The following is a 72,089-nucleotide window of genomic DNA, read 5'->3' on the forward strand; positions in this document are numbered from 1 at the left end:
GCTTTAAATGCTCTGCCCTTTCTCTAAAAGAACCAAGAACATTAAACAAAAAATTGAAAAGCCCACTGATTTCTAGAAAATATTGCCAGAATCCCATCGAAAAATTCAAAATCTACGAAAAAACTCACCAAAAAATTCAAACGTTCAACCCCCAAAACCTAGATTTTCCAAAAATTTCCAAAATATCATAGATTTTTTTAGAAATCTAAACTTTGATCCAAAAACCCAAAATCTCAATCCCAACGCTCTAGAACAGAAATCAGTAATCCAATCCCTTCCTAATCAACAAAACCTCGAATCCTAAACTTCAAAAACCAAAATCTCAAAAATAGCCCACCCAAAAATTTTTTCTAGAATTTTAAACACAAAGCCTTTTCTCCCAAAAATCAACCATGAATTGTTCTCCCTATTGTGTCCAATTTATAGGCATCCCTAGTAGAAACTTTAGGGATTAGATAGAACTAATTCATGCTTGAATCTTGGGATTGGGTTGTACCTAAGCATGATTTTAGGCCTAGGTTCTTGCTAATTTTTCTAGATTAAATTGAAAGTCTTTTGATTCGATTTTACATTAAGACCATTTACCATGCAAGATTGAATTCCATTGATTCGATTGATTCTCGATTTTAGTTTCCTTATTCAATCACTAATTAAAAAGAAAGGAAAGAGAATAAAAATAATAATAATAATAAAATCATATACTATACTATAATAATAATAATATAATAATATAACAATATAATGTAACATACTATACTATGATCATAGTAATAATAACAATAAAATAATAACAAATAATAATACTAATAATAAAAATAATAATAATAATAATTGACCCTGATTAATCCCAGACATAGATGGATGTTTACAACTGCCCATCTTTACATATCCCTGTTAGAGAAAAATAATGTAAAGACTTAGACATCCACTCTATTTCGGTCCAAAAAGAAAAGTCAAATAGTAAGCAAAAATAATCGAGATCAACCCGCAAGTTAGAAAGGTGATCTGGATCAAACTTAGATCAAATGACCGGGATTAAACCGTAAGTCTAAAAAACTAACCTTAACCAAGTCGAGGTCAAATGACTGGGATTGAACCATAAGTCTGAAAAATGATTTGGATTGAGCTGAGATTGAATGACTGGGATTGAATCGCAAGTATAAAAAATTGACCTAGACTAAGTTAAGGTCGAATGACTGGAATTGAACTACAAGTCTAGAAAATGATCTAGACTGAGCCGAAATTAAACAATCGAGATTGAACTCCAAGTCTAAAAAATTGATTGGATCGAGTCGAAATCAAAAAATCAAGATTAAACTGCAAGATTGGCAAATGATCTGGATTGAATCGAGATCAAATGACCAGGATTGAACTGTAAATCTGAAAAATAATCTAGACTAAGCTAAGATCAAACGACTAAGATTGAATCACAAGTCTAGAAAGACGATCTAAATCGAGTCAAGATCGAACGATCAAGATTGAATCTCAAGTCTAGAAAGCTGACCTAGACCAAGTCAAGGTTGAAGCTAGGTGACCGTGGTCGAACCATGGTAAAAAAATGATTTGGATAGAGCTGAGATCAAATGATCAAAATTGAACCATAAGTTGAGAAAATTGACTTGGACCAAGTCGAGGTCGAAGCTACACGATCGTGGTCAAACCATGGTCAAAAGATAACCTAGACAGAGCCGAGATCAAACGATCAGGATTGAACTATAAGTCTGGAAAGACTATCTGGACTGAGTCAAGAACGAAACAAATGATGAATGATAATGCAATGGTCTAAGTGCATGCCTTATCTAGGATGCAAATGAAACGTCAATTATGGTACTAAGGCTCTAACAGCTTTCTTTTGTATTTTTATTTCTGCATATTTCTCGTAAAGAGATTACAAACCATTCCTTATTACTAAGATAAGCACTTATCTTTGACCCATAAGGAAGCTTTTAAAATCAATGACTTTATCATACTTTGAGGATTTCATCCTTGGCCTACATCCCTTTCAATTCTCTCAAAACAATACATAATTTCTTATGACATTACTTAATTATTAATCATTATCTCAATTTCAAAATATGAGATGCAAGTTATACACTTCTTCCATTTATGGCAAAGTGTAACAAAGGAAAGACAAATATTGAAAGTGAAAAATAAAATGAATATTATTTATTTGGAAAAGACCTAAATTACATGTGGTAGCAAAGGAACAAAATAAAAGCGTATATAAATGGTTATTTAGGATAGCAATACCCCAAACGAATAATCAAATAATCATGATAACAAATCTTAAACTTTTTAAAAAATTCAACCATATGATGCCCTAACACTTCAGAGCTTTTTGATATTCACTAATTTTAGTATGCCTCTCAAATGATGTCATATTCTCTTTATCCAAGTCACTTTCATAGGTTTTCAACTCACCTCATTGAATTCCAGCTACCTTTAGAGGTTTTCAACTTGAACTCTTTTTTTTTTTTTTTTGCTCAAGCTGCCATTTCGGGTTTTCAACTTGAACTTTTTTTTAACTTAAGCCACATTTTTGGGTTTTTAACTTGAACTCATTTTTTTTCTTTTTTTTTTACTTAAGCTGCCTTTTTGGGTTTTCAACTTGAACTTTTTTTTTTAAGCTCAAGTAAAGTATTTCTTCACGGCATTAAAATTTATGGGATTAGGAAAATCATCTCTATCCATTTTTGACAAAATTAAGACTCCTCTTGAAAAAGTGCTTTTTACAATATTTGATCCTTCTCAATTCGAAGTTCATTTTCTTTTGTCATCATGTTGACTCGAGAGAATTTTTTTTAACACCAGTTTTTTTTTTCAAAGTTGACAAGGTCAAATCTTTTTTTCATAGGCTCTCACCATTTTTTTTGGTACAATTGGCTATGACAGAGTGCTACTAATCTTTTTTTTTCAATAAAGTTCAATTGTTCTTAGTCCTTTTGGATTCATTCAGCTTCTTTTAACTCCACTTATCTTAAGACCCTCATAGATAAAATCTCTACTTCTACTGACAATACGGCTTTTATTTCATAGACTAAGAAAAATAGAGTTCCCCCAGTAAAGGTACATACGAATGTTCGTAGGCATGCAGAATAAAAGGTAATCTCTTATGCCAGTCCTTATATGTTTCAGTAATTTTTTCTAAAATCCTCTTAACATTCTTATTTACAATTTCTACTGCCTCATTCATTTTTGGGTGGTATGGAGCTGAATTATGATGCTTAATCTTCAACTAAGCACGTATTTTTTACATCATCTTACTATTTAAGTTATTTGCATTATCTAAAATAATCATTTTTTAGAGCCCGTATCTATAAATTATCTTTCTCTTGATGAACTTGTAGACTACTAATTGAGTTACAGTTGTGAAAAAAGTTGCTTCGACCTATTTAGTGAAGTAGTCAATCATTTCAAAAATGAATCTATTCCTATTTGATGTATTTGGGGTGATAGGACCAATGACATCCATTTTCTACATAGAAAATGACCAATATGGTGCCATAACATGTAAATGAATAAGATGAGCATGAATCTTATGAGTATAAATCTGGCATTTATGTTTTTTTTTTAGTATAATCAATGTAATCTTTCTCCATTGTCAACCAATAATAACTAGCTCTCATAAGCTATCTTGCCATCATATGTCCATTTATATGTGCTCTACATAAACCATCATGCACCTCACCAATGATCTTTTTAGCCTCAAAAGCACCTACGTAACGTAATAACGCTTGATCTTTGCTTCTCTTATACAAAACTTTCCCATCTAAAAAGAATCTTGTAGTCAATCTCTTCAAGACTCTTTTATCATTCTTTATTGCTTGGTCGAGTACTGTTAATCTTTTAGATATCGTATAATGTCATAATACCAAAGATTTCTATCTTCTTTCTCCTCTAGACTGGCTTAATGCACTGGCATATCCCTTACATCTAACTTGATAGGCTAAATTTTTGTAGTATTACCAATTCGTTCCATCGCAACTAAAGTGGCTAAGGCATTTGCAATCTAATTTTTTTTATAAGGCAAATGTTCAAATTGGACGATCTTGAATTGTTTGCTCAACTTTAAAATGTATTTATGGTAAGGGATGAGTTTTGAGTCCCTTGTTTCCCATTCTTCCTTCAATTGATATATAACCAAGGCTGAATCCCCGAACACCTTTAATACTTCAATTTTTTGTTTAAAGTAACGTGCAATCCCATATCATAGGTATCATATTTAACCATATTGTTATTACAGTTAAAGTTTAACTTTGCTATAATAGGGTAGTATTATCCTGTTAAAGATATTAAAACTTCTCTAATCCCATGCCTCATGGCATTGGCAGCCCCATCGAAATACATTCTCCATGACTTGTCATCATCATTATCTTCTTCTAACCTTAAGATAGTCATTAATTCTTTATCTAAAAAATCAAGTTTCATAGGCTTATAATCTTCAGCATCCAATTTGCAAGAAATTCGACAACGACACTTCTTTTGATCATTTTTTGGGTCATATAGACTATGTCATACTCCGAAAGCATCACTTACCATCTTACGATTTTTTTTATAATGATGGCTTTTCAAATATATACTTGATTGGATCTAATTTAACTATAAGCCAAGTTTTATGATAAAGCATATACTGTTCGAGCCTTTTAGCTGTCTAAGCCAAAGTATAACATATCTTTTCTAGTGATAAATACTTGGACTCATACTCTTTAAACTTTTTGCTCAAGTAGTAAATAACTCTTTCTTTCTTACCAAATTCATTATGTTATCTTAGCACACATCCCATCAACATCTTATGCACCATTATGTATAAAATCAATGGCCTTCCCAAAATAGGTGGCTATAATATTGGAAATTTTGACAAGTATTGCTTAACCTTATCAAAAGCTTTTTTAACATTTTTTATTCCATTCATCATGATTTTTCTTGCGAATGAGTTTAAAAATGGGATCACATTTAAAGGTAAATTGAGAAATAAATTAAAAAATGTAATTTAATCTACCTAAGAAACCTTGGACTTCTTTTGGCATACTTGGCAGGGATAAGTTTTGAATGACCTAGATTTTGTCTGAGTCAACTTCGATTCTCCTTTCATTAACTACAAAACCTAATAATTTCTCTAACTTAGCTCTAAACGTGCATTTGGATGGGTTTAACTTGAGCTAAAATTTTCTTAATCTCTCAAACAACTTCTTGAGATTAGCTACATGGTCCTCTCATTTTCAAGATTTGATGATCATATCATTCACATATACCTCAATCTCTTTGTGTATCATATAATGAAAGAGTGTCACCATGGCCCTCAGATAAGTTGCCCCAGTATTTTTTAGTCTAAAGGGCATGACCTTATAACAAAAGGTTCCCCACATAGTTACGAATGTGATTTTTCCATATTATTCTGAGTCATTTTTATTTAATTATAGCTGAAGAATCCATCCATAAAAGAGAACACCGTATGTCAGGCTGTATTATCCATCAATGTATCAATATGAGGTAGAAAAAAATTACTTTTCAGGCTAGCTCTATTCAAATTGCAGTAATCCACACACATTTGTACTTTTTCATCTTTCTTAAGGATACGTACTATATTAGCCACCCATTTAGAATACTTGGCCACTTGCAAAAAGCCTGCATCAAATTATTTTTTTGATCTTTTTTTTAATTTTCAACAATATATCTGGTTTCATTCTTTTTAACTTTTGTTGGATCAACTTACATTTAGGCTTCAAGCGTAGCTTATGTTTTATAATTTCAGTGCTGAGTCCAAGCATATCTTGGTAGAACCAAGTAAATACATCTATAAATTCCTGAAGTAGATCCTTTAATCATTGTCTATCAATTACTATGAGTAAGGTACCAACCTTGACTTTTTTTTTTTTTATTTTTGGTATCACCTAGATTGATCATGTCAGTAGCTTCCTAATGAGGCTTGATAGATTTATTCTCCTGCTTAATTAATCTCATTAAATCTGGAGGCAAAGTGTATTTTTCAAAATCCTCTTTAGTTTCGAGTTCATTAGTATTAATTGAGTTTTCCAAATTAAATCTTTGATCATTGTCATGATTACCTTTATATTCATTTGAGGACCTGAAATTAAATGAAATAGGAGATATTGGTAAGATTCTTTGATGAAAAACTGGATTGAATAGAAGAAATGGATAACATGCATGCTCCTATCTTTATTGAAATGATGAAAAATTAAAAGGCCTAAACATAAGAGATCATTCCAATGTTTTGGGCATAAACAATTAGGAGTTATAGTTACATTAAGAAAAAAATAAAAAATAGCAAGCATCTGAATGACACTTTAATTTTTTAGCTCATAGCGTGGTGGGTATGGGTAAACTAACATTTCATCCTTTCGGCTATCCTCGCCTATCACATTGATGGACAATTCAGTGAAATCTTATTCTCATCCTAATTCTTCTCTAGTATTCTCCTTAGCTTTCGGGTACATGTATCCTTCAAGAGTAAATGTTTCATTCAGATGGGGATCAACCATTGGCCTATTTCTTACCTTCCTATTATTGTCTTACATTTCTTCCATTTCATAACCTAGACCTAACCTTTTGATGTTATCTTCAATCTTTGGTGGTTCTTTTATCCCCGATAGATTTTTACCTAAATTGACTCTAATATTCCAACCCTTATTGATCATCTAATTGATCAAAATTTTACTGAACTTAAGTCTTCCACCTACTGCATTGATGGTTCAAAATATCAATATAAGCATTTCAATGACTCTTTTACAGCTTTTACATATGGGGCATTTATAGGCTGAGTTACTAGTAAATCATTTTTCTCAGTCACAATCACCAATTAGCTTTTCACATTAAATTTGATCTTTTGATGTAATAAGAAAAGAACAGCACCTACCATGTGAATCTATGGTCTTCTCAATAACCAATTGTAAGATGGAGAGATATCCATAACCTAAAACTTTATGTTGAAAACACAGGGCCCAATCTGTTTGGGTAACTCAATATCCCCCAATACTTCACATCTGGTTCCATTAAATGTTCAAACAACCATATGACTACTTTAGATGTGGGAATCATATGGTAGTTTAGTCTGAGTAAATAAGCGCATGACATTAATAGTCGATCCATTATCAATAAAGACTTTGGCTATTATGTGGATTTTGCATTTAATAGTGATATGCAAAGCTTTGGTACTTTTTTTACTCTTGAGCAAAATCTCATCATTATTGAAAGACATGTGATGTGGTACCACTAAGTTTCCTATTAAATAGTTCACATATTTTACAAACACATTATGTGCTATATAAACCTGATTTAATACCTTCAATAGGGCATTGTGATGTAGTTTTGGGTTCAATAGAAGTGATAGCAAAGAGATTCGATCTAGTATCTTGTTCAATTACTCCACCATAGAGTATTTATTATGCTTCACCAACTTTAAAAACTCATATGCCTCTTTTTTTAGCATAAACTTTGAAATGTCTATCTCTAGAATTGATTCTAACTCAGTCTATTTTTTCATCACCTTCATTGCTTTCTCTAAGGTTTTCAAAGTATAACATCTTCCACTTTTGGTCATGCCACTTACACCTGTTATATTCATAGTCTCAGATTTTAGCATAACTTTTTCTTACCCTTGAACTATTATCTTACAATCATATTGTCATGGTACAACCTTTTTATCTTTGTAAAAGAATGAGTTTTAGACTTTGAAGATTACTGATTTGGAAACAAACTTATTTTTAACTAATTTTGACTTCTCATTGTAACGGATGGTGATAGGCTTTGGTACCTATTTATCTGTCATGGCCATTTTAGTATTCTTTAAGGCCTCTAACTCCTTATACAACTTTATTTGATAGGAATCCATTAATTTTTATGCCTTGTCATGAAGCTGCCAATATATCTCAATAGAATGTCATGAAGCCTTACTATGATACTTGCATCTTTGGTTCGAGACACATCTCCCATGATAGGTGTATAGGGCCACTAGTTGTATCAATCCGACCTTGTTAAAGCATCATATAATTGCTCAAATGATATGTTAATCTCTTTTACTCTTTTTTTTATATGCCTTTTTATCTTCATTTAAGGTATAACTGCATGATTAGGTAGGGGATTCTCGCTGATATTGGGTGCTAAATTTTCACTAGTATCGAAGCTTATCAATCTTTTTTTAATTAGATTTTACACTATGCTTCAAAGAAATGTAATAGTCGGTAGAATGGATAGCCACCCCATAATGGTAGTCACAATGGGCAGTGAAATCATATCATTTAGGATAAAAAGGTTTAAGATATTTCATAGGCATAGGAGCAATCAAGTATTTTTGTAGAGCTCTTGTTACAGTTCAGTGTAGTTTATAGGAATAAGATCAAATATAGGTCTTTTCTAGATTCGTGATTCTCGCACACCACTTGTTAGGTTGGCTGGGTGAGCAGAGAGCCTCATTATGGTTGGATAAAAAGGTTGTATAGTTGATTGGTAAGGTGTAGCACAAGCATGACTTACAGTATGGTAATATGTGGGGTAAGTTGGTCGAGGGTAATTGCTGAATTACTGTCCTTTAAAATTTATAACTTAAGCCTCGCTTTCATTCTTTTTGGAAACTCTTTAAATGGCAGAAGACTCACTTCCTTCAAGTTTGCCATTTTTAATGGTATTTTTTATTATCTCTCTCAAAATCACTATATCAGTAAAATTTTTAGTCGTGTTCTTTATCATCTTCTTATAGTATAGAGACTTTAGAGTGTTTATAAATAATACTATTATTTTTTTTTTATTAGTGATAGTTGTATTTGAACAGTGACATCTCATCACCTTTGAGCATATTCTTTAAAAGACTTAGATGCTTTCTTTTCCATTCCTTACAACGAAAAGTGATCAAGAGTCATATCAATGATGTGGTGATTTGATTAATAAAAGATCAAGTCAAATCCATTCACGATCTTATACGAGTCCTATCCAACTGAACATATCACCTTACAGTAGACCTGATTAAGTTGTCCTAGAAAGCATGCATAAACAACTTTTCATTGCTATCATGTGTTACCATCTTACAATAGTACATTGTGACATGTGTAATTTGACACTTAGTACCATCATACTTTTTAAATTTTGGTACTTTGAATTTAAGTGGTATCATCACGTTTAGCACCAAACAAAGTCCCACAACATTCATGGATTCATAAAAATCAATGCCTTCTATAGCCTATAATTTTTCATCAATCATGCTCATGGCTTAATTAATCTTAAAATCTTTTGAGGGAACAACTATTTATAACTTCACTTTTTCTTTAGTCTCATCCAGATTGAGGATTTGGATTGGCTCAATAGCCTTTTTAGTGAAGATAAGATTAGTGTAACTCTGAGTATTCCCTTGATTGGGTACATAAGGCATTCCAAGGTAACTATAATTTAGGAACGTGTTTTGTTGTGGCTGAAAGTTTAAAGTAGTTTGGGTTTGATGTGAATCGAAACCTAAAATATACAATGATTTAGTAACTTTATGTGAGATATCTTTTTCTACTACTTTTTCTTTTTTTTATCTTTTCTAGAGTTTCATAGATCTTACTAAGCTTTCCTTTAATTACCTTCTGAGCTTTTTCCAACCTTTTAAAATAATTTGTATTATCTTGCTCTATCTTTTTAGCTCTAGTCTAGGTGTTATACGATTGTTGAGCTATTTTGTACCTTAGTATCATAATTCAAAGTTAGTGATCATGATATGATAATGAATGTCTATGATGCAATGCACAAAAAAAGAAAAAAATATTTGCCCTTTTAAAGATTTTAACAAAAGTGAACTTTCATTTATTCTACAAAAGTCTGTTTTGCATTAAGCCTAATATTTTCGTTTCGTACAAACACCTAACTTACTTGTACTGATCCTTAGCTTTCTCAATGAAGTTCAGTAGTCACTGTCCATAATCTCTTGTTGGTATGACCAAAGCTTTCAATGTTTCAGCCCTTTCCGTTATTTCTCCTACCTTGATCATTGCCTTGCCTATTTGAGTTGTAAGATGCTTTACGTACCTTTGTCTTCCTAACTATTCTCTTTTACCAAACCATACCTGATAAGATAATTTTTTATGTTTTTCTGTGAGTGTCATGATATGATTTATCTGCTCATTCAACCTTTACTTTAGTGTTTGAATCTATTCTCTAAGCATTTCATTGTCTTACTGAGCTTTGACGTAATCATCTTCCATCTGGGCACATTCTTTTTTCAGTTTTTCATTTTCATAAGTCAAATTTGTATTATTTATTTCTTTGGCCTACACCTGTATATGCATTCTCTTATGTTCTTATTGCAACTCCATCAGCTCTTTAAGAGCATCATCCACTTCTCTGATAATCTTTTGAGTCTTGTTGCATTCTTTAAAAATCTTGTGGACTTGGACTTTTAATTTTTCTGCTTTGTCTTTTCACTATTCTTTTTCTTCCTGAAGCCTTAGAATTTCTTGTTTTAATTTCTCTTTCTCCATTTCATGTTCTTTCCTTGCAAGTTCTAACTTTAGAGGTATATTTTCCAACTTTTGATTTCTTGACTGGCAATAGTCATTAGATATAGGTGCAACCTCTTGGCTTATTTTGGCTTTCCAAATCAGATATCCCTAAATAGCTTTATCAGTAAATGGTTCAGGGTTCACCCTCTTAAGCTTCTTCTAGGCCTTGATTATGCTATCAATCCTTTGAAAAATTTTAAGCTCCCCATACAAACAATTGAATTGGCTAAGCTTGTATATCATAGGAATAAACTATTCATCTCTATATTGTCTCCTTACCATCAATGGTGCATAACCTATTGACCCTCATAAACCTAAAAGTGGAACCCGTATCTTATCTTCACATTGGTGCAACATAAGTTTCTGATTCATCCATGGTGTTAACCATTTCACTTGACTAACTGTGAACTTTGATAGTAGACATTTTCATTCTTTTCAGGTTTTAGCTTCTAGCCATTCACTCTCACAGAATTCCTTAAATGGATTTTGATTGCCAAAATAGTTAAACATCCACTTAAATAAGCTTTTTAAAGTTGTTGAGCCTCTACTTAGAAGAGCCTCTTAAATTTTTTTTTAAAATTATTAAACCTCCATTTAAAAGAACTTTTAGATTTTCAAAAGTCGTTAACCTCTACTTATAGGAGCCTTTTTAAATTTTTCAAAAATCGTTAAGCCTCTACTTAGAGAAGCCTTTTAAATTCTCAAAAAAAAAAAAAACATTGTGCTCAATGTTTCGTCTTTTCAAACAAAAAGGTTGTCTGTTTGTCTTTACCTTATTCTTGATTCTAAAAAATATGCAAAAAGGAGTGGGCAACTGTAAACACTCATTTTGTCCAATTTTAACTTAAATGTAATTTTGCTTATTATTATTATTATTATTATTATTATTATTATTAGTTCTTCTTTCTTTCTTATATGTTTGCCCAAAAATCTTAGTGTATTAAATGCACCCACCTCCAGGTTTAATATACTGGCCATTACCAACCGCACTGATAGCGACTGGTAGCCACCTTGATAACTGACCTAATTTTAGGCAACCAAATTTCAACAAAAATCTCAAATTTTTTTGGATTTTCATCTTTATTTGGCTCTATAAATAAAGTCACATGATGAACACACGAGGAACCTAGAAAACCCAAAGAAATGAGAAAACCTTGAAAAAATGAAACCCAAAAAAAAAAAAAAACATTGCCAAAAAAAAACTTTACAAGATCAAAAAAAATATTTCTGTCAAAACCCAGGAATGAATAGAAACCAAATAACACAAACACAAAAATACAGCCCTTGGTAGCGAGGATCTCAACATTAAAAATATAAAAAAATTTCATTTTGGTAAGTACTCCAAAGGTCAATCTAAGAGATTTGAGATTATTTTTCAAGAAAAAGAGGCCAAATCAAGGTAAATGAGGTCAAGAGGAATTTTTTAGATTTTTTTAGATTTTTTTGTCATAGACAACAATGGCCGGTGTCCAACGACAGCGGTAGCTAGCACAACGCTAACCTATCGGTTTCTAGGTAGCTTTGAATTTTTTAGTGAGATATTTTAGTTCTTATAGAGAAAAGCTCTTTCTTAAAAAAAGAAGAAGCGGAAATAAAATGAAATATTAAAAAAAAAGTTTGGATTTTTATAGCAAAAAAAAAAAAGGAAAACAATGTCGTTTCGCCAAAAGGATCCTCGCATAGGCCCGGGCTTGACTCGAGGTCCGTGCACTCAACCCGCCATCCGACTTCCTACTAACTTTGATCGATCCATTCTAAATCGGACTAAAACCGCCCCAAACCACTCCATAGCAAGTTGGACTGTCCGTTGATGACCACTGTTAACTCTGGTATTGACTCACCATTAATTGACAAAAAATTGGCATTTTCATTTTTTTCTTATTTTTTATCATTCATTATATTTTTATTTTTTATATTTTTTTAGTATTTCTAATTTACCATAAAATATGTTAAAATAAATATAATAATAAAAAGAAATAATAAATATAAAATTTATAATAATGCATGAATAAAATTAAATAATGAAAAATAAATAAAGTATGATAAAATGAAAATAAAATCACAAGTGGTGATTCTATTAAAAATATTTATACAAAAAAATTTTCTAAAAGTTTTTAAAAGCGTTGGAAATATTTTAAAATTTTTCAAATATAAAAATAATAACAATAAAATTCATTTCAAATAAATAGTAAGAATTAAATAAATACATAAAGAAAAATAATAACAACAAAAATAAAATCACAAATGGTGGCTCTTAAAAAAGTATTTTTTTCAAATTTTTGCCAAAATTGTTTGTAAGATTATTTCTTTTTTTCAATAAAAATTAATAAAATATAAAATACTCAAATTGTCAAGGTAAATAAAATTTTACAAGAATAAAATCATGAGTGGTGACTTTATCAAAATATTTTGAGAATTTAATCAATAAATTTTTAGTTATTCAATAATAAAATAAATATTAAATAAATATTACAAAGTAAATTAAAATTTTCGTCAATGATGAAATTAAGAGAAAATCACAAGTGGTGATTTTTTCTCTAAATTTTTAAAATCATATCATAAGTGTTTGTATAAGAAAATTATAATCTACTTTACTTTTAAAATATTAAAATAAGTTCGACGACGAAATATCTTTAATGAAATAAGTGATTTTTTTAATACACTTGAGGTGAAAATTTTTCTTTAAGTTATACTAAAAATGTTAAAAATAATTTAAAATTTTTTCAATATTCAAATAATAAAAATTTAAATAAAAAATAAAAATGATAAAATAATAAGTAAAAGACTATTTGAACGAGATTAATTTAAGATCATATAAAATTAATTATTACTATTTTTAGATAATGTTAGTGAGGATATTATAATTTTTCTCACGCGTAATCATGTTTTCGAATTCAATCTCGAATTCGTAAACCAAAAATAAGATTAATGATCAATTATACCTCAACAAAAAAAAATTATAATGATTACTGTTATTTTACGTGATTGAGTTTCCGAACGAAAACTTGATATGACAGTGATTAGAACTTTTGCCTATACATGTACTAAGTCATACCATTATTAATTAATAATAATGGGAAATTATAATAAATAAAAGAAAAACTTAAAATGACAATTTAAAATTATAATAAAGAAAAACATTCGTTTTCCTTATTTACTATTTGTCATCACGAGCATGTAATGTAAATTTTTTTTAATTATTTCACAAATAAATAAAATAATAAATTTTAATTAAAATTACTATTATAGTATTAAAATTTAATAAGCAAAATATATTTTTTGTACAAAATTGAATTTCGATTATTGACAATTTTATAACAAATTGGCAGAGTAGCTGAGTAGGTGATCGGTTAAGTTGGGCTAAGCCTCAATTTGGTTTATTGAAGTTCAATTATGAGCTGCAAAAGCATAAGGGGTTTTGTCAACTGTCTCAAACATCCAATCCATCAAGGCCCAAAGCCGTATTTATAGTAAACCGGTACTAGTAGGAAGGTAAGGTTTACTTCTTCCAAGTTTGTGAAAAGGCCAAATTCAAGAGTCCAAGAGCCCATAAAATAGCCCATTTGAAATTAAACCATTAAAAAAAGATATGGCGTCGCCCGGACTCGAACCGAAGACCTTCAGTGTGTTAGACTAACGTGAAAACCAACTACACCACGACACCTGTCAGCAAATCTGTACTTTTTTTTTAAAGTATGAATTTTATAATACAATTCAAATTGATTTCGCAATTTCAACTTTCTCTTCCACACTAACCATTGCCGCCTTCGAGAAATGCCTGCTGCAATTGAATGAAATAATTCGCAGTAATTGATTCACGAGGCCGCTCTTTCAAAGTCACTATCTAATATCATGACATAAGAGAAGCAAGCTTAAGGCTAGGATGAATTAGCTAACGAATTGACTAGGAGAATGATTCTTGAATAAGGTGAAACTTTTCCTATTGCCCACTCGGCACTCTCTTTAACCACTAGTCACTGATTAGCTGGGAATATTCTTGCTTCTTGCCAGCTATCTCTCCACCAGCTTAAACACCATAGACTGGCTGTGCAACTGTAGATGCATCTATTGACTCAAACCTGTATCTGAGTTAAAGGACTCTCCAGCAAAGCAGCCACTGCCGCAGGTCTTTTCTGTTCTGCTCTGTTATTTATAGTCACCCAGAGCTAGAAGGTTAGGATAGAGCGAGGGAGGGGTAGCTGCGCGATGCTCATTTGGAGGTGTATTCTCTTTTGTCAATTATGTGAAATATTATACTGATTATTGATTAAAATTCTAAAACCATGGGCATAATGCTGACTGACATGATTTGTTTACATATAGGTTTCTCCTCTTTTACTTAAATTCTTTATTCAGTTTTGTTTATTTCAACGAATAACATTCTATATGATCAAATGTAACGGTGGCCATAGAAGAGCTGGTATGTCTGGGGGATAATCTAGTGATCCTGGCCGCGTAGCGGACTGGCGGAAAAGGTACCAGTTGTGGTACTTTATGCTCATTTAGAAAAATACCTTACAAGCTATGCAAACTGAACGAAGGGTTCACCAAGTTCTTCACACCTCACCTTAGCACAACATCATAACATTAGTCAATTTAATTACCTCCTTTGATCCAGAGCACTAGCCAATAATTCCCATTCTAGAATGTCCAATTTTCCTCAAAAATATCTTACCATTACATGTTTTTAACATTGACCTTTCCGGGGCAGCAGATACAGTTTGCAAGCTATGAACGTTTTGCCTAGTTGCTACCTTCATAACAACAAAATAGAGAATTCTAACGCGAACGATCGGTTAAAGAGACCTTTCCCAAGCAGTACTGATTTTTTGCCTTGTTCACACTGAATGTGTTGGGAGTGCTTCGAAGACCCGAGATCAAAAACCACCAAATTGTAAAGCTAGACGAGGTCCGTCATGTCAGCTAAAACCCCGATTGACCATCAATCCCCACTATCAGGAGTATGATTGGTTTAGCCGCTTCTAACAGAAACACAATGGCACAACGCTCCGACTTGGTTGGTTGTTCAATCCTTCTAATGCCAATAATTGGCTGCTTTTTGGATTTATTAGCCACATTAATTCACGATTAAACAGATTTAGCGGATTCTGACAGAACCACAATGGCAAAACAGCGATTACACAGTAATTTGGAAGGAAACCTAGGAAATCAAAACTGAAAATCGAATATACAAAAGCTAAAAACTAACAACCCAATTAGATGCCCTCATGAAATTCTGAGACAAATTTCACTGAAGACTGAAATCAAAATACCTTCGAACAGTAGAAACTAAAAAATAAAACCTACAAAACATTAAACTACAAATAGCCAAACAAAAACCTACAACAAACTATTGCAAATGATTCACAAACCCAACCTATCAAACCCTTATAAAATAAACAATTAACCACCGAAACCATAAAGTGTCCTGCCCTGCCTCTTGAGAGCGTAGACAACATCCATGGCCGTAACAGTCTTACGCCTAGCGTGCTCCGTATAGGTAACTGCGTCACGTATCACATTTTCCAGAAAGATCTTGAGGACGCCGCGTGTCTCCTCGTAGATCAAGCCACTGATTCTCTTAACGCCACCTCTACGAGCCAACCTTCGAATCGCCGGCTTGGTAATGCCCTGAATGTTATCTCGAAGCACCTTCCTATGCCTCTTGGCTCCTCCCTTCCCCAATCCCTTGCCTCCCTTTCCACGGCCCGACATTTTCAGATCAAAGAGTTCTAAGATACAATGAAAAATCCAGACCTCTATATTTTTTCGCGTTTGGCTGCTTGAAAAGGTGGGGGATATGGAGGGAGTTTAAATAAGGAGGTTCGTGAGGTTGTGTTTGTCGTAGCTAGCATGGGAGAGGAGAATGTCTGCCGTTGGATTGGAAAGTTATCGACGGTAATGATTAGCGATCTGTGACTTTTTATTTAATTGGTTAGAGATTGAAATTCGAAAGGATGCAAGAGGGGCACCGTTAGATTAAGATGTTATCCAACGGTTAATGTATCGATCCGTGTCCTGTATTTTTGTGGTTTTGAACCGTCGATTAAGTTCTCATCTACGGCTCCCGATTCCCCAAGCTATCCTGTTATTGAACTGTGGTATGCTCAGATTTCTTAGGTGCAATATTTCCTCAAAATCTGAATTCCCGCCAAGATTTTTTTTTTCCTTCCTTTGTATTTGTAACGAACATAATTTAATTATTATTTTTTTCAATAAATAAAGAGTATGGAAAGAGACGATAGAATTTTGTTTAAATTTTTAAATCATTACATCAAGAAACTAAAGATTTAATTATTCATTTATACTACATATAATCTAGATTTTTTTATTAAATTTAATGTAACTAGTTACACAGCACCAATTCAATTATTGAATTTACATGAAAATTAAATTACTAACATCACCAAAAAATTATGAAAGTTATTAAAAACGTTACAAACATAATAAAACACACTATAAGGTTATCAAAAATATTATGAATGTTATATAAAATACTAAATATTGTATTAAAAAAAAAAAAGAAAACACTACTAAAGCGATAAAAACATTATAAAAGATTATAAAAATATAAAAAAAAAACTACAAATATTGTAAAAAAATTACAAATGTTATAAAAATGCAACAAGGTAATAAAATAAGGTAAGGCTACACTTGTGTCTCACCGGTGCTCCGATTCAATAAAATTAATTACCTTTTTATGCAGTTGCATTGTGATAATATAGTTTGATAATTAGGGATGTTAATTATATAAATACTTAATAAAAATTTTAATTTTTTATTCGAATGAAAATGAGATAAATATTTCATTGTGTAAATGAAAATAAAATAAATATAATTTTAAATTATGAGCATTGGTAATATAGATCATTCTCATACCCATACCTTACATATATATTTTTATATATTTAAAAAATAAATTTTTTATTAAATTATATAAATTACTATTTTACATTAATTAGAATTAATATACTTTTATTTAAAGATATATTAATATATATTTGTAAAAAAATTACATAAATATACAACATAAAAATTAAAAAAATAAAATTTAGTTTTTATATCAATTTTTTTTTTTTTTGCTTTTCATTTTTTTTGTCTTTTCCATTTTTCTTAAATAAAAAAGTAATTAAGATTCTTTTTTAGAACACACTCGAATGATATGCGATGTATAGTCTTGTTTCCTTTGGCTATCGCATGTCATTTTACGAGTTTTAATTTCTTTTCCTTTTTTTGTTTATTTATTTTTTTTATAATTTATTTAATAAATAATTTTTAAAATTAAAAAAATTATATATATTATATTTGAGACCCATTTAAATCCAATTTTTGTTTTTACCTTTTTCTTAACTTTGTTTGAATTTAAAATTTTAAAAAATATTTAGTAAAAAATATTTTAGATTTAATTTTTTCATAAAATCTAATTGATACTAAATATATGTCATATGTTTTTTTTTTTTCCTTTTTTCCTTACTATAATTGGCTAAATTTATTATAATACCTCTCTTATCATAACTATGAAAATACTCATCATATTATATTTGGCTAAAAATACTATAATACATTCTGGCCATAATTATAAAAGAAAAAAAAAAAAAAAACCCTTTTGATTACTTTATATGATACCTCTCCTATCATATTTATGAAAATATTCTTCATATTATAATTTGCTAACATTACAATAATGCCATCTAATCATAATTATGAAATGCCCTCTTACTATAATTATAAAAATACCCCTCATATTATAATTGGTTAAAATTATTATAATACCTTCTAACTATATTACAAAAACTATATTTTTGATTGTTCATATAATGCCTCTCCTACTATAATTATGAAAGTACCTCTCACATTATAATTGATCATAATTACTATAGTATTATCTAAGCATAATTGCAAAAATATCCTTTTAATTGCTTTATAATTACACATTAAATTTTAATATCATACAATAATATAAAATTAATTTCCTTAGAAATAATCCTAATACTATTTTAATTACTTGACAATTGAATTATGAATCTAAATTGACTACAATATCTCTTTTTAGAATTAACAAAAAATACTATAATATTTCTCTTAACATATTTACTAAAATAATTTTTATCATAATTGGCCAAATTTAATATAATACTTCTACAACCATAATTATGTAAATATCCTGTTACCATTATTTGTCAAAATTATTATAAAGACCTTTATACCATAATTATGAAAATACCCCTTATATTATAATTTACCAAAATTATTATAATAATCTCTTACCGTAATTATAAAATATTTTTTTATTGCTTCATAATTATGTATTAAAATTTAACGTACATACAATTATAAGAAAGTGAACTCCTTAAAAATAATGATAATGCCTTTCTAATTGTTTAACATTTGAATAACACACATCTAAATCAATTGTAATACCCTTCATTCTATAATTAACTAATATTACTATAACACCTATCTTAACATACTTACTTAGGGATTATGTTTAGAGGATATTATAGTAATTTTGCATTCAAATAAAATTATTCATCTAAGGGGGCATTTGATTTGTGAAATCATAGATTCTAGAAAAAAGTATGATCTCCAAGAAAATGCAACACTTGACGTTTTCTTCCATTTTTAGAGCATCTCATTTTCAGATTCACTCGTTTGGTTGAAGGAAATCTACATATATTAAATCTTAAATAATTATTATAATGTTCTTGGAATAATAAATATTGAAGGCATTATTGAAGGCGTTTTTTAACCAAAAACACCTTCAATAACTCAATTAAATTTTTTTTTGGATTATTCAAGATTTTTTTTTTATAAAAAACATCTTGAATAATCACGTCATAAAATTTTATGAGGGAAATATTGAAGGTGTTTTTGGTTAGAGATGCCTTTAATAACCCAATTAAAATTTTTTTCAGTATTATTCAAAATATTTTTTTATCAAAAAATACCTTGAGTAATCATATCATAAAAATTTATGAGAAGATTATTGAAGGCATTTTTTGTCAGAAACGCCTTTAATAACCCCATTAATTTTTTATTATTATTAAAGGTGCTTTTATCCAAAAATACCTTAAGTAATTACCTCATAAAATTTTACGAGGGAATTATTGAAACAGTTTTTAGTCAAAAATGCTTTCAATAAACCCATTAAAAATTTATTTTTTGACTATTCAATACGTTTTTTACAAAAAATACCTTGAGTAATTATGTTATAAAAATTTATGAGAGGATTATTAAATGTATTTTTTGCTAGAAATGCCTTCAATATCTCCATTAAAATTTTTTTCAAAATTATTAAAGGCATTTTTATCCAAAAATACCTTAAGTAATCACATTATAAAAATTTTATGATGGGATTTTGAAGGGATTTTTTGCCAGAAACGCCTTTAATAACCTAATTAAAATTTTTTTGGATTATTCTTTGCATTTTTGGTAAAAAACACATTGAGTAATCACGATATAAAATTTTATGAGGAGATTATTGAATGTGTTTTTGGTCAGAAATGTCTTCAATAATCCTATTAAATTTTTTTAAAAATTATTCAAGGCGTTTTTGTCTAAAAATGCATTAAGTAATCACCTTATAAAAATTTATGAATGGATTATTTAAAGTTTTTTTAGTCAAAAACGCATTCAATAACCCCATTAAATTTTTTTTTCAAGATTATTCAATGCGTTTTTTACGAAAAATACTTTGAGTAATCATGTCATAAAAAATTTATGATGGGATTATTGAAGGCGTTTCGCTGAGAAACACCTTTAATAACCACATTAAAAATCTATTTCATTTTCAAACATATTTTTTAAAATAGTAACGACGATTTTATTCATGTCAATTTTGAAAATAACGTCACTTTCCCTTTGAAATCCTAGAATATCACAAGGAGATGTGAGTTTTTTATTCCGAGACTTTGAGTACTGTTGAAAATATGTCAGATTTTTTTGAAATCAAATGATCTTAAATTAAAATATTGAAATCAAATATCTAATAGTAAGATTTCAAAAAAAAAAATGTAGATTCCCTCGAATCAAATGCCTCATAAAGGTAATTATACTTCTATTGTATTATAATAATTTGGGTAAATTATAATATGAAAGGTATTTTGTAATTATGATAGAAAATGCATCATATAAAACAATCAAAAGGGGTTTTTTTAACGATTATGACTAAAGCGTATTATAGTAATTTTAGCCAATATAAAATTAGGAGTATTTTTGTAATTATGAAAAAAAATTATAATAATTTTAACCAATTATGGTAAGAAGAAAAAGAAAAAAAAAAACACAAAACATACAATTGGTATTAAATGCGTCTTCCAAAAAAAATTAAATCTAAAAATTTTTTTATTAAATGTTTTTAAAAAAATTAAATATTAAAAAAAGTTAAAAAAAGGTCAAAAGCAAAAAAAAAAAAAAAATTGATATAAAAGGGTCTCAAATATTTAAAAAAAAAACTTGAAAAAAATATAATTTTATAATTTTTAAAAGTATTTATTAAATAATTTTTTAAAAAATTAAATAAAAAAAGTAAATCTCAAAAAATGACTTGCGATAATAAAAGGAAACGGAATTGTAAACTACACATCATTTAAGTATGTTAAAAAAAAAATCTTAATTACTTTTTTTATTTAAAAAAATGGAAAAAAGATAAAAAAAAAAAAAGCAAAAGAAAAAATTTGGTATAAGTGAGTCCCATATATAAAAACACAATCTTTACAAATATATATTTTTATAATTTTAAAAAATTTATTAATGTTTTCAAAAGAAAAAGTGAAAAAAAAAGAAAAAAAAGAAAAATGTATAAAAAAAACAAAAAGGCAAAAAAAATCAAGGGCTGACACGTGGTACCTTAATGGATAAGCACTGTTCATTCATATATTACCAAAATTAATGTAATGGATATTACAAAATATTATCAATAAGACTAAAAAGGTTATAAACAAATGTTACATCAGTGCAACTTGCTATTTTGTTTACAAGTACTCAAAAAAATTTTCAATAATCAATTAGTTTTTTTAAAAAATAATTACAATTTTTAATATTAAGAACTTCTTATGCAATTTCATAATCAACTTTTTTAAAAAAATTGTTTGATGTTTTTCAGTCAAATTCGCATTTTTGTAATAATAAAGAGTTTTTATTTGTACCTTTCTTTTTTTTTAAATTAAAAAAAAATTATTTTTAAGTAAAATTATTTAGTTACACTTTTTTAAATTTTTTTTCACTTTTAAAATTTTGAATTTGTAAATATAAAAACTTTTAATAATTTAAGAATTTACCTATTAAAAAGCTTTTAAAAGTTTTTATCGCAAATTGTTGAAATAAAAAATAGAAATCTAAAGACCCACAGGTTATAATTGGTTGCTCTTTATATAAAAACTATAATTTTTGTCTATCAATTTCTGAATAAATTTATGATTATTTGAAATAAATTGTGTTTTTTTTTTAATGTTTTAAAATATTTTAGGATATGGAATTTTTTTTTCTCAATTGAATTATGGGTTTTATTGGAATGTTAAAAAATTAAATAAATATTTCTAAGATCGGGATGACATTCATTAGATGAGTTTTGTTAAAATTTTTAAATTTTTAAATTTTGAAATCTAAATGTAATTGTTTTTTTGAATTTATCTAATGTGACAATCTAACAAATTATAAAATTTATTGAATATACATATTTAATAAATTATATAATTTATCAAATTTTTATATTTAATAATTTGTATAATTTATTAAATATAAATATTCGATAAATTATAAAGTTTACAAAACAAACGTATCGAAGTACTTTTAAAACTAAAATTAGGGTGCAGATAGACTCTAACCATGGTTAAAATCAAAGGTCAATTGGAACATTTTCTGACCGTATCATTATCATGGTTGGTCACCAAGCGGGGCCTTACAGTTAATCAATAACTTCCCCTGCCTTTGAGCTTTTGTTAATAAACGCCTGAGGCAGTGGCCATAGTATTTAGTAATATATCCATAGGAAATGGGCCGGAAACCAAAGGAAATTAGACAGGAGCAAAATATGGGGTCCAGTCCGGTTCCCCGAAATGAAAATGGCGGGAAGAGAAGCTAATCGCTAGGGCACCCACCGGTTACCTGTGTGTCCTTGAGGTAGACGCACAACTCCTTGTTTTTATTATTATTATTTTTTAATTTGGTTTTTGGTGTCATAGTTCACAATCAATTCAGTTCAGCTTTAAAATTTTTGCAGTTTAAAACGGGTTGGCAGACATGGATTTTAACGAGCCAGAGGAAGAGGAATTCGGGTTCTCGAGAAACTATTTCCTGGCAAAAGAACTGGTTAGTTCTGGAAAAAAATCTGCCAGAAAACTCTCTGACATCAACGTAGTCGACGAACAAGTAGTTGCCTCAAAATTCCCATTAACTCAATCTCCTCATCTAGAGCTTTTATTTTTTTATTGGTTATTTTGGCATTGCAGGAACTCAGAGCAGCTTCAGCTAATATTGAACCAAAGCATCAGAAAGACATTGCAGCTTTAATAAACAGTTACAAAAGTTTATACCCAAAATGGGTTTTTGAGCTAAGATAGTTTAAAGTCTTCTTTTTTGTTTTGTTTTCTATTCCAAGATGTTACCTTGACATTGAGTATTGGCTTAATCTTCCACTTCTTATTCTGTTTTTGGGTTATCTCCAGGTGTGGCTTTGGCCTTCTAATGTATGGGTTTGGATAAAAAAAAGCGTTGATTGAAGATTTTGCTTTAACAGCTTTGGCAGAGTATTCTGTTGTTGTAATCAATGGCTACCTTCAATCAATTAATATAAAACAGGTGCAATTTTCTTTAGATAATATCTCAAGGCTGCTTTATTAGTTTAATAGCTGTTATACTTCTGATGTTCAAATGTTTTTTCTTTTATGAAGGTTTATGGAGCTCTCATTTATTTTTTCTATTAATAACTCCAAATATTTTAAATGTAGGTTGTAATACGGTTGGCTGAGATTCTATGGGAACAATTGAAGTCAAAACGAAGGATTCCATTTGCGAACTTGGCTAAGGTTCAACAGCCATTTAGTTCTCGATCTATAGATGATCTTTTAGCATTTTTAGACGGACCAGAGATGGAGGAGAATGATAGTTTCATATGCATTGTCGTTCATAATAATGATGGATCTGGGTTAAGAGATCATGAAACCCAACAATATCATGCACAACTTGCTTCTTGCTCTCATATACGTGTTGTTGCCTCTATTAACCACGTGAATGCACCTCTTTGTAAATAAACTCTTGTTTCTATAGTCAATCAATAGATGGGCTAGCTAGCTCACTTATCTATTTTAAGTGTTGACATCTATTTTATTAATAATCTTGATAGTTTAGGTGGTCAAGGATAAAAAATGGAAAATATCTTAGAGTTTCAATTTCTCATTGCACTTTTGTCTTTAAATATAATTTTGGCCAAATTTGTTTCTGATTATGCTGGCTTTTTTTTGGATGCTACAAAGAATATGGTAATGTTTTATGTGCTTTTTCATAGCAATAATTTGTATGCTTTAATGGGAGAAAGAAAATCAGATAGGGTGGCAGCAACATTTTATTATATGACTTTCAAATAGTGAATATGTTTCACTCTAGTCTTGAACAATGTCCGACCTTGTGAGAAAACCTACTAAATGGAAATGTGTTTGTCATCATGCCAATCACCAAAGAAAATATCTTTCTTAGGAGGTTGGGGCGTCTTTATTAATGTTCTTATGTGGTTTTCCAATAGATGTTGTAATAAATTCCCTTCTTGAAAGGAATGCAGAAAACTAGCATTGTAGAATATTAAAGATGTTCATGTCATTGATCCTGATAATACAACTTGGCTTTGATGCCTGTGTGGGACAAGAAGATGGTTCATACACAATTTAACTGGTACTGGTACCATGTTCCTACGTTTGCACCATGCAAGGTTGTGGGGCTCTTTCTTCCTATGATTCTTGCACTTGGCAGTAGTAACAAGAGTGCCAAAACAGCTGTGATAGTTTTACAGAGTTTGACACCTAATGCTCAGAGTGTCTTCAGGATTCTTGCAGAATATCAACTGTCTCATCCTGATGATGAAGGTATGTAATTGTTTGGGATTTGGAATATCATTTTTGTCAGTTTAGGTCTTAATATACTTAGTGATATCTTTTTGAGATAGGGATGGCAATTGGTAATCTGTACTCCATCTCTCGGGAGCGCTTCCTTGTCAGCTGCCAGGTTACACTGAATGCTCATTTGACTGAGTTCAAAGATCATGAGTTAGTTAAAACCAGAAGGCATTCTGATGGCCAGGATTGCTTGTATATTCCTCTTGCAATGGAGGCCCTTGAAAAATTATTATCTGAGATTGGTTGATATATATATATATATATATATATATATATAGAGAGAGAGAGAGAGAGAGAGAGAGAGAGAGAGAGAGAGAGGGATAAACTTATACAGCGTAAAACTAAAAAAAAAATTTACATATTTTTCTAACCATTTATTCCATAGATCCAAGGGACGAGATTAAATTTTTTTTTTTTCGTTTTTACTTGTCTCTTTCTTCTTTTGGATTTATTGAAATTTATAGTTAGAAAAATATGTAAAATTTTTTAAATTTTATAATGTGTAAGTTGATCCCTTCTCATATATATATATATAATATATATATATATATATATATATTATTTCACCCACTGACAACAGAAATGGAAGAGTGTAATCAGGAAGTAGCATGCAAGGTCAGTCTTGAATCAAGGTAAAATGGGAGATTTTCTCTTTCATGGTGCCAATTTAGTCATCTTCGGCATGGCCAAATATAATAAAGACATGTGCAATGCCTCTTCAGTTTGTTATGGATAAAATTTGTCTCCAAAAACCAACTTGCTGGGTATTGATTGGATGAGAGCAAAATTTTGGCCGGGAATGAATTTGTATTTTCTGCTCTTAAATGTCCCTGTATTGATTCGGATCTTTGCTTATTGCAAAACTTTTTTTGCATATGATTGCCATCCTGTTACCGTAGCTTGCTTCCATTGATGTGTATCAAATTAGTCATCTCATCAAAGGATGTCTTTTCTTGATGTTTACTCTTTTTCATGTTGTGTGATCTCCTTTGTGAATGGAGACTCGAGAATTTTTCTGGACTGATGACTATGGCACCGTCTTTCTTCTCCTTTAAGAGAAAAAAAAAAAAAAAAACTCTACAAGGCCTAAATGTTCTGTTAAGCAATGATTCAAGTAGGTCATTTCTGGAGGCTTAGCATCTTCCAGTAATGAGGGACTTTTCTAATTCACTTTGCTGTAGTTGGAAGAATAAGGCACCAGTAATTAAAGGGACTGAACAAGATTTTGTTCCAAAGCTTCATATTAAAGACAGGGAGAGTGGTTCATTTACAATCACTGGTCGAATTGGTGTGGCAACATAAGAACAAGAAACAAGCGATATCTATCCAGCTGGCTTGCATAATGATCCCATTTCTGAAACCAGCTAATATAAAATGGTGGCTGCTATAGAACAACGTAACAAGAAATGAGAGATTTGAATGCTCCAGCAGAAAACCATGCAGATACTGGCTGGGACCAAAAATGATGATTTATTACCAGCACTCTCTGTTGCATATTCCACCTGCACCCCACAAGATAGTTTACAATTTTACAATGATGTACATGAAAATCGTATGTAGCAGTCTGTCAAATTGTTGATGGCTAGTTCGGGAATGTGGAAACTTGCCACAACTGACAATATCTGCCTATCTGCCTTTGCTTTTAAAGGCAGGGGAGGGGGTATGGGAACCAGATATGCCTCCTGCCTTTTGACTTTGAGTCAAAATTTTGAGCACCTAAGAAAGGAATCGGCGTACTAAACGGCATTGTTTTGGGCTTGCAGTCAAATTAGCTTATTAAAACCCTCTAAGGTTTAGGAATTTTCAATTTATTTGCTACAGTGTATCCTTTTGGACATTGACGAACCAATCTTTTTATCAGGACTTTTCGGGGAGGAGAAAAATGGCTATGCGAAGTGGAAATTGCTATGGGAAAAATGGCTATGGGAACCAATCTTTTTTCAACAGATTCGAGTTTATTTGATCGGTCCATAGCTGCAATTGCCGCTGAAGCATATCGGGCTGCTGAACAAATTCCACCTTCAACGACCGTCTTTGTCTCCGGTAATCTTTCTGTTTAATTTAATTCTAATAATTCATCAAAAACTTGATCTTTGGAATCATTATTCTTGATGGGTTTTTTCAGGGCTTAGCCGAAGAACTACAAACCAAGAACTTCGTAAGGCGTTTGCTAATTTTGGTCATGTTATTCATGGTAACTTGTTTCTTCTCTTTGTCTCTAAATGTACTTGAAAAGGTTCTATTAGAAGGAATCAAACTTCGTACAGTAAAAAATTGTAAGCAGTTTTTTTATCCCAATTGTTAGATTAGTTTTAACATCATGGTACTAAAGACTCAAGGGCAGTAATGTGATGTATGTAGTGATTCAATTCAACTGACAGAATAATTAAGGTAGCTCTTACAACCCCCTTTTTTTTTTTTTTTTTTTTTTCTGTGTTTGTTTTTGCTTATGTTTTAGCTAAGGTGGTTACAGATCGCTATTCTCTAACCAAGCACTGCGAAGGCTTTGGGTTTGTGAGATAAGCCAATTTTAGAAGATGCAGAAAAGGGAATGAAAGGAATGGATGGACAGGTATATCTCCTTTCTGATTGCTATCTTATTTAGTGACAAGAAAAACATTGGATTCTCCTTTTTTTTTTTTTATTGGAACTGTTCCGTATTTCTACCATTGACGAAAAAGCCAGGCCAGTTGAATCGATAATCAGATACCTGTCAGGTCCGATGAGGTATATAGAACCGAAGAAATGTTGAACTGGTCGAATACCCCGTTAAGATGTGAATCCTTGACCTCTTAGTATTTTATTAATGACCAAGAGACTGAATCAAATACGTTTTTGTTAAACATGCAGAACTGGTTGGACCGAGAACCAATAACCCTACCAGTTCAACTTCTGGCCCAGTTTTTTAAAGCATTGATTTGTACTGCTTTGGTGATGATCATATTTTCAGTTTTTAGTTATTAACCTCAAGTATATAGTTAAGGATTTTAAGGAGTGAACAAGAAGATCCATCAACTTCAATACTGTAGTAACTTTGATGATTGCAGTGGATTTTGATTTTTCAATAACGTTTTTGAAATGTCTCATGGTTAATTGCGAATTAACTTCCATTGCATCTCTTTGTTCTGTTATTTGACGCCGCAGTTGTTCGATGGAAGGTTGATATTTGCAGAGCATGCAAGACCAAAAGGTATCCCAAGACTATCAGCAGCCTCAGATATTGATCAGCATGCCACCTCACCATAAATCAAACATGTTGTCTAACAATGCAAATATTATTATATCAGCATGGCTCAAAGCAATTGGCATGCTTAAGCTCAAAGTATTTGGCCTATCCATTTGACACTAACCTAATATAATAGTTTTCATATTGGAAGACTGATTCCCATCTGTGGACTGTGGTTCTGATATAATCATTTTTGTGATGGAACATGCCTAATCTGTCCTAATTCTAAATCCATGCTAGTGATTCAAAGCTCAAAGTCCACAATATAATGGTTCTAACAAATATACTTTGGTTCTACTGGTTTTTATAAATTCGAATTCAAATTATGTTGTAATTTTGCATTTCCCTGTTTCTTATTAATGAATGATTTATGGTTGTAGGGTAAAGATTGAGGACTTTGTTACGTGAATTATGGCAACATCATGAAGTCTAAGCTTCTCAAATTCAGGCACGTTTAAGTGATACGAAGACAAGCAAATGAACAAATTATTTCAAACTGGTCCATTCCAGACCATCGACAAACTAACTTCGGTCATATGTCTCATTTGGATCGTGCTGTCATTTCCAAATGAATTGTCAATTTGTAATGAGCAATCAATCCATAACTCTAGCAAGCTGCAACTCATTTGTTCAAAGAGACCATGATCAAACAAAGGCTGAGCCTCAGCATAATAAGTTGAGCCAAGCAAAAGTGATTTTTTTTTGGTAAAAAAAATTCAAAAATAGATAGACTGTTTAATCTCTCAAATCAAAATAAAATGTATTATACCTGATAGTTTAAAATAAATATCTGACAGTTTAAAATAAATGATTACAAATCATTCATTTGAAATGATTCCAAATAGAACTCAGAACCCAAAATCTCTTCATCAAGAATGATGAATCTTAACCAATTGAACTAATTACTTGTTGTTAAAATCGTTTTATTAGATAGCCACCCCCCTTTATTTTGTAAAAGGAAAGTCAAGAGGCACTCCTCCCATACCATAGTGACTCAAACCAGCAGCGTTGCAAAAACTGATATTTGGCTTGAATTATACAAACTACAAACATTAGAACAACTTTTGTATAAATCTTCATGTTGCTTGTTTTAGATAAGCTATTAATAGTAGAAAATTAGCTATTCAGGGAACAACAAATTAATGGATAATAACACAACAAAAGCTTCTAGTATATGTCAGGAGGAAATTGTCCCTGAATAGAGCTATTTTCTTGTGCCCGCTGTAGATGAAGCCTTAATGTGTAGTTGTTCAACTGCATCCAGAAAATGTTATAATCAGTTTGTTTCCCCCTCAAGCACTACAACTACAGGCTTACAGCTAAGACCTTAGGCAGAGAAGGTTTGAAATACAGAGATGAACCAAACTTAAATATGAATTGAGCTAATGGTAACTTGTACAGTAAAATGGCAACACAAATCGAACATCATTACTTACATACCATATAATTGTCACCCTAGCAGTCTAGCCAAATCTTTCTTTACCACAAAAAGGATATTGACCATGTACGGAAAGAAACTGTTACTAAATTGAGAAGGTAAAAATACAAATACCTCTAAAGTTCGAACTTGTTCTAGGTATTGGCTGAGTGTGAGCTTTAAGTGTTGTACTTCTCTTTCCTTTCCCTCTTGCTCTAAGTTGCGTTCATGCTGAATGGCCACAGCTCTCCTCAAAATTTGATTTTTATCTAACAAGCTCTGCAAATGTTCCTTCAAGGAAGCATACTCAATCTGTGTCATGGTCATGTCCCGCAGAAACCAATCAGTGTGTTAATGATGGGATTGAGGCAACAGACAAATTGGCCCTGAAGAAAGCTAGTTGAAAACTTAGAAGTTTTAGATTACCTCCTCAGCAGCCCTCTTATTGGCAGTTATACTTCCCTCAAACACTTCTAAAATCCTGGCAGCACGCCCCCTAGCATCATCAATATTGGGTGCACTCATCATCTCATGCACAAACAAATCCACCCACTTGGGACTATCAACCGCATTTCCATTTTCAAACTTCTGTTTGATATTACTTGCATTTTCAACATTATGCTCTGAAATTTGACTACCTGGTTCATAGGGAAAGCACAAAATCCACTGTAAGTTCAATGGAGACATGACATACATGCTAGCTCGATGAAAAGACATAGATAAATCAAAAGCAACTAAGCAAGAACAAACAACTTACCCTCAAAAGGAAGAACAGTACAATTTCCAAATCTCGCAGAATCAAAGCTATGTGGTTTATTTCTTTCTTCAAGATCGGAGGAAACATCACTTAAACTCTCCCTAGGATCTTCAATCTTACTGTTATGATTTCTGAGACCGGATGTTATTAACTAAACACAGAATTATCAAACAAGATTAGCACATGATAAAGGTTTTAAACAAAGAATACAGCATGCCAACAAAGCAACCTCCTTCTAAGAAACAAAATCTAAGTTAAAGCATTAACAATAATTTCAAAGCCATTTCTACCGAATAATCAAAATTTCATAAGTATATATGCAAACAAAAGCCTAATAAAACACGCTAAACCAAACACGGATTAATAATAGTATGAGTTTCTAGTACAATAAAAAAAAAGATATGAAAAAGAATAACAAAAAGAAAAACATTTAAACAGAAAAGAACCTCAGAATCCAAAGCAGGGAAGATTTGAAACAAAGTTGAAACTGGGTCATCAGGTCTGGACCCAGCATCCGACGATGGATCCGGAGATTCAAAACTGGAACACCTGAATCTCTTGGGAGACGATCCGAATATTTCTTCAAATCCCACCCTTTTCCCACAAACCCCTGCAGACATGGCTTCTTTTAGAACCCTATGTAAGGGGTTTAAAATTTTATCCTCAAATCACCAATTTCTTTTACTCAAAAAGAAATTAAAAACACTTCGATCTGAAAGTAGAACCCTTATTATATATTGGGTTCAAATGAATTGAACATTTTCATTTTAAATTTAATTCATTTTCGTATAAATCCTATTTTATCTGATTTTTTTCTGTGTTTGCTGTTAGGTTGACAGGGAACCCTAGGAGATTGATGAGGAAGATAAAAAGAAAGTGTGGGGTCCGTTTAGGCTTTTTTGCGTCATGGGAATCTGATGTTTTTCAACCATTGAAGGTTTTTTTCTTTTTTTTAAGTGAACGGTAGATGCAAGAAAGGTACTAGGAACCAGGGAGTTGAGTACTTGAGTTGCTTTCTGTTTGATTCGGTGTATCTCGGAGTATCGGTTTGGATATGATACACTGATTGACGGTCCCGATGAGCGTGACTTTCTGTTAAAATTTATTAATGTTAGAAATATTGTTTTGGCAACCATTAGCAACCTGTGGCTGTAGTTTAGTGGTAAGAATTCCACGTTGTGGCCGTGGAGACCTGGGCTCGAATCCCAGCAGCCACAATAAGTTGGTTTTTGTTTCCGAAACTATCTCGTTTAGAATCCAACTCTCGCAACCTCTCTTGTTTAAACGCTGTCACTAGTTTGAGAGGTCTGACTATTTGGGAATTCTACGGGATCGTTTTCTTCATTAACTCACAAGCTGTCATTGTAAGAGTTCTAAATTCTACTATTAAATCTTTTCTTTTTAGCTACTAATATTTCATAATCGTTTTTCAGCATTATAATACAATTCCCATTTCCCAAATTTCTACATCTTTAATTTCTTCTCTCCAATTTTTGGATTACGTTTTTCAGATAATTAAGATTGTAATTTCCGTTTATTTGGTATCATAATCACCGAGTATTAACTGTTAGGTTTTGATTTTCGGTTCCATGATCGTTTAGTTGAAGAAAGATTCAATCTTTTCTCCCCTAATTGTCCATGACTGATCCATAATTGCTTCACTATATTATTACAATGTGTTGAATTCGAGTGTGTGGCAGTTTTACTGATCATTTGGGTTTTAAATCAATCGTTCTAAGTATTCATTATTTGATTTCTTTTTCTGGTTGTTAATCGTTTATTTCGTTCTTTCTTTACTTCATTTGGCTGCCTGATATGCCTACAAAATAAGAAGAAAAATATGTTCTGAAACTGATTCGTTCTGTTATCGTTGCTTGTATTATGTCAGATGATTGACGATCAAGACCTTGACATCTTTGCAAATTTCCTCAGAATCTTTTTTTTTTTTTCGTTCTGGTTATAGCATATCATTAAGTGATGGCTGATCCAAAATACGAAGGCAAGTGAGGATTTTTGCACTTTTTAAAAGTGTCTGCAATGGACATTTAGATGATAGTTTTGTAGACCGAGTTGTTTCGGAAATGGAGACAAATCATTGTTGTTAAAAACCTTCAACAACTTATTGCTATAAATGTCGTCTTATTGCCGATGTTTAGCTTGAGATGTATTTATATCTGTTTATTTTGTTTCTGGTTTACATGCACAAGTTCTCAAGCGCTTAAGCAGCAATTGATGGAAAGTGACTTCCCCAGGCAACTGCTTTAAACATATAGCCTTTGAGGCAGCATTGTGTTGGACAGGCAGCTGATGTCTTGGAGCTGAATTTGGGGTGGCATTTTAATGGAGGGTAGTCATTCATTTGATCCATGCTGTCTATCCAGCCTTAAGGAATCTGATAATTCCTGAAGAATTCTGTAAATTGCATTCGATCCTCCTTGATAGGTCTATACATAGATTTTGAGAAACCTAGTTCACATATTCACTTTTGTTGTCTCTAATCTAGTTGCAGAGGAAAAAGAAAAAAAAAGTTGTTTTTGCATTGTAGTGATAGAAATTGAGGATCATGTATTCTTTTTGTACCTAAGGTTATGGGTAGCTGGGTCGCTGCAAAGTCACTGCTCTGTGCAGCTAGCAATTGGTGGACAGGTGTTGTGGGAGTTGTATTTTTTCACCTGGCATTAAGCTTAGATAACAGTTAATGCAAATTTACATGCCTTGCTGGGTTCTCCATTTCAGTAGTTCCGCTATTTCTTTCTCCATTTCTGTGGCTTCTCTTTTCAAATTATTAAGACAGAACCCTAGGCTGCTCAGAAAGAGAACCATTTGGCTCTTGAGGTTCTCTTCAACTTCATTACCCTCGGTACCCTCGGTCTTATCCGCAACTCCCATTGTATTTTGAAGAAAAGACTTTCCGATCTCTGCAATGCTGTTTTCTTCAGGCCCCAAACGTGGAGAGACATCTGTATTTGGTGATTTTCCCAACTCAAGGTCAGGGGATACGTTTTTCATTTGCAACTCTTTTTCAAGCTCTGCTAGGGACTTGACTAGTAACTCCTCATCCAGGCATTTCAGCAAAGAGCCAGTTTTGTCCATGAGATGTACTACATCATTGTTTATCTGTTCTCGGATCTCCTCCCAATTAATTCCCAGCCTCTGGGATTCTTGTGAGAGGAATTCAATTTGATGGATCGTAAAGGTTAATAAATCTGCCATTTTGTAAACAGACCTTAGAAGCTTATTATAGCTACTGCAATGAAAAGGCAGGAACCAGAAATTAGGCTCCAATTCAGCTTCTGCAATGAAATTCTCCAGTTCCCTGACGTGATATTTCAGCTTCTTCTGCTTTTCTCTCGTCTGTTCTCCCGAAATTTCCTTTTGGTTGGTGTAAAGAGCTATTACCTGAAAGCAATCTTGAAGTGTTCCTAAGGTCCTTGAAAGTTCTCTTTTTGCTAGGGTTGCAGATCTTGCTGGATGCAAGAGAATCTCCACTGTGGTGAAACAGATTAATCCAATGGTAGCCTCTGTGATTCTAGCAATTGCAAATTCACTAGGAGTGCCATAATTTTTCCTTCCCAAGATTAGTAATGCCCCTATAACCGCTGCAATCCCACCAGCTTGGCCATACATGCGACTATGCCTCAGAAAACTGGTGAAAATGATCCAAGGAAGTAGGAGTAAGAACCTAAAATCCTTAAGCTTTTGAAAAATAAAGCAACATAGTATTCCATATACTGATCCCATTGCCGTCCCCTGTGCTCGGGCATTAGCCACTGTAAATGTTGCTTGTCGCCCTGTTACAAAACTTATGGCAACGGTTAGTCCTGACCAATATCCGTTCTCTTTGTTATATATCAAACCAAACAGCACAGCAAGACCTAGAGAAAGTGAGCACTTGATTGCAAAAACCAAATTTTCACTGGCTAGTCGCTTTCTGAAACTCAGCAGGCTGCACCTGAGCTGTTTCACTCTACCTTTTCCCTGCTTCTTTGACTGACTTGATTCTTGTATTTTAGCTTCCTCACCATTCTTTACAATGCACTCAGGACCATCTTGAAGGAGTTCCATACAGAAGAAGAAGAAGAAGGGTGACAGATCTTCATGGATTGTTGAAATGGCTTTTAGGTTCCAGGAGGATCTGTCTGTATATTCTCCCTTCGTCTCTGGAGCTGTTGCTGCATCAAAAGGCACGGAACATGTAGCTTGTTCTAGTTTTAGAGCTATCTGTTTCTTTGAAATTTGTAAAACACCTTGGAGCTCTTCATTCATCATTCTGACTGGGAAGGAAGTGCAAGTGGTCAAGGCCAATTCCATCCCTTGAATTTGCATTTCCATCTCTTGGAATTTCTCTCCAGGATCCGAGCGCTTAGGTTTCAAGAATCTCAACCAAGGTTTCTCCCAAAGCATGCCTTCCTGTTAACAGAAAACTCCTCAATGACGTTACTTTGCAAACAAAAGCTCAACTCTGAGAAGAAGTGCAGACAAAGATAAAAAGGTTTGCCCTGCTCGTCTTAGCTTACATGTTGGTCTTTGATACTTCGAAGAAGCTTGGCTCCTGTTTTAGAAAAAAACCTTGCTTCTGTTATTAAATTATGTGCTGTCATGTTGTCTTGTGCACAGAAAGCTTCCACTAAGAGATTTAACCTGCTCGAAGCATTTTCTGCATAGAATCTGCATGTCTTTTTGACCTGTACAGCAATAATATTAGACAAGGTTTTTGGTACAATCACTACTAAAACTCTTTATCAGTTAAATTAGATACCCTGATTGAACCAAAGACCTATTATAGTCACGAAAAGGCTTAATGATAGTTGCAATATTACATCGCATGTAACATGCATGCTTAATATGAAGTTGGCCACTGGGGATATAGCTTCGAAAATCGAAAGGAAATGTTGAATATTACAAATAAGATTAATGAATAATTGGGGCCTAATCCTACTTTAGATATCTGACTAATTCCTATGATCGTCACTGGCCAACATGCAATAAAGAGCGTGTTGTCAAAGGGGGTAGAAGATATTTGAGAATTAAAATATCAGTTCAACTTGGAGCATAAAGTGATGCAATCAAATAGAAAGAATAGAGATATACTTTGCGAAATGGCAATATTAAGAATCAGATGCTTCATGATTTTGTTCTGTTTTTCTCCTTCCATGTTTATAAATAATGAAATACCATGCTTTTCAATGTGTCTTTTATCTACTTACACGCCTTAGTTTTAACAAAGAAAAGAAATTAACATAATCATCATCATATGTAGATGGAAGGAAAAAATAGGATACTGGACAAAAGGGTTGACTGCTTGAGCTAGGTCATCTTTTTTATGGTAGTACCATTGTCGATCGGCATCTGCATAATTATTCTTGCTGCACTAGGGTGAGAAGAACCAGGAAAGGTGATCTTAAATGTCGCCTACTCAATTATGCTTATGGCAAATACATAAATATTGATGAAAATGGATGCACGGCCAAGCTAGTAACTCTCAAAAAATCTAATCAGCAAAGATATCATACATCCAATTTGCAGTTCATCTATCAGCTTGCTACTTACCTCACGGTAGGCTAGGTGAGGGTATGGAAACAACATAGCTAGAATAGAAGCCAAGGCACCAAGAGAAGTACTCATTGCCACATGAATTGGGTGGATTATGACTCCAGTTTCTGCACCTTCAATAACTGCACCTACATAAACAATCACAGTCTGCCCGAAGGCAATTCTCTTAGCCATCAAATGAGTGGAATCAGGCAACGCGATCAGGAATGAACTAAGTGCCACTGCCATAGCAGCTAGTCCACGGCTGAACCTGGACGGTCCAATCAACCAGAGACTCAGCATAGAAGGGAGCATTACTTGAATGCTGGCACATAAAACATTCCAGCAACCTCTCAGGGTATCACCAAGTTTAGCATCTGAGACAATTAAGATAGTTGTCACATAGGAAAAGGCGGGAAATGTTAAGAAACGACGGACTGGTTCTGGCCCGTAGAGGGTGGTGCAACCCACTATGGTGCAGGCTAGCACAGTCCGGAAGGCAGAGCCTAGGCGTAAGCGCCATGGAGCTTGGTAGGTATCCATTGTAGTGCTTGGTGCAGGTTTTCAATTGGGTGTAAAAAAATAAGTTACTTTTGTATGCGAACTAGGTGTGTCAAGAATCAAGATCAGTAGGCAAGAGGCTTTATAGGAAAAGAAAGGCACAGTGTTTTCATAAAGGGCAAAAACCTGTTAACTGTACTAATTTGAAGCCTGGAAGATTAATAAGGATTAACAGCTGTGTCTAAATTAATGGAGTGAATACACTCAAGCCAGCGGGATTTTTCTGCCGATCATGAGGTGATTGATTCCACTTTTTGTTTTCTTTTTGAAGCATCAATTCGAAGACTTTAAATAGACCCCAGGATCTAGAATTTTCAACAATCCAACAATTAAAATAATTACTTTGAATTAGCAGGCCCGATCAAAACATTACGAAAAGTTCTTGCAAACTTTGAACATCTAACATGGCCAATGACCAAATCTAAAGTCAGTGTCATTTTAAGCAATGTAAGATTAGTACATGTAATATATATATATATATGTATATATATATATATATATATATATAAACATAATTATATATATTTGTTTGTTTAGTGGAAGTGAAAGCGAAAACATAATTTGAATTATTAATTGTAGAATAAAATTATAATACAAAAATTATTTGTTTTCACAATGTAAACCCCTCACACCATATGCAAGAATTTCTCTTGAGAGTTGTACAATGCTTACTCGATTGTTCTCTTTCCTTTTTTTTCTATTGTTTATGTGAGAAACCTTTTTCTTCCTTCTCTATTGTTTTTGGCCGAATGCCATTCCCTTTTATGTTAGGAGATGGGTGGCCTTAACTGCGCATGACAATTTCACATTTACATAAGAAAAAAAATACTAAAGGCAGTTGTTACATAGGATGTAACCCACCCATTATGGGTGGTTATCCCAACATCTCCTACTCGCACAGGATGGATGTCAAACTTTTATGATCTCGAAAATATTTTTTCTGTTTTTTACTTTGGGTTTATACAAGAAAATAAGCTGTGTGATTAGTATATTTTGAGAGCTCAATTATTATACGACTGTTAAGTGTATATAGCAGTTCATAATCACATTTAGTCATTTATAAATTATTAGCTATTTATAGTAACTCTCAAGTACAAATAGAGTTAGTATGCAGTACCTTGACCTAGGGTTCACAACGGGTCGGGTCAGGACGAGTTTTTGCTCACCTCGAACCCGACTCGACTTTATATCCGTTAAACTCGTACCCAATTCAAAATTTTTTTATTTTTTTTCATATCCGACCCGATATTGTACAAACCGTATCTGACCCGACCCGACCAAAAATTAATAAAATATTATTTTTAAAATATAAATATTTAAATATATAATTATATAAATGTATATAAATAAAAAATTAATTTAAAAATTATTTTTATATAATATCGGGTTGGGTTGGGTCGGGTTTGTCTAAAACCTGAACCCGACCTAACCCTGATTTAGTCTTAGCATTACCCGATCCGACTCAAAACCAGATTTTTTTTTAAAAAATAAAAACCCTATAAGGTTAGGTTGGGTCGAAGCCCACCGGAGGCGGGTTGGGTTGCCCACCTTACTTAAACCCATTCAGTTACATTTCAAGTTTCTCATGATATCTCTTTTATCATATTAGATGATATATTTGTGTATTTATAATTATGCTTGACATTTTAAATATAATTGGTCGATCTATGAATATAACCAAATGTGACACAAGAATGATCTTCTTTTATTCTAAAATCTCATCATTTCAATTCAACTGTTATCCATATATATCCCATTAGATAGAATCATTTATAACCATTGGCAATAATCCAAGATAGCTAACATTGAATTAAAACTTTAAGAAACAATTAAAAGTCTTTAAGGGTACTAAATATGAGATCCTTTGATCTCAAGGGTTTCACACAACAAGAAATAGAGATCCATTTTTTTGTTACTTTTGTTGGTCGAACAATGTACATGTGGCATGAAATACATGCTACGGTATTACTTTTCTTTTTTCGAGAAGCTTATGTCTTTCATTATTTATATATAATACCATACATGTGATAGTTCACATACTCCCAATATCTAAATTGAGTTTATAACTTTTCTTGATTTCATATAATTAACAAGACTTTCACTTGGTATATTAAGACACATAAAGTGAATTATACGTTATATTCATTTTCAGTTATAAATTTTAATATTGAGTGACCTCATTTTGATCCCTTATCAAGGCGATTCCATTTTAAGTTTAGGCTCTTAATTCATAACTTAAAACTAATTTATCTCTAAGATGCCAAATTGTTGAGGTGATTACCTGTGTGAGAGAGTCAATCATTTGTCTGACAGATTTTTTAAAATATATCATACATACACATATACATATATATATATATATATACATATACATATATATATATATGCACATGCATTACAAAACAAAGTACTAAACTTTAATGGTATTAATTGTATTCAATATAAGTTAACTCAAATGGAAAAATATCATATATTGTTTATATAAAACTGTTCAATCAATAATATACATCAACATTTATGCAATCTTAGATATCTCATGTGGCTATTAAATACATATATAGGTATGGGCTTAGTAAATGGATCTATAATCATTTTATGTGTAGAAATGTACTGTATGTTAACTTTCTTTTGTGAAACCATATCTCTCATGTAGTTATACTTGGTATCTATATATTTGGTCTTAGAATGATATTTGGGATCTTTTGTGAATGCGATTCCAGCTTGACTATTGTAATTCATCAATACTTATTTGGACTCATTCTTTTCAAATCTCAAATGATTTAAGAATCTTTTAAGCCAAACAACCTCTTGCACTATCGCTGAAAATGTTACAAATTCAGTTTCTATTATGGATAGTGCTATACAAGTCTATTTCTTAGTGCTCTATAAAATAGCCCCATTATTTAGTAGGAAAACATAGCCATAGCTAGATTTTCTTTTATATAAATCTCCTTTCTAATTGGCCTCCATATAGTTAACTAAATGTAAATCATTTCCTTGATACCATAACGAATAATCCACAGTGCTTTTTAGATATCTCAATATCCTTTTAATGGTTTCTAATGTGGTTGACCTGGATTGGATTGATATTTGCTTATCATGCCCATGACGTAGTAGATGTCTAGCCTTGTACACATCATAGTATACATAAGGCTTCCAACAATACTAGAGTAGGAAACTCTTGCCATTTGTTTTTTTCCTTGTAGAGCGATTGCTCATTTTTGTTAGGCTATAAATGCATAAGTTGCTATCAAATAATAAAAATCGAAGTACAATTTGTCACTTCCTCAAAGACTATATGATGGTGTCAAATCAAGTACTGAAGTTATGCCTTTCAACTTTATATCTAGATGGCTAAAATTATTGTGGATTGAAATAAATACAAAGAAGCTTGATAATGTAAAGGCCAAAAAACCAAACTAAACAAAATAAGAATTTTGTTAGCAATGGTGTAGGTTGAATGAAACAAAGTAAAAGAAAACAGAATTACAATAATCTTGGAACTTTAATGGAACTGAAAGCTTTGAAACGAAAAGTGCAAGTGGCTGCATGTGTTTAAAAGAACAAAAGTGATTACAAGATAAAAAGTGAAAACTGAATGCTTTGATAAAAATGAAAGTGAACCAAAACTAGATTGAGTGCACAATGAGTAATCAAAACTAAAAGCTTTATAAAGAATAGTAGATTGCTCAAGATTGATATAAAAAAAATAGTTTGCTTCAGAAGAAAGAAATATTGCATAAACATAAAAAACACTTATTGAAAAGAAGTTGAGAAAACAATAACAGAGGCTAAGCTATCACCTTAGCCGAATGGAAAAGAAAATAACTAAAGAAAAGCTAAACTAAAGAGAAGGATAGAAGAAAGGATTCGTGATGCTTTACAAGTGAAGTTTATGACTTATTTATAGTATAAGGTTCGGCTAAGGGGGGACAAACCTAGACATTCTTAATTTTGGAATATGAATAATTAAGGTCACATTGATCGAGGAATCTCTATGAATGTGATTGATTTTGATTAGCTGAATTTTGCTTTTACCTTCAATATTTATGCCACATTTTCTTCACACATAATTTGCAATTTAAGAAAAAGATTCGACTAAATATTACAAATCATATATATGGGATTCAACAAATCAGCATTTAAAGACCATATCTAATTGATTTTTCACTAATCCTAACATTCATTCAAATTTATGAGAATCACTTTTGCATTCCATTTTAGCTTTGGTTAAATATCATTTGGATCCCATAGGCTTTTTGGTTCAATCTCATGTTGGGCTGGATATATTTCCACCTTTGTATGGATCACTCATCTTTACATGCATGGCCTCATTTTATCACATTTGCATAGTTTACATGGATTTTAGCTTTTAAATTCAAAGTAAATTATTTTTTCATGCAAACCTGAAAATAACAAATTTACATCATTATTTAGCAAAATTTACGAAAATTTTTAAAATTTTAATTATTAAATGATAAGCAAATAGCTAAAAATTATAAGGTCACCATGGAGTCTTAGGACACATTCTCTGTCTAAGGTTTTCACCTTTTTTCATATGAGTATCTATTGGCTTGCAGTCTTACATATTGAATCGTTTCAAAACTTTTTTAATGTACTACTCTTATGAAAGAACTAACAACTTATTGGAACAATCTTTTATGATTTTTACACCATGTATGTAAGCTATTTCGCCTATGTCATTCATTTCAAAATTTAAGGACAACCAGGTTTTCACATTAATGATATACTCCTTATCATTACCAGTCAATAGTATGTCATCCACATAAAATGACAAGATCACAAATTTAAGTTTGTCTTTTTTGACATTTACATAATGGTCCTTATCAATCATGATAAAATCATATGAAATTTTCGCTTGATGAAATCCAATATACTATTACCTAAAAGATTATTTAAAACCATAAATCGATTTTAATAGCCTGTATACTTTATGTTTTTGACCTTTGTCAATGAAACCTATAGGTTGTTCTATATAGATTTTCTTTTCCAGTCTTCCATTTGAAAGGTAGTTTTTATATCCATTTGATGTAACTCTAAATCTAAATTGGCTACAATGGTTAGAATTAAGCGTATTGAGGTAAATTTCATAATAAGAGAGAAAGTCTCTTCATAATCCCTATTGTTGAGTATACCCCTTCGTTACCAGATGGGCTTTATATATTTCAATTGTCCCATTTGACTTTCATTTAATCTTGAGAACTCATTTGTTCCCAATCATTTTGCATCATTTAGAAAGATCAACCAATTCCTAAATAGGTTTGATTTCATAGACTTTTTTTTTCTATTGTTTTCATTATTTTTTTTTTTACAAAAGATGAGAGAGCTTTTTTAATATTTCTTAGCTCTTCTTCATCTTGTAGGGTAATCAAAAATGCTTCCCCTTTTATGTTAAACGACATCGAAAAATATTTTCATGATTATTTCACCGACTTGTGATTCTTGAAAAACTAATTCATTAAATTCATCATTTTTAGTCATGTTCCCACTTGGATGGGATATTGTTGGTTCTTAATCAAGAACATGCATTAATTGGTTTGGAACTAATAAATCATTTATTTTTTCAATCTTGTAAAGAGACGTTTCCTGATCTATCTCATCTATTTTTGAAAATTCATTTTCTAAAAAGTAGCATCCCAAAATTCAAATTTAGTTACACTCTTACTTAACCGTTCACCTATAAACGCATATCCTTTTGAATGCTTGGAGTATCTTACAAATATACTCTTTTTGCCTTGAAATTACTGAGATAAGATTTTCACTCAGTCCATAATTCATAAGAAGTGGACGTAACTAACTTGGAAGGTACAATATTAAGTATATAGATAGCAGTTAACAACACAACACCCTAAAAGGTGATTGAAAAAAATTTGCTTAGGCCATTATAAACCTCAGCATTTTTAGGAAAATCCTATTTCTTTTCTCCGCAACACCATTTTGTTGTGGAGTCATTGGAATGGTCAATTGCCTATCAATACCCTTTTCATCACATAATTGTTTGAACTGATTGGATAAATATTCATTTCCTTGGTCCGTTCTTAATGCTTTAATGTTTCTATCTAATTGATTTTCTATTAAGGTCATACTTTCTAAAGCACTCTAATGCTTCAGACTTGTGAGTAATTAAATAGACGAACTCAAAACGTGTAAAATTATCAATGAATGTGATGAAATATTGACATTCTTTCCATGATCTAACATTCATTGGGCCATAAATGTCAAAATGTATCAACTACATTGGAATTTTAGCTCTAGTTCCCTTACCAAATGGTTTTCTTATCATTTTTTCTACTATACAACTTTCACATAATGATAAATTAAGTTTCTCAATAGGGCTTAGTAATCCCTTTTTCACTAATTTATCCATTCTTTGTTGACCTATATGGCTGAGTCTAGCATGCCAAATATTCACATTAATATTCGTATCAAAATCAATCATAAAAGAAAAGCTTAGATTATTGTATGGAACAATATCTAATATAATATAACTATCTAACAAATATTTAGATCCATAATAAATTGTATCCAAATACAAATTTAAACCAGTACTATTAAAATTTAAAAAAAATCCTAAACTAAGAAAAACAATGATAGAAACCAAATTTCATCGAATATCAAGAGCAAAAAATATCTTATGTAGGATAAAAGTTTTTCCACCATGCGTGCATAGCTTGCAGGTGCCAATACTTCACTCCGTGAATTGTTTCCTACATAGATCTAATTTTTTCCTTACGAAATTTAACGAAATCTATAAACACATTCCTATCTCATGCTACATGATTTGTGACCCTTAAGTCTACAATCCACAAAAGATGTGATTCAATCATTATAATAGTACTAGACATAAACATTATACTTTTAGCATTACCTAAAAATGCTTTAAAGGTTTGTACTTTCTTTTGCTTGTTACATTCATGAGCAAGGTGACCCCTTTTGCAATAGTTAAAGCACTTGACTCTCAATTTATTCTTCCTAGGATGACCCTTGAGACCTTATCCTTTGTCAATTTGGCTACTTTCTGGCCTATTAAGAGCTTTCTGTTTATTCCCACCATATGGTCTGCACTTGAAGCTCGAAGCTTCTTTTGAACTATATGATGCCATATAAGTATCATCACTAGGCTTAGATGCTTATATACGATCTTTCTCTATTTGAAGATTATGGGAAACATCATCAATAATCCTTATACTCTCATTGTAGATAAGTTGCGCCATTATGTGCTCTCAACTATGTGACAAAGAATGAATAATAGCTTGAACTTGTTCATTTGTCAAAGTGTGGCCAGCCTCCTTTAGCTTGCTTATCATGTTTGATATTTTTCTCACATGTTGCCTTATATTATGACTAAGCCGCTTCTTGTAAGTGTCAAATTTGATAGTAAGCTACCTCAATTTGGTAATCAAAGTTGCACCAACTGTGCTTTCAAGGCATTTCGTATTTTTTTAACTATTTCATGAGCACATAATATCATTATCCATACTACTAAACAATATAATGCATGCAGTGAAAATTTTTCTTTTCTAGGCCTAATCGCTTTTGTTTTTTATGTGTTGGGACTTATTCCTTTCCTTAGGCTTATTAAGGGCATTGTTTAGAATATCAAGAACCTTTTGTTCTTCAAGATTATACTAGATTTTCATACTCTAGATCTCATAATTATCGTTATTCAGCTTCTCACCTTGTTTAGCTTATTAACAATATTTTTAAAAGTAGAAGCCATTTCAAAGTATAATTTTACATTCGAGACATGTGCACTAATTAATACCTAGTATTGCACATTTCTTATTTTACCATAATGTCACAAATAAAATAATAATAATCATTCACATAAATTTGAAACTAAAAGGTCACAATGTTCGCTATCAAATTTTATTTTTAAATGTGTTTGATTATCATTAATTTATTTCATTTTACAAAATCAATCATTCTAAGATAGACCAAATCAATTATCTTAGAACTTTTACTAACCATAAGGTTACTAACATATAATCAATAACATATATATTGATTTCACACAAGCACGTCTTACATAAAATAATTCAAATCCATAAACATGTTCATAAAATAATATATACATATTGAATGTTAATCAAACATGTTCCTAATAATTTTGAATGACTTGTATAAAAACAAGGATAGATTTTAAAAATTCTTCTGATAGTTCTACATTCACATTTGTCATAATGGTTTTACGAACCGTTAGATGAAAACTTTAAGAATTTGAAAATAAAAAGTAGTTACCACTAATCTTTCTTTTTTATTAGGTATGATTGATCATCTAAAAAGTTTATTTTTATAATAAAATAATAAAACAAATTTAAAATTTATCAAAAAACATAATTTTGGTTTACGAAAACATGTTGGGTTCAGGATTTTGAAAATATTTTTAAAAAACGATACTAATTTTAAAAAAAGTGTTATTACTATTGATAATTTTGAAAAACAGGTTAAGTTCAGGAATCATCTAATACATGAATTTAATTCATTTTATTTAAGAATAAAATAAGAATTCTTAGTTTTAAAATATTTCTTAATTCCCTTAGTTTCAAAATATTTCTTAATTCCCTAATATGTAGGCAAAATTTTGGAAAGTCTTTCAACTCTTATAATTCATATAATATTCTTTAAAATTTGGCATAGTATTATTCCATAAAAAGTAATTATTGAAGAAGCCTTACAATGTTTAGGAAGGGTCTCAATGATTATTTCACAAAAGCATATTAACCATTATTTATATAAACTAATTTTCAAAATTATCAATTATTAATTCACATTTTTTATTTCGAGGCATAATGCAGCATGAGATAAATAAATGATGCAAATACAATCAATTAACTAGCTAGACCTATCTTATATGCATTTAAACCCTACTTCTTATCATGATCTCTTTTTTTGAAAGAAAATTAAGGGAGAAATGAATTTTATTATTTATTATTTAATTATATTAAGTAAAATTTCTTTTAATTTTCCAATATCTAAGTGAAATTTAAGAAAATTAATCCTTTAAAACATGAAGTCCCTTCAATATTCAGGTAGAGTTTCCAAAATCATTTTATTGTTTTATTTCTTTATTTTTAAAAAATATCTATATCTTAATTTTGAGACACAAATAGAGAATTAAAAGCATCAAAATTCAATAAAAAAATGATGACAAACAACCCTTAACTAATTCAATACAATAGTAAAAATAACAAGATGGAAATAAATAAAACAAACCCTATGGTGTCTTAGGCAAATACTGTCTCCACCTTTTTTTGGGCAAAGCACTTATTTCCTATTACTTCATATTACCTTTTCTTTTTTATTCAAAGTTATAAGACATGAAAAAAACAAGACCTTTAGTTCTTAAAACTATATGCCCTAAGTTTATGTTTTGGAAAACTTTTTTTTGAGGTTTCAAAAATCATTTGGTTCCTTATGCCTTCATGAAGTCCTATATTATTAGAACATAAAAAAAACTAATTTTTCCAACCTAGTAAGACCCAAAAATATGTATGGTAAATAACACAACTTTAAGCTGATGTAGGCAATAAGAAGAACATGAAACCTAATCTATCAATTCTAACAAATATGAAGAAAAACTGAAGCTTTAAGCTTTCACCCAACCCTTATGCAGAAAAAACATAACAAGCCTAAACTGAATAAAGCATTAATCTTTTGTAATAACCTCACAAGTTGTAAAAGCAAACTTAGCAACTATGAAAAGTTTGAGACCTCAACCTTCTATAGACAAATGAGAAAGTATACATCATACATACTATATGCAAAGGAGAAGAAAGGAAAGAACAACATGTATGGATAGCAAATGAGCAAGCATGGCATAAAGATAAAGCTTTAAGCTTCATGACAGTTCACATACAAAAGAAAAATATAGCAGACATGAAAAGAATACATCTTTAAACACCTATACACAAATCATATGTTAAAAGAAGTCAACAAACACGAAAAGATGAATCTTTCACACACATGCCACTTATAAGAAGAAACCATCAAGCATAAAATAAAAAAAAAAGCTTTAAACCTTCCATAAACAAACCACATATAGCAAAAAAAAAAAAAAAGAACTGATCCTACATTCAAAGTTAGTTCTGGAGCTTTAAAGCTCCTTAAACACTCATTCTTTTCCTATCTTAAAAGTGTTTTATTTTTCCTAAAAAAACACCTTTTTTTAGTGTTAAAACTAGAAAAATGTAAGCCTAAAAGGATGAAGTTTGGAACCTTCATGGATGATGTGTCAAGATAGGATTGAAACCATCTAAAAAAGTTTTTCTTTTCTGCATTTTTAAGCTCCATTTAGCCTCCCTAAACAAAATGTCCATTTTATCATTTAAAGATAGAAATCATAGACTCAAGAAAATAGAGCTTAAATAAAGATAGAAATCATGGATTCAAGAAAATAGAGCTTAAACCCTTAAGGCTGATTAAAACCTAAATCGGACCAAGACTACATCAAAGGTAGGGTTTTGATGCCTTAAAACCATTAAAACTTTTTTCTGTCTCGTTTCATTGAAAGATCTTTTTTTTAAAGAAAAAAAGTTTTTTGTTATCCCTATACTAGCAACTATTGTTCAAACATAGAGCTTGAAACTCCTATGTGTAAAAAAAATAAGAAAAGTGAAGTAGAAATCCCAAAAGGATAGCTTTTTAAACCTTTAAAAGCTTTAGAAAAAACCATTTCATGGTTTCAAAAAGCTTTCAAACTATGAAAACTTACTTCATGTTTTAAAAAACTTTAAAACATGGAATTATATCAAAAAAGTAAGAAAGTTAGAGCTTTTAAGTTTTTTCTGTAGAAACTAAGATGGAAAAGAGAGACTGAAAGCTGTATGAGATGTAAGAGAATTGTTTTTTCCCAAAACCCTATAAGAAAAGCATGATAGTGATCTCATATATGGAAACAAACCATAAGGAACAAAAAAGGGTTACCTTTTTTTTGTTTTCCTTAAAAGTTATGAGGTTTTTTTTTTTGCTAAGATTTTTGTTATTGTTGTTGTTGTTTTTGAACCCACTCGCAAACCTATTTTTCTCTTTTTTTTTTCTACCAAACCCTCCATTTTTGGCAAAATTCTTTTTTTTTTCTTTTTTGCTCCGATCTTCCATTCTTTTTCTTACCAACTTTTTTTCTTTTCGGCTACTAAAAACCTTTTCTTTTATACATGAAACTATCATCGTGAAAAAAATCCAAATTGACCTAAAAAATGAGCTTTTTTTTGGGTTTCTTTAATAAAGGCCATGTTTAGGCTTTTGCCATTTTGGGTTGTATAAATAAACCGTAATGGGCTTTCCTTTGTTAAAATGCATGATGGGCTATGTTTGGCTTTTAATTAGGCTATGTTTAGGCCTTTAATTGGGTTACATAATGGGCTTTCTTTTAGGCTATGTTTGGGCTTTTGATTGGGATGCATAAAGTTGTATTCAAGCTCCTAAAAAATGATCTTGACCTATATTAGGCCCTTAAGTCCCATTGACCCAAAACTGAATTGAATCAAGCTTTAGTCCATACAAAATGAGCTCGAATATTTAAAACGAAATTCAAATTCTCAAATTGCTCAAAATTGATATTATCAAGTTAAAATCAAAATCAAACATGATCAAATTGTCTCGTTTAAAGTTAGGTATCTACAACATTACTTATCCATGGAGATCTAAGAATTTTGTATTTTTCATTATGAAGACTTGGGTAGATTGAGAGGGTCGCACTTTTCTTTGCTCTCATTCTTATGTATTCTTTCACAAAATCTTTAATTAATGTTTCATACTTAGGATCACTCTCCAAAAACATTCAAATATCTTGAAAAAGATTATTTTGTTTAGGAATCAAAAATGTATTCATCAACATTTCATATTTGATCTATTTATTCTTAATGTGCACGTAGCCATACCAGATTAATTCTTGGATCATACCATTAACTTTGATGATATACCATTCAATATCATCATTTTGATCTATTTAGTATTACGTCAATTTCACCATTAGCCTTATAACCTTAAAAAATTACGCTTATGTCCTCATAACGATAGGAGTTCTCACAAAAATAATCATATTTTTTTTATAATAACATATGAGAAAAAATCATGAATTTATGAGTCAATACAAGTAAAAAAAATGATTAAGACTTATTTCAATTATTCTTGTGTGATTTGACATCCCAAAGTCAATCAAGGATAGAAAAATATTATTTTTGCTTAGATCATTTGGACACCTTATGTAAAAAGTGAAAAAAAATTGATCCAAAATGGCAAAACATTAATGGCATTTTTTTATTCTAAGAATTATCAGAACAACGTTAATTATATCAAGAACATAAAAAATTATATAAACTCTTATGATGGTAAGCGTACAAAAAAAATCATATCTTTAGTTATGAAAAACATACAAACGAACTAGAACATAGACCAACCTGGCTCTGATACCAATGTAAGATAAATACATGTATTATATATATATATATGAATATAATCATATATACTTTCTTATGTAATAGAAACGAAAGTGAAAACCTGACTTGAATTATTGGTCATTGAAAAAGATCATAATACAAAAATTATTTATTTTCACAATATAAGCCCTTCACATTGAATGCAAAAATTTCTCTTGAGAGTTGTACAATGTCTGCCCAACTTTCTCTTTTTTTTTTTTTCTCTCTATTGTTTTTGTGAGAAATCTTTTTCTCCATTTTCTATTTGTTTTAACTAAATGCCATTCTTTTTTATGTTGAGAGATATACAAAATTTTTATGTGGTTTAAAAATCGTAATTAACTATACATGGCAGTTTCACTTTTACATAAAGAAACTACCTAAAGATACTTGTTACATAGGATGTAACCCATCCATTATAGGCGGTTATCCTAACAAGTAAACTATTAAGATCCTACATGGATTAAGGGTGAAAAGACGTAATCTTGCTTTTTTTTTTTGGCTTTACGCATCAAATTGATACTTCATTGACTTTCTCCCTATTTGTGTTATAACTTTTAGCACTGAAACAAAATCTGGAATTGTCTTGTTTGTTTTGTTTGTCCTATATTCCCAAATCTCATTTTTTAAATACACTTCTTCTTTGGCAATATTTTTCATGAGATATGGTACAACAACCATTTTTTTTTGTCAAAAACTTTCATTGATTTTATGCATTAATCAAACCAAATGCAAAATGTTTGATGTTAATTATGTTTTAATTATAAGATGATGAGATGACAAGAATTCCAACTCTAAAGCATTTTGCATTTGGGATAAGTTCCTTTTTCCCTTTTGTATATAAAAATTGGTACACTTATAGAAGCGTGAAAAAGGACAAAACTAGAATGAAAAAAGGTGAACTAGAATTCCCTGAAAGATGCTAATAATTAAACACTTTCCTAGTGATTCATATTAGACAGATGACTAATCGTTTCATTAGAGTGAGTCATATTCACATCACATCTTTGATGCTTTTTGTAGAAAGGTTCTTTGGTGAGGTGGGAAAGTGTTGCAAATAAGTAAAACGAGATAAGTTGGGATACGATGGAGAAAAAAATTGAAGCAAACCCTAAAGTATTGAGTGCAGCAACATGTGGTGATAGGTGGTGAAATAAGATTAAGTTGGAAAAAGAATAAGGTGGAGAGAATGATTTAGGAAAAGAGGATTGCAAAAAGAGTTAGAGAAAGTTATGAGAAATTTATCAAAGTCTAAAAGTCCTTTATGAATTGTGAAAACTCCTATTTATAAATTTCAAGAATAAGAGTTACGTATCTTTAATAATGAATAGGAATAATGGTGAATAATAAGATAATTGGCTGTTATAAAAGATGTTAATGTATTGGTTAATAATAGTTTAATTAGCTTTTGGTGATAGATATAGTGAATATAAAAGTTTACTATCTGTTTTAAAAGAAAGGAAGAAGCATTTATACTTTAAAAAAGGGTTAAGAGGAATCTTCTTAACTAATTCCATATCTGATCCACTAAGCCAAACTCTTAGAAACATTCCAATAGTGAAATTAACCCAAGAATCTTATCATATTTTGAGGTTATTTTTACTTTTTCATTTGATGAAGTAATATTTGGTGAAACATCTTTTGTGGAATAACTCTTAATGAAACAACTTTTGGTGAAAAAATTTTCAGTAAAAGTGTTGATATTATTTCATGAGAAAATTATTCCAAGAATAGTTTTTCTGTAAAATTATTGTTCCATGAAGGAGTTGTTACCTGAATAGTTGCTTAGTGAATAACTGTTCTATGAATAATTGTTCCATAAAATAACCTTCACTGAAATAACTATTTCACCTGTTCTAACTTATCTTTAACTTTAACAATTTTAGAAAAATTTATAGAATAAATTATTAGTAACTAAAATCAAGTATCTACATTTTGCTCATTACATGAGAATTCTTAGTATAAAAAGTTCTCATGCATTAGTACAATCAAAGAGTAAAATTAAATAAATATTTATATGAAAATAAAATATATTTGTTTTCAAAAATTTAAAGATAAATGATATAAGTTTCATGAAAAGAAGGAAGAAAAAATTATATATATTTTTGTGACAGCATATGTGTGGCTTTATTGCTCCCTACATGAAAATTGTTTGATACAAAATAAAGAATGTTCCATGCATAGAATAAGCAAATTTTAATGTTACAAATCAAAGAGTAACCTGTTAGATGGATGAGGTTCTAAAAAATAGAAGAATTATATATATAAAAAAAAACTTTAATGAAAGTGTTTCCTAAAAAAGCAAAATTATAAAAAAGAACAGGTAATGGGAGTATTTTTCTAAAAAAAAAGAAGAAAAATCAAAAGGAATACAACTAATGAAAGTGTTTCTCTAAAAAATAGAATAATTATCAAAAGGAACAACTTTTAGAATGTTTCCTTAAAAAATATGAGAAAAGTAGTGAGAATGTTTCCCTAAAAAATATGAGAAAATTAGTGAGAATGTTTCCCTAAAAAATAGAAGAATAGTTAAAAGGAATAGGTAATGGGAGTGTTTCCCTAAAAAAATAAGAAAATTATTAAAATGAATAGGTAATTGAGTGTTTCTCTAAAAAATAGGAAAATTATTAAAATGAATAGGTAATAGAGTGTTTCCCTTAAAAATAGAAAAATTATTAAAAGGAATAGGTAATGTAATATTTTCCTAAAAAAAATAAGAAAACAAGTAATGTGAATGTCCCCCTTCCTAAAAAAAAAAAGAAAAAAAGAAAAAAGAGAATAAGCAATGAGATTGTTTCCCTAAAAAAATAGGATAACAAGTAATTGGTGTCTCTCCTAAGAAAATAGGAAAATAAGTAATGAAAGTTTTTCTTTAAAAAAAAGTAAAATAAGTAATGAAAATGTTTTCCTAAAAAAAATAGAAGAATAAGTCATGAGAATACTTCTTTAAAAAATATGAGGACAAATATTGTAAAACAAATCAAGTATTGTTTAAGAGAATAAACAATAAATATCAATTTTATTTTTCTAAAATAAATCAAGATAGCTAATTTTTTTTTTAAAATTAAGTAGATTTTCTTTGAATCAAAATAAATAAATAAAATGTGTTTCTTGATAATCACCCCTTGAAATATAAGAAACATTCATTGTATAAATGCGATAGATGTACTTCTTAGAAATTATGAGCGAAAATTCTTCTTGGAACAACATATGATAATTCATTTTTAAGAATTATCATTTAGATGTAAAAAAAAGGTGTTTCGATATGGAAATATGAATGAGAGATGCTTTTTTTTTAAATGATAGGTAATGAGAAATGTTTTATGAGAAACATTTCTTAAAAATACACATGAATTATTTTTTGAATTTTTTAAATAATAAGAAATAGCTTTTAAAAAAATACATGTGGAATACTTATTAAGATATCATGATAGTACATAAATAATTTAAGTATGCTTGTATATAAGAGTGATGGAAATGGTGTATGAGACCATAATAATCAACTTCTCTATTGGAAAAACTTGTATATGAGAGTGACAGAAGTGGTGCATGAGATCACAACAATCAACTTATCCATTGGAAGACTTGTATACGAGAGTGATAGAAGTGGTGCAGGAGCCACAATGATCGATCTCTATTGAAAGAAATTGTATAAAAGAGTGATGAAAGTGGTGCATGAGACCATAATGACCAATTTCTTTATTGGAAGAAATTGTATATGAGAGTAACAGAAGTGGTGCATGAGACCACAACAATCAACTTTTCTATTAGAAGACTTATATATGAGAGTGACGGAAGTGGTGCATGAGACCACAATGATCGACTTCTATATTGGAAGAAATTTCGTATGAGTATGATAAAAGTGGTGCAAAAGACCAGAATGATCGATTTCTCTTATAAGAATAACAAAAATGGTGTAAGAGACTATAAAGGTAAACTTTTTTTCCAAAATAATTTATATATAATAGTGACAAAAGTGGTATAAAACCATAATGATTTTTTTTTAAGAAAAATTTATTTATGAGGGTGATAGAAATGTGCATGAGATCATGATGATTGACTTCTATCTAGAAAATGGCATATAGCTAACTTATATTTATTTAAAAATTTATGCAAATGAGCGATATCTCTACCTTGTATTGGTGAGATGTGCTCTCAACTCAATGATAAAAAGAATCATTTTTATAATATATGTATGTAAAGCATAATAAGAATTCAAAATTTTAGAGATATACTTAAAGATTAAAGGAGAATTGCTTCAAAGTACATATAAATAGTTCTAATAAAAAATATTTCTTTAAATTTGGATATGTACATTCTAAATCAACGTTTACTTATTCTTTATCTTCTGATGGTAAATTTTTCTCAAAGCATTACATTCTTTGGTGGGATGTCCAATGATTCCATAAAAATGACAATACATAGTACTTGATTTTTCTTCAATTGTAGGTTTGTGTTCAACATTTGGAAGATGTATACTTTCTTCATTCACCCATTGATTCAAATTTCAAGAACTTTTTCCATAGAGCATGGAAATAGAGGTGAAGAAACTTGTTTATTATGAGTGAACTTGGATTTCTTGTATGATATCTCTTTATAAGAACCAATAGCAGCACCTTTTTCATGCAAATAATTAAATTGTTTCTTATTCCCTATGATAGTAATGTTAGTTTTTCTTATAGCCTCTACTAAAGCAAAGAAAGAAGATAATGATAAATTTTACAAATAAAGTTGAAATTCATCAAACATTCCTCAGATGCACACTCTAACCAATTCCTCTTATCATGAGCTTTTTGTACATTTAATACTATTTCCCTAAAATGTTGGATATAATCCATCACATTTTTTTTTGGCTTTTGATATTCCCTTCCTAAGTTAATAAGAGTAACATTCTACACATTTGACTCCAAGATTTTTTAGAGCCAGGATTAAGATTGATATACTAGGTGTTCGTTTTTTCAGTAAGAGATTTAGAGAATTCCTTCAACTTCAAATCATCATCAAATTCAACTACTCCAAGAGTTTTCACAAACTTCATTACATGCTCACAAACATCTCTAGTCTTGCCATTGAATTGCTTTAACTTTGGACAAGTATAATCTTTAGGATATGGCTTAGCAACCATTATAGCAGGATAAGGTAGTTTAAGATCCAATTTAGAAAAGTTTAAACTTTTGTTCTTTTCTTCAAGCAGCTTTTGAAATTCTTCTTTCTTGATAAAACCTTGGGTTATGGTCAAAAGAAGAGTCACAGTAGAAATACTAGTAGCTAAAGTGTTGTTCACACTAAGATTTTTATTAGCACTAGGATTAGGCACATTGAAGTGTTTTCTTTATTACCATTTGCCAGAGGGATAACTCCATTAGAAGTGTTTATTTTCTTTCCAGTATTAATTTGGGCTTGAGAGGTTGTGGCATTAAAAGATGTAAGTTTAGAGATAGTTTTTCCAACTTTTGCATCATTTTTCGGGAAGCTTGAATCATCTTTATCAGTTCTTGAATATAGGTAAGGGTTTAGGCATTTTGATTTCCAGTAAAATCTTTCATTTTTTTCTAACAAAGCAAGATAAAAAATTATTTAACTTAATGGAATCACTCATTCGCAGTAGAGTCGTTAAAATGTAGAAGGGTTTTTTTGGTGAGGTAAGGAAGTGTTGTAAACAAGTAAAATGAGATATGCCAAGAGATAACGAAGAAAAAGACTAAAACATACCCTAAAGTATTAAGTGTAGTGGCAAGTGGTGGTAGGTGATGAAATAAGGCTAAGTTAGGAATAGAATAAGGCGAAGAGAAGAATTTAGAAAGAGAAGATTGCAGAAAGGTTAGAGAAAGTTGTGAAAAATTTGCCAAAGTCTAAAAGTCCCCTATAAATTGTGAAAACTCCTATTTATGGGTTTCAAGAATAGAAGTTACATATCTTAAATATGAATAGGAATATAGTGAATAGTGGGAGAATTGACTGTTACAAAAGGTGTTAATGTATTGGTTAATAAGACTTTAATTAGCTTTTGGTGATAGGTATAATGAATATAGAAATTCACTATTTATTCTAAAAGAAAAAGAGAAGCACTCATACTTCAAAGAAGGGTTAAGAGGAATCCTCTTAACTATCTTCATATTTGATTTACTAAGTCAAACTTTTTGGAATATCCTAATAGTGGAGTTAGGTACGAACCCTATCATATTCCAAGGTTATTTTCACTTCTTTATTTGGTGAAATAATATTTGGTGAAGCGACTTTTGTTGAATAACTTTTAATGAAGCAATTTTTGGTGAAAGAGTTTTTGATAAAGGTGTTGATATTATTTCTTAAGGAAATTGTTCTGAAAACAACTATTTCGTAAAAGTGTTATTCCATGAAAGAGTTATTATTTGAATAGTTGTTTCTTGAATAGTAGTTATGTGAAAGAGTTATTCCATAAATAATTATTCTATAAAATAACCTTAACTAAAACAATTTTTTCAACTATTTTGACTTATCCTTAACTTTAATAATTTTAAAAAAATTTATAAAAATAAAATATTAATAATCAAATTCAAATATCTACATTCTTATTATAGGATGCATGATTGAACCTAACATTTTCCCGGAAAATGTTACATCCTCTAGAAATTAACAAGCTTCCCCTCACCCATTTTTACTTCTATATATTAATCTACCGTATCATCAACCAAGAACTGTTGACAAGAGTTTAGAAAAAAAGGTTGTATACCATTTCCTTTGATATTTTAATCAGTGAAGTCTTAATAAATGCAAAAGCCGTATGTGGTAGCTGGAGCTCCCTCTTCCTTACGGTAGGGGAAACCGCGAAAGCAAAATGTGGGATCAAGATTGCCGTTGATGCAAGCCGCATAATATTATTCTACTTGCAATGGCAATTTATTTTGTGTCCTATGGTATCAATTTACATTGACAAAGTTTAAACTCCGAAGTGCCAACACTCCCGATAAGTAGGCAATAAAGTCAGAAGACTATACTATTGGCTGTCATTACTCGGCTTAGCTTGAGAACTTATGTTTCTTATGAAGACGATTGTCTCTCTTTCTCCAAATTTATCATTAATCTCTAATGAAGGCAAATGATTAGTAGCTGGTCAAGTTAGTTGCTGCTCTACCTGATCAGCTTTCCAAAATCACATTATAAAGATTGAAGATTTGCATTTGTAGATGATAGGCGAACTTGAGAGATCTATTAAGTGTTAACATTTCTAGAAGTGCAATAAAGACCTTGTTGCTTTGGGAAGCATTTCACTTGTAATTTTTTTCTACAGTTTTGCAATAATCCAACCACAACAAAGATTGACCAGAGATCAGAGCCAGTACATTAAGGGGAAATTCGGGTTTGAAAAGATAATACTAGATCACAGCAAATTAAATTCGACGTTGAATTTGAGTCAGGATAATGACAGCATGTGCAATTGCCTACGCATTATTAGATATAGCACATTCATCACTTGGAAGTTCAGCCTCAGATTTGAAGCTGAAATAATTGATGTACTTAAAGTTATTCTGAACCACGAGATGCCCGGCAATACTGAAGAAAGTGGGATTCCGGATACATCCATGAATTCTGGTACAAGTTTGAAAGTTTCGTCTGCAGTAAACTTCGATATTAAACAACTCAGCATCACATATAAGAAAAATGGAAAAGCATAAACAGATGGTTTAATTCAGAAGAATCCTAGATACAGATGATAAAACATCCAATTCATAGAGAAACTATTAATAATCTTTTAACAAGCAAGCTAGCCTGCAACATATTTATATCATTCTCATCCTTCTTTATAATATACAGAGCAATCAGCTTTTACTAGATAGTTGGATGTCAGCTACACTAGAGCAGCAATAGTAGATAGTTGATGACTGCTACACTAGAGCAAGCAATACAAGTATTCAAGTATTAACTGCTAATAGTTCCTCCATACTTTTCAGGCTGAGACTTATTCTGGGAGCGAGTTCGAGGTAGAAAATTTCGAGGTGAAAATCGTCGGTCTTGCTTAATAGGATAAACTGTTTTTCTCTTCTGGCCCTGATTACTCCTACCACCATCTGCATTTTTGCCTGCGATATTAGACAGCATTTAAAATAATTGAAAGAGCGTTAAGGAAATATTCGTCAACCAAATCACTAAATAAACCAACAAAATAATAAAGATTAACTCTTGCAGTTACAAGCTTTTCTTGTATAGAGATGTATAACAATTAAGAAAATAGGTGTAAAATCCAGCTTTTGACCGTTCCGTTTGTAAGTATAAGAATCTTAGCATTACGTGGTGAGGTAGCTTTTGTCTTTTTTGATGTTGAGCTTTTCTCTGTATCCACATTGCTTTCAGGAACAGCAATGTTCCCTTTAGATGAATCTGAATCTATAATATGAGTTGAGTTGTTTCCTTCTTCATTGCCCAAAATTTCATTTTCTTGACAAACTGCTGAATGACTCAACCTGTTTTTGTTCCCTGACATCCCTCTCTTTTTGTCATCACTGCAGACATTCACCTGGATGCAATCATTTGGAATCACAGCCCCTTTGCATATTGTCGAGCGAGTTAGTCTTATAGGAGTTGTTGAACTTGCATTAAAATGTACAAGTACTGAGGACTTTTTATCTCTGGAAATTGCAAGTTTGGCAGTCATAGTTTCAGCACTAGAATTAGCAACTTCGGAGGTATCTTTTTCAGCAGTAACCATTGCAGGAGCAAAGGTCTTATCTTCAGCATTACAGTTAATTTTTTCTGGGATCTTACTTTCATTTTCACAAACCTTAGTTGTTATACAAGAAGAAGACTTGAATGAAACGTCCCCTTGGGTTGAAATGAGAGGTGATATCACATGGGAAGGCTGTGAAACAAATGGAATGGAAATAGCCAATATCTCTGAGGAATGTTTACTCTTCATAAACATGTTGGCACTCATACAGGAACTAAAATCCATATCAAGACACTTCTTAGCAGTTAACAAGGATGATGCTAGAGCTGCACGTGAAGCAAGAGGGCTTAGATGAGTACTATTTTGTATGAATTCTTCTTGCATGGATGAAGTAGGGCCTGTTTGATCCTTGGTTTCCATGTCCACTAGCTGTTTCCTTTTACTCTGAGTTGTTCTCTTCAAATGATTATGGTGATCAGGAACAGCTGGAACACATGCATTGGATTCAGCAGTAGGTTTGTGAGGTGTTTGTCCCTTGTTAATAGCTGTATTAGCAAACAGGGTCATGTTAACTACTTGCAAAAATATGACATTGATTTATGGCGAGATGCACAATATAGAAGTTGGTATGCAGGATAAATACTGGAAATGAGCACTTGTAACATTAAGAGCTCTTCTATCAGCTTAAAATGCTTATTATACCAGAGAAGGAAACCACTGAAATTGCCAGATGTAAAAAGACATCAATGGCACTTATCAAATGCTAACAAAATAATTGTATTGAGACAGTCTATTTCCTTTATTAAAAAATGAAATTTGAAGATCAGCAAAGAAACAGAAAATGTCAGATATACTTTGGACAAGTAAAAGTCAACCAGCATATTTGCAGGTAGAGCTATGTCTCAGTTCATTTCCAAGGAAAAGTAAAAATAAATGATAAGGTTCAACATGTCAAGTAACTGTGCTGAAAAGAATAGGATAAAAACAAAGAACACAGATGAATTCAATCATAATTATCTTTATGGACTATGTTTAAGGTAAAACAATTTGGTGAAAGGCCCCCCATTAATAACTTCTGATAATGTCAATGACTAGGATGCTTACCTTTGTTTCTCCATAGAATATCTTCTGGAAAATCTTTCTCAGATGCATCAGCTAAACTGCTAATCTGTTCTATTTGCTTTAGCAGCAGCTTATTAAGGTCCATTTCAGCATCAGTGCCCTCAAGAATGGTCAATAAAGGAGATGAATACGATAAACCAGTGTCTTTTTCTGGTTTCAAGAGTGTATGAACGATTGGATGGGTACTGACTCTTTTGGTTGCAAGCTTCATGATTGAACTTGATGGAACACTAAGCTTTTGTCCTTCAAGGTTTTGATCGAGCCATTTGATCATGAAAGTACATCTACAGCCCCTTTTTGAGTGTCGTATTCTTTCCACCTGCTAAAGACAAAAATTGGTATGAGAAATGAACAAGCAAACAGTTCAGAAGTACTGAAGGCTAATCACTCTATAGAACTCAACTTCAAAATAAACTTCTTAAACTACTCTTTCCACCTGCTAAAGACAAAAATTGGTATGAGAAATGAACAAGCAAACAGTTCAGAAGTACTGAAGGCTAATCACTCTATAGAACTCAACTTCAAAATAACCTTCTTAAACTACGCTATTTAAAGGACATCATGGTTAACCAAATTAACTTGTTCTTTTAAACTATGGAAAAGACACATTTGATAACATACTTGATTTCTATGGCTCCACAAGTTTAATAAGATTTTTATCAACATTTAATTACAAGTTTTGAGAACTGAGCTTCATACATCAGGCATCAGCCGTTCATTACAAGCCAGACCGAAGTTTGATGGTTCATACTGCATAGGACAGAAAATTCATCATAGCAACTGGTCTTGTGAATAACATAAATACATGATATTTAATTGTACCAATCAAATATAGTGATGTTATTTCAATGATGGATATAAATTCTAATACTATATTAAATCACATGAGACTGCTACTTTGCTTCATTATTGAGGACCCTGATACTTTTCTAGAATATCTGTTATTTAGCTGAAGACAGAACTGCACCTTTTCCACTTCAGCATCATGGAAGAGGCTCTTGAATTGTGATTTGCGGATGGCAAGAACATGTTCACCTTCTTCAATGCGGCAGCAATCATCAACTTGAAGAGGCATAGAACGAAAGCGAAGATGCATAAGAACTTCTTCCTTCTTCAACAGCATATCTTCCAACCCCTTGCTCCCAAAATTTACAATCAGACTATCTCCAGAAGAGCTGTGCGGGAAATCAGAAGTCACACTTACTCATTAATAAAACATTTCAATATTGAATCATTGTTCTAAAAGACTCGTATGATCATCAATGCAATCAATTTTAAACACACAAAATGTCAATGCAAAATGCAAGTTTACCCCTTTGGCTAGAATATCATACATTATACAACATTGGATCATTGTTTTAGGAAGAAAAAAACTTTCTGGGTGAGTGAATCGAATAAAACCCAATGATCACACATATTTTGAATTGGGATTGGGAAACTAGATCAACCCACAATTCAGGGAACAACCCATTATTGTTTCTTGAAATGGAACAGGGATAACTGATAACTGAGGAACAATGTTGGCAAAAAATGGAAAAAAGAAAGGACAGCTCATATAGGGGGCCACGGGTTGAAGAAGAAAGAACAAAGAACAAAGAAGAAAGAAGTGGGACCAGAGTCCAGAGAAAGAAGGACGAAGGACTGACCTGAGAGAAACTCGACAAGGGTGCCATGAGGAGTCCTCTTTGCGCTTAGCTTCCAACTCAATGGAATCGTCTGCTTCGCTGAAAGCTTCCATCTTTCAGTGTAGCAGTCCAGTCTCTATCCAATGCCTACATTCTTGCGTTTTGATTAAAAGCAGTAAGTGCATTCATATGAAAATAAAATAAAATAATCAGACTAATTAGAATTTCAAAAATCAAAAATATTTTTGGGTTAGTATTTAAATCCAAATTTTTATGCTAAAGGTGAATCAGGATGAACTGTTAAATATAGCTATGACAAAATTAAAAATAACAATGACAGTAATAAAATATGTATTTAAATATAAATATAGCGAAGGTAATGTAATAAAACGAGGATAAAAAATAGTCATTAAAATTTATAAGTTAAAATTTATAATAAAATTTTAAACTATTTTTTATTTATGAAGTTAATAAATAATTTTATTATATTAAAATAATAATTAAAATTTTAAATATTAAAATTATAAAATACTTTAAAATGTTTATTGTTTAAAGAAATAATACTTATTATAACTATACATATATATTATTTAACAAAATAATGTTAAAAATATGAAATATAAAATATAAAAAATAAATTAATTTAAATATAAAATAAAAAAATTAAAAATAAAAAATAAAAAATAAGATATTACGATAAAAAATTCCAATGCAATTGCCTACTGCATCTTTTTTCTCCAATAAAAAATATTAAGAATTGTAACTTAAATTTCATAATAAATTTGTTTGAGATTTGTTAGATATTATTTTATAGATAAAAAAATTTACAGAAGAATAATTTTAAGAGAAAATGAATTCTTAATAAATAAGTTTGACTTACAAAAAAAATTTAAAAGAAAATAGATTCTTAATAGGCAAATTTGTATGATTATAAATAAGTGAAGTTTTTACAGGGTTAGATAAGAAAAAAAAATATAAGAGAGTTGTAGGGTTTCATAGGATAGATACCTTATAAGACTAGTAGAGATTTATATCTTATAGGTGTGTATGAATGTTATGTTTGTGAGTAGACTAAAAGAGACTGAAAATGTTCACATAGGTATGATGCATGTGAGGAGATTAAGAGAATCCACATAGGTATGGTGTATGAGTGTACAAAGGTATGTGATTGTTTGAGTTGAAAATATTCCATAGGATTAGAGGACATTGAGAGGGCTTATAAGTATTGATTGTTAAGTGAGATTGATTTGATGCATGTTTGTAATTCTCTACAACTAGTGGATCTTGTTTTTCATCCGTAGACGTAAGTCAATTGTATCGAACTACGTTAAACTATTATCTCTTATGTAATTGATTTATTGATCATTTGATTTCGCTTTCGTTGGTGTGATTAAATTAAGGTTTTTTACTTAACAAGTGATATCAGAGCAGTGACGATCTCAACAAGTGGTATTAAGGTTTGAGACATGGGAAGGGACAAGCCTAAAAAAGTTTGATTCAAAAGAAGAGTTCAAGTTCAAGTTTTGAGGATTGATGATTGATTTACGTGAAACGTGAAGACACACAAGAGAATATGATTATGAAACTTTCATTGCAGGTGGAGCCAAGCATATCTCGCATGAAGATAGATAATTTGATGAAATTCGAGTCAATGTGAAAATTGTTGAGAATTATGACTTAAATCTCATAGTAGATTTGTTTGGGATTGGTTAAATATTACTTGATGGACAAAAAACTTACAGAAGAAGAATTTCAAAAGAAAATAGATTCTTAATAAGTAAGTTTGACTTGCAAAAGAAGAATTCTAAGAGAAAATAAATTTTTAATAGGTAAGTTTGTATAGTTATAAATAGGAAAAGTCTTTGCAGGGTTAGGTATGAGAAAAAAATATAAAAAAATTATAAGATTTTATAGGATAGATACCTTATAAAACTACTAGAGATTTACGTCTTATGGGTGTATATGAATGTTATATTTGTGAGTGGACTAGAAGAGACTGAAAAAATTCACATAGGTATGGTGCATGTGAGTGGATTAGAGGAGATTGAAAGGATTCACATATGTATATTGATGGATGTATAAGAGTATGTGTTTATTTGGATTGAGAATACTCCATAAAAATAGAGAAGATTTTGAAGGCCTATGTGTATTGATTTTTAAGTTAGATTGATTTAATGTATGTTTGTAATTCTCTACAACTAGTGGATCTTATTTCTCATCTGTGGATATATGTCGATTAGACCGAATCAAATTAAAGTGCTATCTCTTATGTGCTTGATTGATTGATCATTTAATTTCACTTTTGTTGATGTAATTAAATTAAAACTTTTTACCTAACAAATGATATCAGAATTATAGTGATCCCAACATCGGGATGAACAATTAAATATAGCTCTAATAAAATTAAAAATAACAATGACAATAATAAAATATGTATTTAAATATAAACATAGTGATGATAATGTAATAAAACGAGGATAAAAAAATAATCATCAAAATTTATAAATTAAAACTTTTATATAATAAAAATTTTAAATTATTTTTTATTTATGATATTAATAAATAATTTTATTATATTAAAATAATAATTAATATTTTAAATATTAAAAATTATAAAAATACTTTAAAATGTTTATTGTTTAAAGAAATAATACTTATAATAATTATACATATTATATTGTTTAACAAAATAATATTAAAAATATGAAATGTAAAATATAAAAAATAAATTGATTTAAATATAAATATAAAAATTAAGAATTAAAAATAAAAAATAAGATATTATGGTAAAAAATTCCAATGCAATTGCCCACTGCATCTTTTTTCTTTAATAAAAAGTTGATACTCCAATTAAGTGGAGACTACACTTGTTACCCAAATAGCATGAATAGTGCAATTGTACTAAAATGAATAAAGCCAAAACTCACTGTACTAATGTTTCGGTGAAATTCAAAATGATATTAAATGTATATTTGGATGATAGTAAAATTAAAAATAGTAATAAAAATGTGATTAATTATTATAGTAGTGAGATTAAATATTATAGTAATAAGATATGTTTTTAGATGTAAAAATAATGATGATGATGAAGAAGTGAAAAGAAAAAATAATTATTAAAATATTAAAGTAAAAATTATATTAATAAAAAATTTAAATTATTTAATATTTATAAAATTAATTAAAATTTTATTTATTTATTATTTTATTATATAATAAATAAAACTTATTTATTATAAGAAATTAATAAATTTATTTTTTACTTTTAAATAAAAAAAGTTAAAGTAAAAGAATATTTTTGTCTTTGTAATATAAAATGAAGGATGAAAAAAAAAACAAAATGAAGTTGAGTGCGTTTTTTCAATTAGAGCTAAATTTTTAAATTTTTCAATGAAGAGAAATAGATAAACGTGACGTAGCTTTGACATCTAAATAAATGTTAAACATTAGTGAGCACAAATTTTGTTGGCGACTGCACCTCGCTGGAAGTGCAGTTGAAACCAAATGGGGCCTAAGGCTCAATTTTTAACACCAATTATCAATGATGCAGCAGGATTAGAAGCTTTAACTGCCATTGGAGTATGCTTGGATCTCATGCTTCGATGCGATTGAAGTTTCTCAGACCATGTTGGAGGTGCCAATGGTTACTAGACCTTAAGGCACCAATGAGAAAACATTCTTTCCACCATAGCCGTTTTTTTTTTTCCTTTGTGCCTCTGCATCTTTTTTTCTAACCTTTTAATAAATTGTGCAAGGATAAGAAAGTAATCTTACTTTTAAAGTAAAGTTCTCAACAATAATTTTTTATTCTCATCTCACTGATACCGTTGCTTTTACACTTAAATATATATTTTACTACTGATTTTAATTTTATCATTACAATAACAAATATTATCGCTACTAATTAATTTTATCTTCATTGTTATTTTTAATCTCATTAAAATTAATCTCACTACTTATCTAAATGAATCCTTAATAATTATCTTAAAAATTATTGATTTTTTTATTTAAAAAAACACTACTGACTTCACCAACTAAAATTTATGATCAAAACAAGATCATTGTTAAGAGTGTAAAAAGATCGAATATGAATAAAATAAAATATATATGTGGTTTATTCATTTTTAGAGTCGTTCGAGCTCAGTTCGTATTTGATAAAAAAATTATTTTATTTGTTTAAGCTCAATTCCTTTTAAAGATAAGATGTTCACGTTTGGTTTGTATTTAATTCGATTAAGTTAAACAAATATATTCACGAATATATATAAATAAACATATTCATAGATAATAAACAAATCATGATCAAATAAATTTAAACAAATAAACTCAAAATGAACATAAATAACCCTAAATAAATATAAACGAATATTAAAATAAAATTAAGATAAAAGATAAAAATATAATTATGTTATTATTATTACTTAACAATAAACGAATATAAATAACCCTTAAATGTATGAATTTTAAACAATCCTTAACAAATTTGTTTACAAATATAAGCTAATTAAACATATGTTTGTTCGTATTTGATTCATTTAATAAATATAAAAATATTATTAAAAATTGTTTATTAAACTTAATAAATGAACTTAAATAAATAAAGATTAAATATATTTGCAAACAATTCATCAAAAAAAGTTTTCGTTTACACTCCTACATATTTCTATAGCCATAGGAGCTATTGAGTATTGACCATAGCTTGACAAAATTTTTTTTGGTATAATCCCCAAAAAAAAATAAAAGAAATTTGAATTTTATGTTTGAATAAAAAAACTAAAACTTAATTTCCTAATTAATAAGGTTTGAGTTTTTGAATGAACTAATGACGAGCAAGGACAAGCTCTTGAAAGCTTATGCCCAATTTGAGACTGGTCCACGATCATTCTGATAATGAATGAAGCTTATTATCGGGCAACCCACTCATCAGACTAGCCTAACCCAAGCCCATGTGATTCTTCGAAACTTGTCTTAAGTAGGCTGCCAGCATGGTCTTAAACTCTAGCCTATTGATTGAGCCAAAATGGGCGTTATCGATCGCATTGGGAATTGACCATATGTTTGATCAGCCTCAGCAAAGATTAGACGAGTTGACCTACAGATATTAGTCCAAGAATTATTATTATTTTTAAAAAATTAATGTTAAAAATGATTTTTAAATTATAATAAAATATTTAATATAATATTTAAATTTTAAAAAATTTTAAAATGATATTTGAATTATAAATTTATTAATTGAAATAACACTTATCTTAAATATGATTAATTTCAAATAATAATATTTGATAAACAAATAATTCTTTAAGTATTATATTAATAAATAGATTAATAACTTAGATATCTTATTAAAAATTTTTAAAGTTTAGATATTAAATTGAATATTTTATTATAATTTATGACTATTCATAATATTAATCATTTTTAATTATGATTTGATTTTATGAAAAAGTATTTTTAAAAATAAAATTTTGATTGCACAAAATCTATACAAGATAATGAATTTTTAAAATTGTTTAGAAAAAAATTAAGTTCAAATTAAACTTAAAATGCTTCCAATCACTTATAAAAATAAATAACACAAGTATAAAGATTTTTTTTATTTATTTTGGGAAATGAGGACTTGAATTCACTCTTTAGCATAAAATATATGTATTTACTATTAATGATCTTGATACCTAATCATTTGAATTTTATGGCTACCAAAATGAACTAATTATTGATCATGAATTGATACTTAATCTGGGAAAAAAAATCGATAATCATTTTACCTAGAAAAAAAGTACATTTTGATTAGGTGACTTTATTTTTTTGTTAAAAGTGGAATCCTAAAATTGTAGATATCATATGATTTTTTTTTTTTTTTTTTTTTTTGTGAAACAAATAGATTTGGGTTGAATAAAAAATAATATGATTCTATTTATAAATAGAGAATTTACTACTAAAAATAAAACATGGTTATATTTATAATTAGATATCTAAAAAAAAGCCATTGTTTTCATTATTATTCAGGTAAATTTATACGGTATAATCCTTTATTTTCTTTGAATAAAAATAACATGAACTTCCATATGGTTTCACTAATATTTGATTTTGACATATTCACTATGCAGGTGAAATAAACAAATATACACAAAGTTTTAACTATAAAAGTATTGAGTAATTTTACAATTAAATGTTTGAGTATTTTCAAAATAAAATTAACTAAAAGATAATTAAATTTATATTAAATATTATTTATATATTTTATTATATATTTATTAGTATATAATTCAAAATTTGTGTTAATTCATTAATCGAGTTGATGTCCCTCAAATAAGTGACAACAAACTTAGTCACTCTTTTTTCTTAAATAGTAAGGGCTTTTTAATGATTTAGACATATTTATTTATATAAAATTTAACGAATTTATAAAAAATTTTTTTTTTAAAATCACTCGTTCTATTGCAATAAAGATGCGAAAGGTGCATGATGTCCTTTTACGTCTTTTCACCATCCTACCCTGGCCGACAAAGACAAAAGTAAAAAGCAGGAAAAAATCAGATTTTCTTTTTTTTTTTCTTTTTCTCATTAGAATCTTCCTGGACGGTTACGGTCCAATGAGAACAGCCGTAACAGGATGCCCCTTCTTCACCCTTTTCAACCAATCAACGATACATTTCAACGGACGGTCTAGATCCCATCAAATAGTTGTACGTAATTCACTTAATGACGTGGCACAATTTTACTGGATAATTTCAACCTAGCATATATAAACCTCTATGCGCTACGCAGAAAATAAGGAAAAAAATCTGGGACTGTCAAATAATTTTCAGGATTGGACGGTTCAGAAGTCCAGGGATGAGAACATTCTCCAAACCAAACATAAAAAACCTCTATATAAACCAACTCTTTTCTTCATGCTTAGCCACTTGAAACCCTAGCTGTTAGTAGCGGTTTCTCGTTTTCATTATTTCTTTTCTTCTTCTTTATATTCTTTTTGATGGACACAACAAATAGAAGTAATGGCTGGTAAAGGAGAAGGTCCAGTATTGGAATGATCTCGGAACAACTTATTCTTGCGTTGGCGCAACGCCAACGATCAAGGTAATACAACTACACCGTCTTATGTTGGCTTTATAGATACCGAGCGTTTGAGAGGCGATGCAGCAAATAACCAGGTCGCTATGAACCCCATGAACACCGTCTTCGATAAGCCTTGACCATCTTTTTTTTTTTTATCACTTTCGTTTGCTTTGTTTAGATCTCGTATTTTGATCGTATCCGGATTTGTGTGGTTTAGATCTATCCTAAGCTTAGTTTTATTAATAAGTAAGTGTGATTTCTGATTTCTAAAAGGTTCACACTTACTCCTTCCCGATTTGAGGAACTTAAACATATATCTGTTCAGAAAGTGTATGAAACTAGTTCAGAAATGTTTGATGGACCCCAAGATGGACAAGAGCAGCGTCCATGATGTTGTGCTTGTTGGTGGTTCTACTAGAATTCCCAAGTTTCAGCAGCTTCTACAGGATTTTTTCAACTAAAAGGAGATATGGAAGAGCATCAACCTTGATGAGGCTGTTGCCTATAGTGCTGCAGTCCAAGCTGCTATCTTGAGTGGTGAAGGTAATGAGAAGGTGTAGGATCTTTTGCTTTTAGATGTCACTCCCTTGTCCCTTGGTTTGGAAACAGCCAGTAGTGTCATGACTTTTTTGATTCCAAGGAACACCACTATTCCAACCAAGGAGCAGGTCCTCTCTACTTATTCCTAAAACCAACCTGGTGTGTTTATCCAGGTCCATGAAGGAGAGAGAACAAGGTAAATTCGAGCTCTCTGGTATCCCACCAGCTCTTAGGGTTGTTCCACAGATCACAGTGTGCTTCGATATTGACGCCAACGGTATCTTGAATGTGTCTGCTGAGGACATAACCACTAGGCAGAAGAACAAAATCACCATTACAAACGGAAGACTTTCCAAGTAGGAAATTGAGAAGATAGTTCACCAGTAAGAGCAGCACAAGTGTCATAAGTAGGGATGGCATTGGGGCGGGGCGGGTCGATTTTTTACTTTCCCTGCCTCCAACCTGATGCTTTAATGCTTCTATCTGATATCCGACCCGCCCCCGCTCGGAGGTTGTAGCTGAAAACCCGACTCCAACCCGCTTAAATATTATTTACTCGAATTTTACCCGACCCGAGATTACTGAGAGAAAAGCTTGGCTGTTGCAATTTTTTTTTTCTCAAAAGGGGAAATGACAGCTCCTAGGGATTAAAATTGGCTGTCTTTTTTCTCTTTTTTGTTCGATTGACTTTCTTCTTTTTGGCTTGAAGGATTTCTTTGCTGAATTAAAGGAAAAAATCTAGAAATAGATGAAACCTAAACAGAGGAAGAAAGATGGGATGGCTAGATGGGTGGATGAGTAGATCAAGTTCGTGGTAGGCCGTAGGCGTAGGAGCTGGGCGAAGCTCAGGTGGTGATGCAAATGCGCGGTGAGCGTAATAGCCCCTTCGGGCATGCTCCTTGTAGAACCAAGCGAAGAACGAGTGACCACAAGCGGAGCTTAAGCGCTTAAGCGTATGTAGTGTAGAATCGGATCTGAAGCTCAAGCTCTGTACTAAGATTGGAACAAGCGAGGAACGAGTGACCACAAGCGGAGCTTAAGCGCTCGACATGCAGTTAGCTCAAAACATGTTCATCATGTGGCAGATAGAAGCAGAAATGCAGAAGCAGCCTGGCATATAGAAGCAAAAATGCAGAAGTAGAACGGATGAGGATGACTTACAACTGAAAGTATGAGAGACGGCCAGACGGGAGACCTAGAGTGGCCAAAAGAAACTAAAATTCAGAAACCCTAAAAAAATTATATATATATTAAGGGCATTTTGGTAAATATTTCAGGTCGGGTAGGGTCGGATTTCATATAAACCTGACCCCGACCCGAATCCGACATTCCAAAAAAGAAAACCGACTTGAACCGACCCTAAAACCCATTTTTTTAAAAATTTGACCCTAAATATTCAGGTCGATTCGGGTCGAAACCCGACGATTTCGGGTTAATTTGCCTACCCTAATCATAAGCCAACCTTGTATAGGGCCATGATCGGGACTTAGGTTGCCATGAGCCACTCATGTATAGGGCCATAGTTGGGTAGATCCCTTGTTCTAGGAAAAGTGTCCCCATTTCAAACATTGTAATGGTTACTGGTAGTATAGCTCTAAAATCTCTAAGGCTCTTAGGGGGTGAGCCGACAGTGTAGTGTTGGGCTGTCTCACCGGTTGCTATGCGAGCTTAGGCCATCCACCAAGGGCTGCCCCCTGGCCTTGGTGATGGTGGGAGGTACCGATGTATGATTCTCGATTATAATAAAATTCACCCTGATTGAATGTCCTAATTGTTGCCTCGATGTGTTTTTCTTTTTCTTGATACGAATATGCTTTCTTGTGTGTGTGCTTGAGATTGATCTCAATATATTGTGTCTTATTGTGAATGCTTGAGACTAACCATGGCTTATGGTTATTTGTTCAGATATCGATCTATTGAAGGTTGACTTGGGTGGGAGCGCCCATTCAAGTGCCACACGGTCTATTACTTATTGAGAGAAAGCTTAGTCCGTGACACGTGGTATCAGAGCATGGTTGAGAAATGCTAGAAAATGGATGAGATGGCCACAGGTGGTGGACCCAATCATCAACAGAGAATTGAAAAACTTGAGGCTGCGGTGACTGCAATGAAAACTCATATGGCAATTAAAAACTGAGTGAGAGAGATCGAGACAACCTAACGGGAGTTGTTTGATACTCTCCACAACGTGAGCGAGGAGGTTAGAGATGCCTTGAACATTCTCCAAAAGGAGTTTGAGGAGCTCAGAGGACATGTGAGCATCCTACAAATGGCTGTGGCCAGATCGGGTTTGAGCTTGATGGAAAGGGAAAAAAGGCCCAAGGTGCCAGAGCCTCAATGCTATGAGGGGGCAAGGGATGCTAAAGAATTTGAAAATTTCTTGTTTGACATAGAGTAGTACTTTCGAGCTATACACACGAATTCAGAAGAAGATAAGATAGCAATGACGTCGATGTACCTCATAGGGGATGCCAAGCTATGATGGTGCTTCAAGTTTGTTAATGACGAGTGCCCGATTAAGACTTGGACGAACCTGAAGCGAGAATTGAAAAGCCAGTTTTTCCCTGAGAATATAAAGTATATGGCTCGAAAAAAACTTTGAGAATTGGTGTAAACAGGAACGGTGTGAGAGTTTGTAAGGAGCTTTTCTACCCTGATGTTGGATATTCGAGACATGTCTTAAAAGAACAAGATGTTCTATTTTCTTGAGGGCCTCAAGCCTTGGGCCAAGACAGAACTATAAAGACAGAAAGTGCAAGACGTGGCCACGGTCATGGCTGTAGCTGAACGTCTCTACGATTATAATGATGGCTCCTCAAAACGAAAAAAATCCTCCATCAGCTAGCAGTAACTTCAACTTTGAGAGTGGGAGAAGGATGACTAGGTTAGATCGGCCATTTAGTGAGGGATCAGACATGAGGTCCTTTGATCGAGATAGCTCCCAACCCAAGACAAGCAACGCAGAGATTTTTAAACCTAGACAACCGTTAGCTTACTTTTTTTGCAAGGGGCCACATCGGGTGGCTGAATGCCCACATAGAGGAGCCCTTAATGCCTTAAGAACCTCGTTCAAGAGTCCACAAAAATACCAGAAAGCATTGAAGAAGCTGAAGAGGAGCCAGCTATGATGGGTTCAATAAGGTTCCTCAATGCCCTTTGCACCCAATTGAACACTATAAAGAAAGAGTAGAGTATAGGCTTGATGTATGTGAACTTGATGATCAATGAGAAGGTCACCAAGGCCATGGTGGATACGGGTACAACCGACACTTTCATCACACCAGAAGAAGCAAAAAAGTGTGGTCTTCAGATTAGTAAAGACTATGAACGAATGAAGGTGGTCAATTCATCAACCTTTACGATCAGTGGAAGCTCTAAGAGTGTGACAACCCGATTGAGGCCATGGGAAGGGAAGGTAAACTTTACAGTTTCTCTCTTGATTCATTATCGAAGAAGTCACTATCACTCCATATTGCTACCATAGCTTTCTTCTTTGGCTTTGTCATATTTTACTTTTTCCACAAAGGACAATCAAGTTTAATGTGACCTGGTTTGTTGCATTCATAGCAAATAATTCAGTCCCTTTCTTTTTTACTTGATTCCCCTTTAGTCATCTCTCTTTATAGTCTTCTTCTACTGGAAAACTTGTTCATCCTCATAAACTTCTTGAATCTCTTTACAAACATGGCCATCTCTTCATCTTCATCATCTTTCTTTTGTCTAAATTTTTTTTTCTTTTTGAAAGGTAGATTTAAAAGCAATGCCACCTTTCTTGATTAGCTTTTGTCCCCTTTTGATCTTCATTTCATAGGTGAAGAAAGAGCTTATTAGTTTATCCAAAAAAAAATGTGTGAGGACCTTTGGACTCTTCAATGGCTGTTACTTTAGCTTTCTAGCTCTTAGATAAACTATTGATAATTTTTTCACCATTTCCAATTTTGAGTATGTCTTGCCAAGAGCTTTTAAACCATTAATGATGTTAGTGAAGTGGTTTGACATCTCATTAATGGTTTCATCTTGAATAGCTTATAATCATGAGTGAGCATGCCAATTTTTATCTCCTTCACTTGATTGATACCTTCATGAGTAATAGTTAGCTTATCTTAAATTTCTTTTACATTTTCACATAAAAAAACTTTATTGTACTCACTTGGCTTCAATGCACAAAAGAGTGTATGTATTTCTTTGGCATTGAGTTGAGCCATCTTCATGTCATTGACATTTCATTCACTTTCTAGCTTGATCACCTCCCTACCATCCATCATCTTCATTAGAATTTGAGAACCATTAACAATGATCCTCTAGACTTTATAATCATTAGCTTGAATGAACAACCTCATCCTAGTCTTCCAATAGAAGTAGTTGTCACCAGCAAAGAGAGGGAGTCTTATAACTGAATGCCTTTCACTTTTAAGAGATGTTGTAACTGTTTCATTTGCCATGAGACACCCCTCTTGTTGGCTAGTATAGTTGTTGTAGCTAGAGGATGGTTCTTTCATATTGATTATCATATTTTTTTGAGCCATTTTCAGGATCACTCTTGGCCTGTTAAACCTACAAGGAAAAAGAGTACTAGC

The 72,089-nt window shown here is 31.2% G+C and overlaps 5 protein-coding genes, 2 long non-coding RNA genes, 2 other non-coding genes and 1 pseudogene across 10 annotated transcripts; 5 read left to right on the plus strand and 5 right to left on the minus strand.

The window, feature by feature from the left end:
- Window positions 1-14,077: 14,077 nt before the first annotated feature.
- On the minus strand, window positions 14,078-14,151 carry TRNAV-AAC (transfer RNA valine (anticodon AAC)). The gene has a single exon. It is a non-coding gene; the product is annotated as a tRNA-Val (tRNA).
- A 1,417-nt stretch (window positions 14,152-15,568) lies between these two features.
- On the minus strand, window positions 15,569-16,280 carry LOC111311929 (histone H4). Its single transcript, XM_089761485.1, has one exon. It carries the CDS (start codon window positions 16,200-16,202, stop codon window positions 15,891-15,893), a length of 312 nt encoding a protein of 103 aa, XP_089617611.1. The 5' UTR covers window positions 16,203-16,280; the 3' UTR covers window positions 15,569-15,890.
- A 6,163-nt stretch (window positions 16,281-22,443) lies between these two features.
- On the plus strand, window positions 22,444-23,899 carry LOC111311072 (uncharacterized). Its single transcript, XR_016341916.1, has 5 exons — window positions 22,444-22,607; window positions 22,708-22,856; window positions 22,937-23,003; window positions 23,153-23,285; window positions 23,435-23,899. It is a non-coding gene; the product is annotated as an uncharacterized LOC111311072 (long non-coding RNA).
- Window positions 23,900-24,327: 428 nt separating this feature from the next.
- On the plus strand, window positions 24,328-24,839 carry LOC149520312 (origin of replication complex subunit 2-like). Its single transcript, XM_089742120.1, has 2 exons — window positions 24,328-24,562; window positions 24,643-24,839. The coding sequence occupies exons 1-2, from the start codon at window positions 24,328-24,330 to the stop codon at window positions 24,837-24,839; spliced, it is 432 nt and encodes a 143-aa protein (XP_089598246.1).
- A 1,005-nt stretch (window positions 24,840-25,844) lies between these two features.
- LOC111311932 (organelle RRM domain-containing protein 2, mitochondrial-like) lies at window positions 25,845-28,819 on the plus strand. Its single transcript, XM_089761490.1, is given in 6 exon segments — window positions 25,845-26,635; window positions 26,718-26,786; window positions 27,051-27,121; window positions 27,123-27,164; window positions 27,737-27,782; window positions 28,199-28,819. Coding segments are annotated over 6 exon segments (369 nt in total). The 5' UTR covers window positions 25,845-26,499; the 3' UTR covers window positions 28,204-28,819.
- A 7-nt stretch (window positions 28,820-28,826) lies between these two features.
- On the minus strand, window positions 28,827-30,967 carry LOC111311930 (uncharacterized). Its single transcript, XM_022911787.2, has 5 exons — window positions 30,439-30,967; window positions 29,993-30,143; window positions 29,662-29,873; window positions 29,371-29,547; window positions 28,827-29,072 (listed from the first exon to the last, which is right to left on the minus strand). Exons 1-5 carry the CDS (start codon window positions 30,610-30,612, stop codon window positions 28,986-28,988), a joined length of 801 nt encoding a protein of 266 aa, XP_022767522.1. The 5' UTR covers window positions 30,613-30,967; the 3' UTR covers window positions 28,827-28,985.
- A 129-nt stretch (window positions 30,968-31,096) lies between these two features.
- Window positions 31,097-32,147, plus strand: LOC111311931 (uncharacterized). The gene is made up of 2 exons (XR_016342479.1): window positions 31,097-31,356; window positions 31,881-32,147. It is a non-coding gene; the product is annotated as an uncharacterized LOC111311931 (long non-coding RNA).
- Window positions 31,138-31,209, plus strand: TRNAH-GUG (transfer RNA histidin (anticodon GUG)). Its single transcript has one exon. It is a non-coding gene; the product is annotated as a tRNA-His (tRNA).
- Window positions 32,148-32,660: 513 nt separating the features above from the next.
- LOC111310613 (uncharacterized) lies at window positions 32,661-36,536 on the minus strand (annotated as a pseudogene).
- Window positions 36,537-56,171: 19,635 nt separating this feature from the next.
- On the minus strand, window positions 56,172-60,139 carry LOC111311073 (uncharacterized). Of its 2 annotated transcripts, XM_022910449.2 has the most exons (6): window positions 59,938-60,093; window positions 59,259-59,466; window positions 58,991-59,041; window positions 58,274-58,610; window positions 56,794-57,714; window positions 56,172-56,585 (listed from the first exon to the last, which is right to left on the minus strand). In XM_022910449.2, exons 1-6 carry the CDS (start codon window positions 60,027-60,029, stop codon window positions 56,425-56,427), a joined length of 1,770 nt encoding a protein of 589 aa, XP_022766184.1. In that variant the 5' UTR covers window positions 60,030-60,093; the 3' UTR covers window positions 56,172-56,424. The 2 variants fall into 2 exon arrangements, with proteins under 2 accessions (XP_022766184.1, XP_022766186.1); XM_022910451.2 differs by lacking the exon at window positions 58,991-59,041 and having other exon boundaries at window positions 59,938-60,139.
- Between the last annotated feature and the right edge of the window lie 11,950 nt (window positions 60,140-72,089).

Source organism: Durio zibethinus, chromosome 1 (assembly GCF_047325235.1).
Source record: "Durio zibethinus cultivar Kanyao isolate XHJ-2024 chromosome 1, ASM4732523v1, whole genome shotgun sequence".
NCBI classification, from domain to species: Eukaryota; Viridiplantae; Streptophyta; class Magnoliopsida; order Malvales; family Malvaceae; genus Durio; species Durio zibethinus.

Coding starts and splice junctions, on each gene's coding strand:
- LOC111311929 (XM_089761485.1), bottom strand. CDS start 16,202: ATGTCGGGCCGTGGAAAGGGAGGCAAGGGATTGGGGAAGGGAGGAGCC.
- LOC149520312 (XM_089742120.1), top strand. CDS start 24,328: ATGCCTGTGTGGGACAAGAAGATGGTTCATACACAATTTAACTGGTAC. Junction 24,563..24,642: donor GTCTCATCCTGATGATGAAG/GTATGTAATTGT, acceptor TTTTTGAGATAG/GGATGGCAATTGGTAATCTG.
- LOC111311930 (XM_022911787.2), bottom strand. CDS start 30,612: ATGTCTGCAGGGGTTTGTGGGAAAAGGGTGGGATTTGAAGAAATATTC. Junction 29,548..29,661: donor ATAAGAGGGCTGCTGAGGAG/GTAATCTAAAAC, acceptor ACCATGACACAG/ATTGAGTATGCTTCCTTGAA. Junction 29,073..29,370: donor AACAAGTTCGAACTTTAGAG/GTATTTGTATTT, acceptor TTCTGGATGCAG/TTGAACAACTACACATTAAG.
- LOC111311073 (XM_022910449.2), bottom strand. CDS start 60,029: ATGGAAGCTTTCAGCGAAGCAGACGATTCCATTGAGTTGGAAGCTAAG. Junction 59,042..59,258: donor ATGATGCTGAAGTGGAAAAG/GTGCAGTTCTGT, acceptor TGTCCTATGCAG/TATGAACCATCAAACTTCGG. Junction 56,586..56,793: donor GACAAAAGCTACCTCACCAC/GTAATGCTAAGA, acceptor CTAATATCGCAG/GCAAAAATGCAGATGGTGGT.